Source organism: Pinus tabuliformis, chromosome 2_1 (assembly GCF_031772625.1).
Source record: "Pinus tabuliformis cultivar Carrire ecotype Pingquan chromosome 2_1, CPIR1, whole genome shotgun sequence".
In the NCBI taxonomy this organism is placed as follows: domain Eukaryota; kingdom Viridiplantae; phylum Streptophyta; class Pinopsida; order Pinales; family Pinaceae; genus Pinus; species Pinus tabuliformis.
The window spans coordinates 77,371,434-77,443,522 of NC_142299.1; positions in this window are offsets into that span (position 1 = coordinate 77,371,434).

A 72,089-nucleotide genomic window follows, 5' to 3' on the forward strand; every position below is an offset into this window, starting at 1 on the left:
ACAACTTCATGACCATGAGAGCCATGGTAAAAGAAATGTATTGAGAATTTAAGAAAGGTCGAAGTGAAGATTCTTCAAGCTCCAAACAAGACAAAGGAATAGATGAATCTCTTCTAGATGGCCATTTTGAAGGCAAGGGGAAAGGAAAAGAGGCTCCTCTATTCATATCTCCTAAAAGCCCTGAAAATAAAAAGAAGAATGTTAGGATATTCCGACACATAGGAAATAGTTAAGTACAACTTGGTCTAGTATAGAGTTAGGTAAAGTGTGTTTCTTTACCTTGTACATTTTGTAACTTACAATCCGACGATCACGATATGCAGTGATCCGACGGTTCATTCTCTCCTCAGTATTACTGACACTTGATCCGTGGCTTGACACCCGATTGGTTCGTGATTTATATTTAAAGCGCATGGAGGGTCATTTGTAGGGTAATCCATCTATGAGAGAAGCTTATGTAAATTTTCATTCTTTTATTAATAAATTTCATGAAGTGGCCGCGTTGGCTCAGGCCGTGGACTGTTTCCTTATTTGAGGGTTTTAACCACGTCAAAAATACTGGTGTACTAATCTACGATCTGGTTGTGAAAGGTGTCCTTTGGTGTTCTGTCTGAGGAACTTGCCCTGTAAATTCCTACATGGTATCAGAGCTATTCGAGGGCCGCGTCCGTTGGTGATCCAAATCTGAAGCCGGTAGAACTGCATCAGACTGTTGTTTCCCAGATCTATTGTTTCTGACTACTTTCGAGCTGAGAGGACTGCTCTATTGTGTTGGGAGCATCTGTTCCAGTGAGGAACCCATTTTGTTTCATGCGAAAAGGTTCCTGGTAGCCCTAGCTGCGTCATTTTTAAGATCTGGAGGTATACAGTGTTTATTTGTAGTTTACAGTTATTTTCTCTCTGTTTATTTTGGTTTCGGTTTATTTAGCTTTCTTATTACTGGATCTATACCTTTCATTTCTGCGTATGCTCTTTGCCCTGTGACTCTGTGCGATCTGGGCAAATCAGAAATAGAAAGGAAGGATTTTTCTCATGTGTATGCTATTTTCCGTGCGCCTTAGTGTGATCTCGGAAAATCAGAAACATTGAGGAAAATATTTAGTTTCCGGCTAAAGCTAACTTTGAGCCGCAAGGTTCATTTTTTAAAATATTTAGTTTTTCAGCTAAAGCTAACTTCGAGCCATAAGGTTCGTTTTCTTTGCATGTTCGTGTTGGGTTTTATGTTTTTTGTTTTGTAGGGAAGAAGAGCTTTCTCAAAGCAAGCACGCAACCCAAAGCACCCCCAACCCCTCCCTCTCTCTCAAATTTTTTGTATAGCTCAATTGATTCAAAGCTATTTTAAGAGAGTAGAGGTCTTGGGTTCAAATCTCTTTTTTGTGAGGGCGGATTTTTCATTTCCGCACATTCCCGCACTTCGTCAGCATCTTCAACAACTTTTTTTCCAAAAGCCATAACTTCTTCATCAGGAAGCCGTTTTCAGAGCCGTTTTTTTTAAAATAACCTAATTTTTCGAGATCTATCCATTGGAACACTTAGTTTCAGCATCTTTAGCTTTAGTTTCCATTGAAATGGAAAGTCAATACCAAGTTACCCTTGACAGCACCAACTACTTCCAATGGTTGTCCTACATTGAGGATTTACTTAGAAGTAAAGGTCTCTACAGAATAGCCTCAGGCCAAGAAAAGAAACCGAAGGATGAAGATAAGGCTGCTAAATGGGAAAATAGGCAAGATCAAGCACGTGGATTGATAGGGATGTCTATTTCTCCAGATCTTAGATTCCATATTGTAGAACTTGATACTCCTGATGAAGCAATTAAACAAATCAATAAAGTTTTTGGGATTAAAAATGAACTTAGAGCCCATCAACTTGAAAATGAGTTGCTTACATTGGACCCTAATAATTTTTCTTGCATTGAATATTTCTTGTCCAAGTTCAAGACCCTTAGATATCTCTTGGAAGGTGTTAAGGTTAAGAAAGAAGATAGTAACCTTATCTATGCCATTCTTACTAAGTTGGGACCAGCCTACTCTGTGTTTGTTTCCACCTTCCATTCTACAAGAGAAGCCTTCGTTTCTCAAGGAATAGACTACAAGTCGCCTTCCTTTGACTCTTTTTGTGATTCTTTAATAAGAGAACAAGAAAAACTCTTACACCTTGGTCTTCTTAATCTTGGAAACTCTTCCAAGAAAGCGTTAGCCGCCTAGAAGCAACAAAATTCAAAGAATCCTAAGAAGTCATATCCTAAAAAGAATGGTCCTAAACCAAACAAGGGTCCTAAGCAATCTCAGCCTCAAAATTAAAAATCATTTCAACAAAATGATAAGACAAATAAAAACAAATGGAAGAAGACTGATAGACATTGCAACTTTTGTAATCGAGATGGCCACTTAGAATCCAAATGCTTTAAGAAGATGGAAGCCTTGGAAGCAGCGATGAAGAAACATAACATCCATTTGGAGCAATCTTCAACTTCAACTTCATGTTCAGGAATGGCACTTTCTGCATGTGGTTGTCAAGAATCTCGGTCTGGCTATGCACTAAATGTATCTTCTTCTTCTCATTCTCATGAGTGGCTCATTGATTCTGGAGCTTCTTATCACATGGCCAAAAATAAAGCCATGTTTTCTTCTTTAAATGATTGTAACACCAAAAATATATGTTGGTGATGATAGATCTCTTAGTGTTGTAGGGACTGGAACTGTTCATCTAGACAATGGTCAGTTTAATGATGTATTATGTGTTCCAACCTTATCCTGCAACCTTCTATCTTTATATCAGATAACTCATTCAGGTGAAGGTAAAATCGTTGAATTTTCACCTCATGATGTTGTAATCAAGGACCTAAGAGATCCTAAACAGATTTTAGCTACTGGCATTGCTGATGATTCTACAAGGTTGTATAAGTTTCACAACTTTGGGTCATCAAATCTTCCCTCAGTATTTGTTTCTCATAACGATGAAGTGAGCAAACTTTGGCATGAGCAATTTGGTCACTTAAACTATCGCTCCCTTTAGCATATATGTAAAGAAAATATGGTGACATGTCTTCCTATGGTATCTTGCAGAGATGGTGTTTGTTCCGGATGTGTACTCAGAAAACATCATCGGGACAGTTTTGAAAAATGTGCCTCTTGGCACGCCTCAGCCCCTTTACAACTTGTGCATAGTGATTTATGTGGTCCACTTCCAGTTGTTTCATTCTCTGGCTGCAAGTATTTCTTAACTTTCATTGATGATTTCTCCAGACGAACTTGGGTATACTTCTTAAAACTCAAGAGTGAAGTATTTAACACATTTTTGGCCTTCAAGGCCTTTGTTGAAAAACAATCTGGACATCAAATTCTTAAGCTAAGATCTGATAATGGCGGAGAATATGTTAAAAACACATTCATCAAATTTTGCACTGAGAATGGAATTCAAATGCAACATACTGTTCCATATACTCCACAACAAAATGGTGTCGCTGAAAGGCAGAATCGCACCTTAAAGGAAATGGCTAATTTTATGCTACAATCTAAAGGACTTGGTCTTAGTTTTTGGGCAGAAGCAATTAACTGTGCAAATTACATAATAAATCACACTCCTACTAAGGCTTTAAAGAATATCACTCCAGAAGAAGCATGGAGCTCAATCAAACCAGATGTAAGTCACTTTCGTGTTTTTGGAAGTGAAGCGTGGGCCCATTATTGGAGAGGTAAATCCCCTCTGCAGACAGAGGCGATCCCACTAGCCCAAAATGGGTCTAGCTACAATCAAACAATGCTATCACGCAAGTTACTAATTTCAAATTAAAGGTGGATTATGAGAACCTACTTGGATTCCAACGCTAGTGTTGTAGAAGAGTTGACACTCCCGTTCCTTTGCTCCAGCCGGTCACGATCCTCATGATCTCCGTGAATGGACACTTGCACATGCAAAGAACGACACGAATACAAGCATAAAATCCAATAGATGCAATTATATATTGGTCAGAAAAGATATAATCCAAACATCATCATAATGAACAATAAGAATGGAACCATAATGATAGTCATCTTTTATTGATAATCAACAAAGGAGTATACAACCGAAGTTCTGACATCAAATCCTCCTTTGGCTCGTGATCAGCTACATATGTCTTGCAAAGCTTGTCAGGATCGGGAACAAGCCTCTCTCTCTCTTTGATTATGAATGCAAAGAAGACTCTTACAACAATCTCTCAGACTTCTGACAGTATCATTCTCCCTATGCTCAAAACTAGCTTGTCAAATGCACCAGAACAAGCTTTTATAGATGGAGGAGGAGGAAGAGATACAATGAATCCAGACATCCATGGGATAAGCATTATCCTCAAAAAGCTATTATGGATAGAGATACGATGAATCTCGACATCCATGAGATTGGCATTATCCTTGAAAAGCCTCATGAGTCGAAAGGAAAAAAATTTCGGGCGTGCATTTGTTAAAAAGCTTTCCCAAAATTGGTTGGCGCGGGTAAGATTTTGAGACAGAGCGCCAATGGGCGCGCCCTCTTTGGAGAATTTCCCCCATTGGCGTGGGTGATACACTGTGGATCCACGCTAATGGAAAAAGGGGACTTTTTAAGGATATTCTGCAGGAGATGTCTTCAAGGCATATGAAGTCCATAATTAGGGGAACATAATGCAAGTGTTTTCAAGCCATTTCACTTCTCACAAGTCCTGGAATGAGTCCTCCAAAGTGCGGGAAAGGGGTAATAGGGACGGTGACCAATGGTGACAAATTACTGTGTAACACCCATATTCCAGATGAAAAGCATAAAGCTTTAGAACCTAAGAGTGAAAAATGTACTTTTGTTGGATATTCTGAAGATGTCAAAGGCTATAGACTTATTCCATTTAAGTCCAAAAATGTTATCATTAGAAGAGATGTAAAATTTGATGAAAATATATCGGCCTGCGAGCCTAGTCTGGCGGATGTGCCACCTCTCCCTATCTCTTCTACTTTTGAAAACATTTCCTCTTCAGATGATGAAAGTGAGGATGACAGTCCTCCCCCACCATTTCAGGATCCTCCTTCAGCTCCTCAGCTTCCAAAATGGGTTCGTGCTACTCGAGATGTAGCAGGTGATCTTGCCGGTGATACTACAGATCAGCGACGCACACGTTCTCAGTTTGACAGAGCCTCTTCTTTACTGGCTCAAGCTCTAGTAAATTATGATCCTGACACGCAGAAGCTTCAGGCCATCCAGATTGGGAAGCAACTATGAATGAAGAATATCACTCATTATTGGAAAATGATACATGGGATCTTGTTCCTCTACCAAAGGGACGAAAACTTGTTAGATGCAAATGGGTTTACAGAACCAAGTATGGACCAGATGGGAAAGTTGATAAACATAAAGCTCGTCTTGTTGCTAAAGGTTTTTCACAGGTTGAAGGCATTGACTACACTGAAACCTTCTCCCCTGTTTCCAAAATGAACTCTATCTGTTATATACCTACAATTGGTATCAGAGCTACAACAATTGGTATCAGAGCACTTTCTTGGGCAAACCGTGGAGATTTTTTTTTTCATTTTGCAGGGTTTTTGGGGCGGCGAGTTGCAGGTCAGATCTGTATGTTTTGGTGAAATATCTGTAGAATCTAATTACAGATCTGTATTCCTTGTGAAAAAACAACTAATTTAAAAAAGAAAATCAGTTGAATCGGAGTCCGGATGAAGGAGATATTGCTGATCTAAAAATCAGTGGGGTTGCAGAGAATTTTTAGGGCCAGCGAATTTGCGGCGCAGATCTAGAAGTCCTAGTGCAAGATCTGCTAGATCTAATTGTAGATCTGGAATCTTTGTGGAAAAAAGACTAATTTAAAAAAAAAATCAGTTGAATCGGAGTCCGGATGAGGGAGATATCGCAGATTTAAAATCAGCGATTTTTTCAGAAATTTTGGGGTGACGGCGGGAGAGTAGCAGCGCAGATCTGAAATTCTAGTGTCTGAATCAGGATTTCTATCACATGGGCAGATGCATAATGGTTGTTCCATTTTCAAAAATAGGTTATAATAGAGATTATGAGCAATATTGACGAAACTGTGACAATTTCAAATTTTCGCAAAGTAAGTGAATTTTTCTCAAACCCTCTTCATGGAGAAGCTATATTTTACAGGGAAAGATAATGGTCCTACTATTGGAGAATTCATACAAAGAATAAAGTCCAAATATGGGATATGTTGGAAAACTATAGTACGGTTTAATTTGAGAGATGAGGCTCTAAAATGGCATTCATCACTTGACTACCAGCAGTTGATCAAACTTTCAGATGCAGAATTTGAAAAAGTCCTTTTAGACAAATGGTCTCGTGCTAGAAAAAAGGAGAATGAGACACATAAGGGGTTAATTGCTATGGGTGTCTCCTTATTGCAGGTTCATGGATTCATTCAAAAGGAGAAGATCATTGTTTCTATCAATCCTAGTTGTAAACATAATTTTATCAGTGTTAATTTGGCAAAAAAATTGCAAGTCCCAGCAAAACAAATTGAACATACACAGGTTGATAATGAGGATGTTCAAGTGTACAAGGATTTGAAGATTTCTATGGATAAATATGTGTTGCATGGTGATTTTTATGATTCAGAGATGGATAATATGGATGTTGTTTTGGGATACCCTTGGATGGAATCCGTGGGTACTATCAATATTAATGTGCAGAAGAAATTCCTGAAGCTATGGTATAAAAAGAAGAAAATTATATTACAAGATATTTCCATCCATAAACAGGTAGAGCACATGGAGGCGGAAGCAGAAGATGTTCAAGGGACTAACATATCAGATGATGAGCCTTTGATGATCGACAATCAAACACAAACAGAGGCTGCAGAAGAAAAGGTTACAGGTGATGATACATCAGAGGAGGGCTCAGTGGTTGAAGTCATATTGAAAAAGAAGACACCACAACAGGCACCACAGCAGGGTGAAGTCAATCAAAAGCCATCGTGGGTTAAAACTTCAACATATCATCACCCACATCACCCCGCAAGACAACCATCAAGATGGAAACCAAGTAGTCACATGATGGATAGAAAGGAGAGGCGATCCACCTACTACACATCAACACAGAAGAGCTGCCACGGTCAACTTCCATCTCAAGCGAGCGAGGCACCAGCGAGATCGAGGGTCCACCTTTCTCTTGGATGGCTAGATGCACGTGCATGGTATCAGTGGACTACTCTTTTGAGTAGATCTTATTATTTGTGTTCTTCCCATGTTTCGGGGACGAAACATGCTTAGGGGGATGGAATGTTATATACCTAGGGGGGATAATATGGGGTACCAAGGGAGGTACCCAAGGTAATAATGTAATAATGGGATGGGCCATAGTAATAAATAAGGTGGTTAACCCATGCCATGTAAGGGACCACAAGTAGTTAATAATAATGTAATGGGCCCATGGTATTAGTTGATGGTATGAGGAAACCATGGTAATGATGCATGGTATTGTATGTATGAGGCCTATATAGAGGCTAGAGACTCCACATGGAGGGATATGAAATGAAGAGAAGTATTATTGTATGAACAGGCATATGGCTTGTGGAGTGTTCTCCTTCCTTAAGGAGTGAATGTATGGTATTTCCCTACCTTAAGGGTTTGATATCAATAAAGAGAATCATTTCTATCTATTTTGATCTTGTTATTCTTGGGTTTATTTCTGTTATCATATATTTTTGGATTGGATCTGCAACAATTGGTATCAGAGCTACAACACTATCCACCTTGTTCTTTCCCTTACTGCCTCATTCAAATGGGAAGTCCATCATATGGATGTTAAATCTGACTTCTTGCATGGGGACTTGCATGAAGAAATATACATGGAACAACCCATTGGCTTCATAAAAACAGACTCCAGCCTTGTATGTCGGCTTAAGAAATCCCTTTATGGTCTCAAGCAAGCTCCTCGAGCTTGGTATGCCAAAATGGATAGCTTTCTTTTAGAATCTGGCTTTTCTAGGTGTCATTCTGACAATATTGTCTACACCAAGAAAGTGGGCAAGTCTCTTATCATTCTTGTTCTTTATGTTGATGATCTTATCCTTACCTGTAGTGATCCCAACCTTATAAACCATGTGAAGTCCAACCTTAAAAATAAATTTGAAATGACAGACTTAGGACACTTACATTATTTTCTCGGTCTTCAAGTCTTGCAATCCAAGGAGGGTATTTCCCTTTCCCAGTCCAAGTATGCCTGTGATATTCTACGCCATTTTCACATGGAATACTGTAAGCTAGCCCCTTCTCCCTTCCAGTCTGGAGTCAAACTTTCAGTCACTTGTACTTCTCCTGTAGTTGATGCTACCTTATACCGTCAACTTGTAGGAAAACGTCTGTATCTAACCCATACTCGTCCTGACATTTCCTTTGCCGTTGGCCTTGTTGCTCGGTTTATGCAACACCCACGTGAAAGTCATTGGAAAGCAGCTAAAATAATACTTTGTTATGTTCGAGGTACAGTTCAGTTTGGGATTCATTACAGTGCCGAAGCATCTCCTCTGTTGGTTGGTTTCACTGATTCCGATTGGGCTGGTGACCCTGATGATCGGAAGTCTACTGCAGGTTATGTGTTCACTCTTGGTTGAGGACCTATTACATGGGCTTGCAAGAAACAAGGTGCCATTTATCTTTCTTCAGCAGAAGCAGAATATCGTGGTGCCGTAGAAGCTAGTAAGGAAGCCTCGTGGCTTCGTCAGATCCTGTCAGAGTTTGGCTTTCAGCAGCAGCATCCGACTACACTTTGGTGTGATAATCAAAGTGCCATTCAGCTATGCAAAGATCCAGTCCAACATCAGTGCAGCAAACACATTGAACTGCACATGCACTTAATCAGAAAGCTCATTCATGACCATGTTCTTGAAGTGCAATATTGTTCAACAGATGATCAAGTTGCAGACATCTTTACAAAGGCTCTCACAGAGGCGAAGTTCACTAAACTTCGATTTATGGTTGGAGTTCAGGAAGTTGTCACTAAGGGGGGATAGGCTCTAGTGCCTCCTTCCTTCTCCTATTGTGTCATATTTGTAAATCCTTCAATCCTATCCCAAGTTGTTCTTAAGGGGGGATGTTAGGATATTCCGACACATAGGAAATAGTTAAGTACAACTTGGTCTAGTATAGAGTTAGGTAAAGTGTGTTTCTTTACCTTGCACATTTTGTAACTTACAATCTGATGGTCACGATATGTAGTGATCCGACGGTTCATTCTCTCCTCGGTATTACCAACACTTGATCCGTGGCTTGACACCCGATTGGTCCATGATTTCTATTTAAAGCGCATGGAGGGTCATTTGTAGGGTAATCCGTCTATGAGAGAAGCGTATGTAAATTTTCATTCTTTTATTAATAAATTGCCTGAAGTGGCCGCGTTGGCTCAGGCCGTGGATTGTTTCCCTATTTGAGGGTTTTAACCACGTCAAAAATACTGGTGTATTGATCTGCGATCTAGTTGTGAGCGGTGTCCTTTGGTGTTCTGCCTGAGGAACTTACCCTGTAAATTCCTACAAAGAAAACATCTTTAATTAAATTAGATGTTAAATTTGATTTGCCAATATATGATGGAGAATTAAATGCAGAGAAGCTAGATAACTGGATTAGACAGATTGATGTGTATTGCAAGGTGTATAGCACTGATTTAGATAGGAGTAAAATTCAGCTGGCCAGCCTACGCCTTGGAGGAACTGCCTTGGTATGGTGGGAAGGCAGGACACAAGTTGACTTGAAGAAGCATGGTAAAATTCTTTCTGTTTGGAGTGAATTTGTTTCTGCAATTAAAAAACAATTCTATCCACTAGCTTATATGCAGCAAGTTATGATGAGTTGGCAAACTCTTCGCCAATTAAAGGGGCAAAGTGTACAAAGCTACACCCAAGAATTTAGAAAAAGAGCTTTGATTCTAGGCATTTCTTTAGACTCACCTGAAACTTTGCTGAAGTATATAGGTGGTCTACACAACTATTTGAGGCACACCATTCTCATGTTTAACCCTACTAGCATAGATGAGGTGTCTGTCCAGGCTACCCATCTAGAGGCTAGAGGCAAGAATGTGAACCCAGAGATTGGGGGATCATCAAAAACCACTGCAAGAAAGAACAAGGAAAAGAGGAAGAAGAAATGGAAAGAGAGGAAGGCAAATGCTGTACAAAAAGCCAAACCTTCATGCACTCACTGCAAGAAGGATGGACATGATGATGAACATTGCTGGTCTTTGCATTCGGAGCTGAAACCTAAGAAGTTCAATGGAAAGAAGAAGAAGACTGTTGTTGCTATACAGAAATATTTGGGGTCAGACTTAGGTGATGAAACAACAATCGCAGCCATAGGTATCAAAGGTACAAATTCTGAAGCATATACTAGTAATTCTGCACAAACTATTGATAGTGAAGAAAATGAGACGAAAAGACATGAGCTTTTTCATATTAGATTTATTTCCAAGCATCAAAAGATTGATACTTTGTTTGATAGTGGCTCACAAGTAAACTTAATTTCTGAAGCAATTGTAAAGAAGCTGGGACTACTAACCACACCTCACAAGAAGCAATATCCATTAGGTTGGGTATGTGATAAAGCAAAGCTACAAGTGACTAGACAATGTAAACTTAGGTTTTCTTTTGTGTCAACATTTGTAGATGAGGCTGAGTTAGATATCGTTCCCTTGGACATATGTGGAATTGTTTTAGGAAGTCCTTACTTGTATGATAGAAAATCCATTTTCTATAGAGATGACAATAAGTATCAACTCATTAATGATGGAATCGAATATATTGTAAGAGCTCATAAACTCAAGAATAATTATACTCTCATAAACTCAGGGCAGATGAAAAGAATTGTAAATTCATGCAAGCAATTTTTATTGATGGTTGTAAAGGAAAAGAAACTTGATAAAACCAATGTATTTGAAGGTTGTGATGCTAAACAACAAGCTGATTTAGAAAAAGTTGTTTCAGAATATGATATCCTATTTCAAGAACCTAAAGGTCTGCCACCCAAAAGGGAAATTGTACATGATATTAATTTGTAGCAAGATGCTCCATTGCATAACATCAGAATGTACAGGTTATCCGCTTTAGAGAATGCAGAAATCAAGAAGTAGGTACAGGAGTTGCTTGAGAAAGGGTTAATAAGAGTAAGCACATCACCATACGGATCTCCAATCTTGTTGGTGAGGAAGAAAGATGGTTCGTGGAGGATGTGCATTGACTATAGAGCACTGAATAAAATAATGATCAAGAATCGTTATCCCCTTCCTCACATTGATGATCTATTGGATCAGCTGAAAGAAGTTGTTTACTTTTCCAAGTTGGACTTGCGTAGTGGTTACCATCAGGTCAGAGTAGCAGAGCAAGATGCATGGAAGACTACTTTCAAAACAAAGCAAGGGCTGTATGAATGGCTAGTTATGCCTTTTGGCTTAATTAATGCTCCTGCCACTTTCATGAGAGTTATGAATGATGTACTTAGGCCTTTTATTGATGATTTTGTAATTGTATATTTGGATGACATTCTTGTTTTTATTAAAACATGGGAAGAACATTTGAAGAATGTAAAGCAGACTCTAGATGTTTTGAAAAAAGAAAATCTCTATGTTAAATTATCAAAATGTGAATTTGGTAAAACATCTTTGAATTATTTGGGTCATATTGTAGGGGGTGGTGAATTGAAGATAGATCCCTCTAAGGTTGCAGTCATTGTAAACTGACCTAAACCCAAGTTTGCTATAGAAGTTAGAAGCTTCCTAGGAGCAACACAATATTGAAGAAGGTTTATTGCTAAATTTTACTTAATTGCAACTCCCTTACATGATTTAACATGATTGAACAAGGTGTTTCAGTGGGGAGGCAAATAGCGGAAAGCCTTCGACACCTTGAAAGAAAAAATTAGTATAGCACCAGAACTAGCATTGCCAAATCTTCAACAACCATTTGAAATCGAAATAGATGCCAGTGACTATGCCATGGGGGTAGTGTTGATGCAACATGGTAAACCCATATGCTACCATTATGAGACTTTTAATTATGCAGTAGTTAATTATCCTACGTATGATAAATAATTGTATGCATTAGTCGAAAGTGTAAAGAAGTGGAAACATTACTTAATGGGCAAAGAAACAGTTATACATACTGATCATCAACCACTTCAGTACTTGCACTCACAAACTAAATTGCAGCAATCAAGAAACTACAGGTGGATGGGTTTCCTACAAAAGTTTCATTTAGTCATAAAATATAAAAAGGGCATACACAATAAAGTTTCAGATATGTTGTCCAGACCAATCATAAATGCATCTACTATACTTAAGCATAACTCAGTAATGCATGAAAACTACATTGAACAATATGCTCAAGATATAGACTTTAAAGATGTATATGCAGCTTTAAGTAATGGAAAAAAGGTAGAAGAAATGGATTACTATGTTAAGGACCAACTCTTGTATCATTTGGGAAATCTATGCATTCCACAAACTAAAAGAGTTAACATAATTAGGGAGGCACATACTTCTATTATATTAGGTAATTTTGGTGTAAGTAAAACAGTTGCACAGCTGCAAAGATATTGCTACTGGCCAAGAATGCATGAAACAATTTCTAGATATGTAAGAGGGTGTACCATGTGTGCTAAAAGTAAGCCCAACAATAGAAAACTAGGCTTGTACACTCCACTATCAGTCCCTTCCCGTCCTTGGGAAAGTGTTTCCATGGACTTTGTTGGGGGATTGCCAAAATCTAGAAAGGGACATTACTGTTTATATGTTATTGTGGACAGGTTCTGCAAAATGTGTATTTTAATACCCTGTAATAAGCAGATTACAGCTGAACAAACAACGAAGTTTTTCTTTCAGCATGTCTGGGTGCATTTTGGGTTACCCACTTCCATAGTATTTGATTGAGACTCCCGATTTATTGGGAAGTTTTGGTCAAGTATGTGGGAGTTAATGGACACCAGACTAAAGAAGAGCATAGCCTTTCACCCACAAATAGATGGCCAAACAGAGGTAGTCAACAAGTTAGTGATCCAGTTGCTCAAGGGTTAGTGTAGCAAGCATCCCAAGCTTTGGGATGAACATTTATGTTATGTGCATCATGCTTACAACCGTGCTAAACATTCTTCTACATAGAGATCTCCTTTTGAGACATGTTTTGGTTTTATACCAAGGTCTCCCTTGGATTTTGTCTTTAAGAAAGACATAACAGTTGCTGGACACAGTGATGTGGACAAAGTGTTACACTAAAAAATGTCACCATGACCATTTACAGTTAGGATGACTCTATCAACAGTCATGCTACCCTCTTAGGCAAGTCTTATGCCTCTGCTTTCCATGTCAAACTCCAAAAAAGAGAGAAAGTCTTTCTAAATGTATTTATCTCTGGGGACGCAGGTTCTCTCAACCTTACCTGCGAGGACGCACCCAATGTTCACAAAAACTGCGTCTTTGGATGCTCTGTATGTAAAGGTGCAGGTGCGTCCCCCTGAAAAGGTTAAAATGCGCAAGTTTCATCTTTAAAAAGTCACTTAAGGTCATTTCTAGAGCATTCTAGAAGGTTGTTCGACGTGTATTGAGCGCCTCCAGATGGTTCATGCACTCCTACCAAAGAGGAACTTATCCCATCAATAGGGGAGCTATCCCATCCAAAGAGGGGATTATCCCATTGATGGTGGACCTGATTAACTTCCTCTTGAGCACTATAAGTACAGGCATTGGGCCAGAAGGAGAAGAGGTTGAAAGCTATACATTTCTAAGGGTAAATGCTGCAGGAATTAGGACTCCCATTTAGAAGCTTGTAAGGAGAGATTGCCATCTTTGCTTGTTCTATTTGGAAGTGGGTGAGCTTTGTCAAAGTAAAGGAAGACTCTTGTGGACCCTGGAAGGAGCTTGCACAACACCAAGGCTCAAGTTGTAATGGTTCCTTTTGATTACCTTTAATGCAAATTGGTCCATTCTTCTCAATAACTTGTTGTTTATGAGTTATTTCATGTACTCCTTGGTCTATATGTTGAATATGCTTTGTTTTATGTTATAATCAGGTGCTATTTAATTGTTTGACTGTTGGTGATTGCAAGTTTTGGAGAAAAGGAGGAGCTCATCCAGATCAACAAAGCTTGGACTTCTACAACAACGTTTGGACAAAGGTAAGAACAAAACACTTGATTTCTCATATTATAATGCATGTTTAGGGAAGGATAGTTCTAGTTTGTCTTGTTTGTCACTAGAGAGTCTTAGGCTCCTAGGGAGGTTGGTTGTGTCCGCACAATCAACTCTTTCCGCCTGACAAATTGGCGACCATACTGGGGATTCCATTAATGTGAAAAGTCTTTTCCTTTGTGTGAACTTTGCTCTGAGAAAATTGGTTTATTTTTCTGGTTTTGGCTCTGTGACTTTGTCTGTGGGTGGGTTAGCTTAGGATTAGATTCATTTTCGTTTTTCTTGAGTTTTTCAGTAGGACGCACTCTCTGAGTGTTGTACAGTGCATCCCTGGATGCACTATCGCTGTGTGCACAGAGCGGGCCCGCACCTGTGCTAACGGGTCGCCTGCGTCCCCTGCTAAAATTTGAGAAAATTCCATTTTTTGCATTTTTGCTCTTAGATTTAGTTTTTTCTTAGTTTTTACTGCCCAGATTCATTAGTCCTTTGTCAGAGACCTTCACCTGAACTTGTTTCGATAGCATTGAGTGTTTTAGTGGATTTCATGGAAGTTTAAGCCCTAGGGTTTGATTTTTGAGTAGGTCTTGTAGTGACTTTGACGGTAGAAGTTGTCAAGCCTTAGATCTCTCTGGTTTTGTCAGCATTCTAAGAAGTCAGATCTATCGTAAAGTCTACCTGTGTGAGCAACTTACTATTGAGTTGTCTCTTTGGGCAAATTTCAAAGTGCTTGTTGTTAAAGTCTTGAATTCCATTTTACAAAAAGAACAAAAAGATTTGAGTTTTTTTTTACTAGTCTTTTGATTCTGCATTAGCTGGTCCTTGATTTGATTTTGGTCAAGTAAAACAACCTAGAATCATCTTTGTGAGCTTTTGCCTTGTTAGGTTTGCTTAGAGTAATTTCCTTTTTGATTTGCTTGTGAGTCAAGTTTTCATAGTTTTTATAGCTTTTAAGATTGATTTTCATTACAATAGATTTATATGCTTTATTAAAAAGAGAAAATACAAAAACATCTCCTTTGAAAAGTTTTGTTTCAAGTAGCTTTGAAAAGTTTTGAAAGAAAAAGAGTTTTTTCGTGCACGTAAGGAGTGGTCATGTTTGTATGCTTGAAAAGAAAAAGAGAATTGTTTCTTTGATTGTCTTTTCTAAGGAAGTTGTTTTCTTTAAAATTTGCATTCTCTCAACTCTCTTAGTTAAGAAATTCATTGAAAAAGGAAAAGTAGCGTAAATCATCTTAGGTGCATCTTTGTAGTGGTTTGAGTCGAGTCTATACACCATTGGTTTCACTTCCACTACCTTTTGTCTTTAAGAAAAACCATAAAATTAACGCTTAAAGTAAAATCGACGTAGTAATTTTTATTTACTAGGGCTCTGAAACACCAATTTAGATCAGGCTAGTGTCTTGGAGTAGGTGAGTAATTAACTCTCCAAGACAACAAAACCAAACAAGTAGCTTATCTTGAGATAGAATAAATCCAATTGTCTCACTTGTACTTTGGGAAAGCTCCTCTTAAAGGAGAAGCACGAGCTCGTGTCCGAACCAGTGAGGGGATCATTCCCCCCTCGTTGGGAACGACGCCAGACACGCACGTATTACAAACAGTAAACCTCGGATTAACCATTGTCGAGGAGCCAGGGGTCACTTGTCGGTAAACCTTGGATTATTGTCAAGGAGCTGGCAAGGGGATTGAGCTTGCTACTCTGCCCTTGCGTGCTGTCGGAGTTTAGACTGTTCCCCCAGGTGCATTTGTTGCGATTGGTAACCTTAGTGACCATTATCTTTAGGATTCTACCGAGGTGACGGTGGAGGGAAGGTCCCACTGTACCTGGAGCAGACGTCGGCTATACTCACTTGGATTTTCTGGGGGGTTCACTTCACTCGAGATGGTTAAAGTGGAGGAACTTGGTCCAGTCTATTCATTAAGCAGGTTGTCGGGGTAACTGTTCTACCCGCCACTTCTGTACTGAATCCAACGATGTTAGGCTTCATCACCAACTAGCGCTTTCGGTCTGGAAGGCTACTGTTTGTGCTTGGTTTGACGCCCTAGATTCTTTAGGCATGTGATTCAAATTTGTTTGGTTCTTTAGAGACTTTAGGTGGTTTGATTTACGTCCACGTATATTTCTGATCACATTCATGAGTGGAGACGTCGAAGAAGGCTAGTGAAAGTTTTTATCCCAGACCAAATCTTAGCTGAATGGTTTGTTAAATCATTATTACCGAGGATTACTGAAGATGTAGCTAAGGCTGGAGTAGTTACTGAGGAGCAAGTCATTGCTCAGGCACAATACCTTGACTTAGTTTATACTCAGTCGGGTACGTTACACGAGAAGATTCCGGATCTTCCAAAGTCGAATCAAATCGCTGCTGCTCCTTCGGGATCTCATGCCGCTGATGGTATGATTGGTATCGTGAATACAAAGAGCAAGAAGAATTCTTCCAAGGCTTCAACTACTCCTATTATCACTTTGCCCGATTCCCCGACAGGAGAGTCTTCTCCTGAACTTACCGCCGATATTCATGCCGTAGAGTCATCTACGGCCAAATCAAAAAACGGCGGAAAGAAGAAAGGAAAGAAGAAGGCTAAAGCAGACAAGACTCCGAAGGAGAAAACGGAAAAGTCGGAAACCAATGAAGAAAAGCGCAAACCTCGATATCCTTGTCTTATTTGCGAAGAGGATCATTTTACGAGAGATTTCCCTCATCGGGCCGAGGTTGTGAAAATAGTTAAAGGTTCTCCCACTCCTGCTGTGTTAAAAAATCCATTTCCAGAGCAGGAGAATAAGATGATAGGTTCTTCCTCAAATGCCAGTGAAGAACCCATTTTGATGATGTCTCATGTGCGGATTGCGACTCGATCGCAAGATTATGGTAGTAAGGCTCCTGTTGATGGTAAGGAAGCAGAATCTTCTCATTCTAACCCATCAACCTCAGCTCCTGGTTCCGATCCACTACAGATCGAAAAACCTAACCCGGACTTAGTAATTAAACCGCCCGCCAAGGGTGTACTTCAAAGGTCTGCTTTCAATTCACATGCGAGAGCAGCCCAGAATTACAACATTGTTGAGGACTTAGCTGTTTCACCCTCAGCAATGTCGGCGTTAGAAGTGCTGCAATCATGCCCAGCACAACGAAAATTACTTTTGTCGGCTATCGGAGCTGTTGATGTTCAAGACCCGAACCTGATAATCTTCGATCTATAAAATAGTACACCACGTCTCCCCCATAAAATGGCTTTCCAAATTCCAGTGATAGTAAAAAACAGGCCTATTCATCGGACTGTGATTGATGAGGGAGCCTCTACGTGTATTATGTCGATTCAATGTTGGAGATCTCTTGGTTCTCCTTCGTTGAACCAATCCCCCACCATCCTTAAGGCCTTTGATGGCCGTGGGTTCCGTCCGTTTGGTATTCTACAGGAATTGCCTATAGGGGTAGAAGGTAAAACCGTTAGTCTGGATGTGGAGGTGGTTGATGCCCCTCTAGACTACAACCTTCTTTTGGGTCGAAGTTGGTCATATGCTATGACAGCGTTCGTTTCATCGGTCTTCAGAGTAATTAAGTTTCCACATAATGGTAAGATCGTGACTATTGATCAGCTGACATACTTTTCATCCGACCCAGCCTCTTCAGAGAATATCCAGCATGTCGGTAAGACGACAATCCCTTATAGGGACGTTGGTGTAGGTTTAGTTAAAGATTCCGGTTTATTGGGAACGTTTCCTCTCCCTCCACTCAGCGTAGATCCTTCATTTGCAACAATTCATATGATTACATCAGAAAACATTATTTATGATGATCCTTGGATTGTCCCATCTGAATCTGAGATAGACTCATTCGGTGATGCTATGCCTTTGAGTCCATATGAAATTGCTTATGAAGCTGTCATGTCTTTTACCGACTCGCGTTCAACCGAAATCGACCAAATGAATGTGGTCAGTGAAGAATCACTTTTCACCTCAACCTTAGAACGGATAGCGTTTCCCGAAGTCGTGTCATCTGACGAACAACTTCGCGAAATCCTAAGTGTAGACGATCTACCATGGGAAGATCTCCATCACAGATCTTCGTTTTTACCTAAGGATGATGCTTATGAAAATGATTTTTCATCTATCTTTACCGCTGAATATGTCAAAGACGCTCAGGATCCAACGAAACATTCTGATTCAAAGTTGAATTTAGGGAATATTTCTCGTACTATTCCCATTGATATTTCAGTGAAGCCCGGAATTGAGGAAAACATTCATATAGGCGCCGCATGTACAGAAGATGAAATCCAAACTTACAAGGCCATATTCCAAGAATTCCGCGATGTGTTTGCCTGGTCTTACGAGGAAATGCCGGGAATTGATCCTGCCATTATTGTTCATGAAATAAAGACCTACCCGGATGCTAAACCCGTCCGGCAACGGTTGCGTCAGATTCACCCTCGAAAAGCGGCTGCGATTAAAGCAGAAGTCGAAAAGCTGTTGAAAGCAGGTTTCATATATCCGATCCCGTTAACGGATTGGGTATCGAATATTGTTCCAGTCAACAAGAAACAAGGAACAATAAGAATCTGTATCGACTATAGGGATATAAATCGAGCTTGTCCAAAAGACAACTATCCTACGCCTTATATCGATCAAATTATTGATGATTGTGCCAGAAGTGAAATGTTTTCCTTTATGGATGGTTTTTCGGGCTATAATCAAATCAATATTCTACCTGCCGACCAACCAAAAACGGCATTCATTTGTCCATGGGGGACATTTGCTTATTGCAAATTACCTTTTGGGCTTAAGAATGTCGGCGCCACTTTTCAACGGGCGATGTCTTACGCATTTCATGACATCAAGCACATTGTGCAACCGTACCTCGATGATTTGCCTGCTCATTCTATAAATCGAGCTGATCACCTTGTCCACCTACGAGCAATCTTTATGAGGTGTAGGCATTATCGAATTAATAGGTTGAATCCCCACAAGTGTGTTTTTTGTATAGAAACAGGTCGATTGCTGGGATTTGTTGTTTCAAAAGCCGACATTTGCGTCGATCCCTCGAAAGTCGAAGCTATCATCAAATTGCCTCCTCCTTCGAGTTTGCGCCAACTCCAAAGTTTGCAAGGGAAAGCGAACTTTTTACGCCGATTCATCCCAAACTACGCCGAGGTCACTAAAGGTTTTACCCGGTTGTTGAAACAGAACGCTCAATTCTTTTGGGACGAGATTGCCCAACAATCTTTTGATGCACTTAAACATGCGTTGACCCATGCACCATTGTTGCATCCTCCCAACTACAACCAAGACTACTTCTTATACCTCGCAGCTTCGCATTCCACCATTGGAATGGTGTTAGTTCAAGAAGATGAATTCGGAGCGGAACATGTGATATATTATCTTAGTAGGACCTTAAATCCCACTGAGTTAAAATATTCGCATGTGGAGAAATTGGCCCTGGCAGCTGTTCAAGCTGTCCAGCGTTTTCGTCACTACATTCTTCTCCATAAAACTACAGTTATTTCGGATTGCAACCCTATGATTTATATTTTGACAAAACAACTGCTAGGGGGCAAGTACTCTAAATGGATTGTTATCCTGCAAGAGTTCGACTTGGAGTTCGAGAAGTCCAAGTCTAAGAAATCCTTAGTTTTTGCGGAATTGATGTGTGATTTCCCGCATGCTGACACAGAGACTGTGGCAGAGGAGTCCATTGCGGATGAATCTTTGTTTCTTATCAGTACTTTAGATCCGTGGTACGGAGATATAATCATCTATCTCCAAACCCAAACCTTTCGGCCTGAAGCTTCCAAAGCGGACCGTCGAAAAATTCGGTTTCAATCCCAGCAATATAAAATTATTGGAGATACACTTTATCGCCGGGGGGCAGACTTAGTTTTTCGACGTTGTTTAACTCATGAAGAGGCTGAGAAGGTTTTAAATGATTGTCACTCTGGAGCATGTGGCGGTCATATGTCTGGGTATGCCACAGCTCAGAAGGTGTTGCGCGCTGGTTACTTCTGGCCATCTATGTTTAAAGATTGTATCATTGCAATCCGGAAGTGCCACAACTGCCAAGTGTTTGATCGAAAGATGCGCACACCACCTGCTCCTCTCCACCCTATAATTGTCGTTGGTCCATTCGCCAAATGGGGTATCGACTTTATTACTTGTAACCCTCACTCGGCCGGGGGGCATGCGTATATCATCCTCGCGGTTGATTATTTCACTAAATGGGCCGAGGCGATGCCTACATTCGACGCAAGCGGAAAAACAGCTGCAGTTTTCATATTCAATCATATTATAACTAGGTTTGGTGTCCCACAAGCAATCATTACTGACCATGGGAGCCATTTTCGAAACATCATGATGACTGAGCTTACAAGCCAGCTTGGTTTGCGCCACGATAGCTCTACTCCTTATTATCCGCAAGCCAACGGTTTGGTTGAGTCTATCAACAAAGTTCTGGTTATCATGATCCGACAAACCATTGGTATTCATCGGTCGAATTGGCACAACATGTTATTTTCGGCGCTATGGGCATACCGAACCTCAGTGAACACTTTAACAGGGTTCACTCCTTTCCAGCTAGTTTATGGCTTGGAAGCTGTGTTACCCATTGAATGCGAAATCCCATCACTTCAAATGGCTGTCAAATTACTCCCAGCTACTTCCGAAGAGGAGAAACGTTTATTATACTTAGCTAAATTAGATGAGACTCGACGTGACGCTACATTGGCAATCGAGACTCACGCGAAGCGAATGAAAGCTCAGTATGATAGAAATGTGACCCCTCGAAGTTTTTCGGAGGGAGACCTAGTGCTATTATATGATCAAGCTAACGATAAGCTAGGTGCTGGAAAATTCGTTCCTATGTGGCATGGACCCTACATTGTAAAGCGAAAGCTAGCAAAAGGGGCTTATGAGCTGGTTGATTTTGATGGGGACTCTTTGGGTAAACCCAGAAATGGACTTTACCTAAAGAGGTATTATGCTTAAATGGTGGGTATGGAGAATTTTTTAGTTAGGTTAGGTTTTCTTTCTAGCTAGTATGCTTGTTAGTTAGTCAGTGTGTTTAGCTTAGAGAGTGTATTTTTCGTCGTTATTCTGGCTTATCTTGGTTTTACTCTTGATATTGCAGATGTCGACGCCTCTCCAAACATACATTGGATTTGCTGATGGTGCTTGTCGTAGTACACGGAATATCTCTTCCGCAGCTTGGGTTATCTATTCACCCTCTGACGAGTTAGTTGCTATGCATGGGGTAAGCCTCGGTCAAACAACGAACAACATTGCAGAATACAGTGCAGTAGTTGAATTATTATCCGAATCTATTTCATTTGGAATTCGACGTTTGATAGTGAGGTTAGATTCTGAACTTGTTGTATTACAGCTTAATAGGTTTTATGCCATTAGAAATCCTGTGTTATTAAGGTTGTTTTTGAGAGTGCGTCTCTTGGAACGTGAATTTGATTACATTGAATATCAGCATATTCCAAGGTCTTTAAATACATTAGCAGATGCAATTGCTTCTCGAATGTTAGACAGACATTTACGATAATCATGCAAGTAAATTTAAAAACATTTCATCACATATGTTAAACAAGATAAGCCGGTAATAGTGATATATATATAGATAGGAGTGTGTCAAAAAATATACATCGTCTTCGATCATAGGTTGAAAAACACCTTATGATCGGCAAAAATGATAGAGTACAAAAAGTCAAAAATGTCACATGTGTCTACAAAGTGACTAGCCAATCACTGGTGGTGCTCCCTGTACGACACCACTGCACGGGCTACCTTGCGCAAAAATCTCCTAAACGGTCCAGGGACCGCGACTACGTAGTGCTGAAGCCTGATAGGAATATCATCCATAGTAGTCTCAGGCATATCCGCCGTCAGACGCTCTAGATCATGCTCCAACTCAGCCAGTACCTCTGTAGCCGCCGCGTCCTGTGGGGCCGGTACCGGTGCAACTGGATGTCTCCTCTCAAAAGGCCGGAGATTGGCTGGGCGCTGTGGACCAACATCTGCATTTTGAAAATTTTTACTGTCAGTTTTAAGACGATATATATAAAAACAAAAAAAATACATAATTTGAAAACTTGTGAAAAATAAAGTACCTCTGTCATCCCATTGTTCTCCCTGTGGAAGAACCATGTCCGGATCATGTCGAAAATCTACTCCGGCATACGGAAAGTCCTGGATCGAGAAAACCTGGTCCTCCAACCAGTGAAAATAACTATCAGAAAATCGAACAACTGCCGCGCCCTCGTCAGGATGCCGGGCCATCACCGTAACCCATCATACCAGCTTTGGCTCCCGAGGACCCAAGATATCAATAGTGAGTTGCTGAGGGATCAACATCAGAACTCTCTCTAAGGCAAAGCTCACGACTAAAGGCCCATATCCAAAAGTTTTCAGTCATCCGTTCTTTGCCTTAGTCAGTTGGCTCTTCACATTAGCCGACACAGCATCACACCAGTTGAAAATGGTGCCTTGGTAACAGTCAATTTCCATCTGCATTTGGGACCCAGAAGCAATGTGTAAAGCGGCTGCGCCGCAAATTCTGGTAACCGCGAACGCTATAACTTTGAGCTCACGCAAAGAGATGTGTTTGATCTCCACGCCTTTCGAATGGTGTGCACCAGGTGTGCACCAATCTTCCTGGAGACTAACAAGGGATTGGCCACCCGGCCTAGTCCCGGCTAGATTGAGTTGCTCGCCTCTATTTGGTAAGCTAGTGAGAAAGTATATATCAGAGGGCTCTATCTCGAGCTAGTGCCCTCCGATGTAAAAGCATTGTTCTTGAACGTTCCATCTCTTAACCAGCCATTCTAAGAATCTTACCTGAGCCCTCATGCCCGGTATGGCCCAGTATTTATATAACCCGCACGCTTTTAGGGCATCCAGGGAAGGTTGATGTTCGATTGCAGCTTCATCAACCTCCTCGTGCTCTCTTTCTCTCCAATCTAGCATGGTAAGTGCCCTACACATGAATAAATAGGCATTAGAATTAATTTTGGGAAATTTGAATGGTTGATTTTGGAGTTTGGGGTTTCAAAATCCGCGTTTTGTGGAGGACGCACCCCGCGTTTAGAACACAGGGCGTCGGGACGCAGCTGGCCTGAAGGTGGGCTGCATCCCCCGACCTTTTTTCTGTATAGAAAAAAGTCGGGGGACGCAGGTCACCCGAAGGGCACCTGCGTCCACCGCGGAGCGCATTTTGAAACCTAAAACCCCCCAAAAATCAAAACTAAAACCTAAAATACAATTTTAATTGGATGAAATTGAAGAGTAGGATGTTGTAAAATACCTGGAAGAGACGGCGTTCGATTCTGACGGTCGGATTTTCCGCAGCAACCACGGGAAGTTTCTTGCCAAAAGCCCTTTTTTCAACCTCAACAGTAAAATGGTAAAAATGATATTGTAAAAAGTCTTTTTATAGGTTTTTTGGATGAATTTGTTCATTTTTCACCATGGAAAGATGTTTTTCGATGTATTTTTGCCTATCTTAAACATGTATGAGTAATGTGTTGCTTTTGTGCAGGACAAAGGGACTTAGAGGGAAAATTGTCATTTTTCACGAACCAAAATATCAGAATCATCTTTTAAGCCCTTTTCTGACTCCTAAAAAATGAAAAGATTGCCGAGCGTTTCTTTTACACTCGTTAAAACGGAATTAAAAGACGGTCCCCTTATAGCTCTTTTTTGACCGTAAAATCAGGAAAAGATTGCCGGGTTTTTGTCGTTTCAAACTCGATACGGAAATAAAACGACGTGTCCTTGATCGCTTTTTACTTTTCAGGTCAGTGACACTAATTATGAAAGTACTCCTTGGTCGCAAGATCAAGCGGTTCCCCCAGGTATTATTTTATACTTTTTCGGGCTTGAGGGACACAAATCTACGAAAAAGTTCAACTTGGAGTCTTCTTAAGTTTTTCAGACTCTCTAAAATTGAAAAACGCCGAGTTTCTCCTATACTGGGCTCGTTAAGAATTTCACAGTAAAGGACCTGTTCAATTACAAACAGGAACGAACCACTCCTTCTTAGGGTTCGAATCAAAACTAGGTTGGACTCATCCGAAGGATGAGCTTATAATCAAGCATATGTTATCCTCCTCAAGCTTGTTAAAAATAAAGAGGTACTTGCCAGAAATGGTGGGGGAAAAGAGAGAAGAATGAGCCTATTTGTTACCTTTTGTCTCAGAAGAAACTTTATTACCACTCTTGAACACGACACTTTTCATTCACCTGGGTTGGGAAATCCTTTACCTCACAGTTGATCAAACCACTTTGAAAGCCTTTAACCGGGTTCTGGGGATTAACTTTGCAATATTCATCACCAAGCCATCTGTCATGTCGTTATGTGTTCAAGAGGTCTGCGAGTAAAACTTTAATCTGCAAAATACTTGTCATCCGTTTGACCATCCCTGAGTCAGTCCTTACAGCAACATTTCTTCAACTTGAACAATGATTTCGTGTTGCAGGCTTGCCTGCAATGAGTCGCTTTCTATCGACATCAGCACATTATCTAGAGAGATGACTTAGAGATCGTCAGTACCTTGAAGTCTGCATGCATCAATGGCAGGTTTCTCGCCTTTGACGTCGGTTTACATCATTGACTTTCGATCAAAGGATTCCGTGAAATGTTCGACATCAACTCATTCATTCACATCTCATGGATTGTATTGGGTACTTTGAGAACCATTGACATTACTGGTGGTCTCTCTCACGCTTGTTAACAGTTTACATCATCGACTGGTAATCAAGTGGTTTCTACCATGTTCGACATCGACTCATTTATTCGCATGGCTAGAATCGTACCAAATCGAGAAGTAGAAATGAAGACCCTGGATCTAGTTTCTACCATCCAGGCTGCGAGGAGTTTTGTATTCATTATCTAAGTAGACTAATCACAAACAGATGGCTGCGCCCATACTGTGTCTACAAAAGTCTATGATTATGATGTACTGCAGGATCATTCCTGTATCAGAGTAGTTAGTCTGTTAGTTAAAGTTTTAATCTGAGTATGGGAATTCCTACCTCAGTGATGATATAATCTTATACATGTATTTTGTGTTGAAAATTGCAGGTTCTGACCAGGCTCTCCACGAGATAAGCCTTGAAATGATAAAGCGCTTCACCCTTCCTAGATAATACAAAACCCTAATCTATTTCAGGCTTCGCACTTTAGGGGGCAATCTGTTACACTAAAAAATGTCACCATGACCATTTACAGTTAGGATGACTCTATCAACAGTCATGCTACCCTCTTAGGCAAGTCTTATGCCTCTGCTTTCCATGTCAAACTCCAAAAAAGAGAGAAAGTCTTTCTAAATGTATTTATCTCTGGGGACGCAGGTTCTCTCAACCTTACCTGCGGGGACGCACCCAATGTTCACAAAAACTGCGTCTTTGGACGCTCTGTATGTAAAGGTGCAGGTGCGTCCCCCTGAAAAGGTTAAAATGTGCAAGTTTCATCTTTAAAAAGTCACTTGTGGTCATTTCTAGAGCATTCTAGAAGGTTGTTCGACGTGTATTGAGCGCCTCCAGATGGTTCATGCACTCCTACCAAAGAGGAACTTATCCCATCAATAGGGGAGCTATCCCATCCAAAGAGGGGATTATCCCATTGATGGTGGACCTAATTAACTTCCTCTTGAGCACTATAAGTACAGGCATTGGGCCAGAAGGAGAAGAGGTTGAAAGCTATACATTTCTAAGGGTAAATGCTGCAGGAATTAGGACTCCCATTTAGAAGCTTGTAAGGAGAGATTGCCATCTTTGCTTGTTCTATTTGGAAGTGGGTGAGCTTTGTCAAAGTAAAGGAAGACTCTTGTGGACCCTGGAAGGAGCTTGCACAACACCAAGGCTCAGGTTGTAATGGTTCCTTTTGATTACCTTTAATGCAAATTGGTCCATTCTTCTCAATAACTTGTTGTTTATGAGTTATTTCATGTACTCCTTGGTCTATATGTTGAATATGCTTTGTTTTATGTTATAATCAGGTGCTATTTAATTGTTTGACTATTGGTGATTGCAGGTTTTGGAGAAAAGGAGGAGCTCATCCAGATCAACAAAGCTTGGACTTCTACAACATCGTTTGGACAAAGGTAAGAACAAAACACTTGATTTCTCATATTATAATGCATGTTTAGGGAAGGATAGTTCTAGTTTGTCTTGTTTGTCACTAGAGAGTCTTAGGCTCCTAGGGAGGTTGGTTGTGTCCGCACAATCAACTCTTTCCGCCTGACACAAAGCAACTAGGTTAATTGAACAGATCCAAGAAATTCACCAGGCAGTGCAGGAACAGCTGGAAAAGAGCCAAGCCAAGTACAAGGCAAGGCATGATAAGCATCAGATCGAGCATAGCTTCCAAGTTGGTGATCAAGTCTGGCTATATATCAACAAAGACAGCATGCAAGGTGAAGGAAAGAAGCTGAAGCCAATAAGGTATGGGCCTTTCAAGATACTTGAGAAAATTGGTGAGAATGCTTTCCGCCTTGATTTTCCAGCTTACATGCACATCTATTCAGTGGTAAATGCAGAAAATTTAATATTGTTTGAACCTTCATTATTTGAGGATCCCGAAGAGCAAAGTCAATTGCATTCCATTGATGATTTATTGCCTGAATATCTCAATGAGATGCAGGAAGATACAATTCTAGACAGGAAGGTGAGGACTACATGTAGGGGGGATGTTGAGTACCTAAGAATTGGACTCAAAGGTTCAAAACCCAGCAGTGAAAAATGGATGGAGATTTGGAAAGTGAGGGAGTTGTATCCTCACTTGATTGATGCTTAAAAACCAACTTTTGGTGGTCCAAAATCCTTTTTCAGTGGGAAGGCGTGATCCAAAATGGATCCAAGAACTCTCTAAGTCTTCAAAAATCGTTTGAAAGATCAAAACTATTGCATGAGGAAAACCTATGGAAAAGCCGGATTACACTATCAGGAGGTAAAAACACAAAGAAATAAGTGAAAACAGAGCTAGTGGAGCTTGAACAGTAAATGAACAGGAGCTGTCGGATCTGGCTGATCAACGGCCCAGATCTGATTGGTGAATCGCAATCGGTGGTGGAAATCAGTGGATATTGGCACAAACCCTATGGAACTTGCAATGGCGATCGACAAAGTCAATGAGGATCATCGATCAAGAGTGCCAATCGATGACCCACGTTGCATCGCCAAATCGCAATCGGCAAACACAATGGTGCAGGGCTTATACATATATATACATATATGCGATGTGATTACTGGACCCGATAATAATTATAAATGATGTTTGATATGATTTGAGATCCGGGAAACAAAGTTTTCCTTTGTAAATCGCATTTTCGTTGAATAAACAAAAAACCAAGGAAAAGTGCCTATGCGATGTCACAGAGCCGAAAGGGTTTATTAACGCTGTTGAACATTATTTCAAGTCCGATAAAGCAGGTTTTTCAATGTTTTAACGCATTTTTTATATAAAAGAGAAATAATAAACCAGACAGGATTTTAGGAGGACCCAAGGGCGGTAAGTGGTTTGGGTTGCGCTTCGCCCGATCCCATACAACCACTGCCACGTGTCCAAGCTAAGGAGAGAGAAAACCACCCTCATCAGACGGTTAACCATCATATGAAAGAGATGCCCGAAATGAACCACGACCATTGGATCTGGATCATCGGATCGTTAGCCCTCGTATGAAAGAGATGCCCGAAATGAACCACGACCATTGGATCTGGATCTCCTAGATCAATGGTGGAGATAATATATCGACTTACAGGCAGACTTGATAGGAGAATAGAGCGAATTTGAGGACTTTTGAAATCCGATAAACAATGGTTTTGGTGGAATTTCACAGTGTTTGACTGCATTTCTCTATGTAAACAGAAAACGATCGTTTTTGGCATTTCGAAGGATTTTAAAGGCCCGATGACCTATCCCGTTATAGTACAAGTGGCCACCATCCCTGGGAGCATTTAGCAATGACTACTAATGCTTAGAAAGGGATATGAGCGGACAGAGGTTGGGGAGACAGAAAGTCGAGAAGCTGAAATGAGCAGGTAGAGTAGAATGGCTTTAAAGCCACAAACAAAAAACAAACAAAGCTGGCAGTATTGTAGGTAGTGTCGAGATAGAGCCAGGATAGAGACAGAGAGCGTTAAGGGAGTCTGTGTACTTAGAGAGTCTTGAGAGGTTCAAGCAAAGCTCTCGTTGTTGCATTTGTTGTGAGTGAGGCTCAAATTTAGCTCACTTTTGTAAAACTCTGTTTTGAAGACATAATAAAGAGACCACCATTGAAGGCTGGACCAGGAGATGTAGCCCAGGAGTATTGGGTGAACTCCTCATTAAATTTGCTGTGTTATGTGTTGTCTATTATGTTTTGTTTACTACTTCATTATCTGTGTATTTCGCAATCTTATCGATCCATTGCATAAAATAAAATAGACAAATCCATGCACATAAGTCTGTAATACCTTATTAATTGTCTTAGATCTCAGTATCATATCAATAACAATAAGGGATACAATGACAATAGTAATGGGGGAATCACTAGTATTATAGGGACCTAACATGCCCCTCTCCTTCAAAAAGGTGTTGTCCTCAACGCTTGAGTAGTTCTGGATGCTTCTGTATAAAATTCTCATCCTCCCATGTGGAAGCTTCAGCGGCTAAGCTCTTCCACTTGATGAGATACTCCAAAATTGATCGATTTCGTAGCTGTCAAGTTCTTATTTCTATGACTGTTTCAGGTTCCAATATGATTTTTCCTTCCTCGTCAAGTTCTGGCAATATTGTTTGAATTGGGAGCTTGTCACCTATAACCTTCTTTAAGCAGGAAACATGGAAAACTGGGTGCACTTGGGAAGCTCCAATTTGTATGCCATAGTACCGATCTTTTGCAACAACTTGTACATACCATAATACTTTGGTGATATTTTATTATCTTTCTTAGCTTGCTTAAGGAAAATTTGTTTATATGGTTTTAGGCGTAGAAATACCCATTCACCTACATCAAAACTTCTTTCACTGTAATGTCGATATGCCTGTTGTTTCACTCTATTCTGTGCAAAAGTGAAGTTATCCTTTAAGACTTGGAGAAATTGTTGTTGATGCTCAATGTGATATTCCACTGCTTGAACCTTAGAATTTTCTCTTAATTATGATGTGATAGATGGTGGATGATATCCATAAAGTGCCATAAATGGGATCATTTTTGCTGTCGTATGGAAGGAAGTGTTATACTAGCATTCATCTAGAGGCAACCATTTGACCCATTGTTTCTGTTTATCAGATACAAAGCAATGAAGATATCCTTCCAAAAATTTGTTTACTATCTCTATTTTCCCATCAGATTGATGATGATAAGATGAGCTATGAGCCAACTGAGTACCAAGACAAGAAAATAATTTTGTCCAAAAATTTCCAGTGAAAATGGGATCTCTATCGCTTACGATAATCTTTGGGTTTCCATGTAGCTTTTGAATTGTTTCCATAAATGCAGTAGAAAATGTACTGGATTTAAATGGATGAGATAATGCACAAAAGTGTGCATACTTGGTAAGTCTTTCAACTACCACCATGATGAAACTCTTTTCTTTGGACTTGGGTAAACCTGTGATAAAATCCATTGAAACCTCCTCCCAACATTGGATTGGAATGGATAAGGGTTGTAATAGACCTGGGGTTGTTGGCATGAAAAATTCATCAAGGGAAAATACCCTGGGTTCAGGTGTAGAGAGCCAAAAATGGTCCATTGTAGTCTAGGACAACACCGAAATTTTCACCTTACCCAAGGGGTAAGGAGTCTCACCCAGGGCGTGCCGTGACTGGAAGTAAGAAGGGCTCGTCATGGAGTCAAGGGAGCACTAACCAAAGCATCAACAAATAATGGATATATAACATTACACACATAGTAGAGATAACAACATACTATCTAATACACAGAAACTACTAAAAACATGCATTTGACAGGACGTTTCAAAATTTTAAATGGTTCATCACATCATGTACATTCCTACATATTATACTCCGCAACTAGTTTGGACTTTCCTTTCTATTAATTCAACTGTAAAACAGTACAATACATCTCGACATTCGCTGCATGTAAATACAAGGAATACCCATGTATAGACTCATAGGATTGGTCTCAGTCTTAAGGGTCCTACTCAACTAAACTCTTGCCTTCTGGTATCAGATTGTTGTAACCAACTATCCTCTCGCAACGGCAACTTCAACAACCTCCCTAACCAACCTCTCTTCCTCACTGGCCCTCTCCTTTTAAATTTCTTTCTACCGCCTAGACTCCCAGTTCCTGCTCAACTGTTCTTTCCCTCGGCTACTCCTCCTCCTTCATATCTGCTTGGTTACCTTTGTCTTCCACTGCCACCTTGCTACACCCTTCTGCAACTGCTTGTTCCTGCCTTGCTGTCCAGCTGACTCCCACGCAAGCTGACTGTTGCTGCCACCCATTTCCTCCTCGTTTTTTGGTAAGCCAAAATTGATCAAAACCTTTAAAAAATTAAACGAAGGCCCCAAAAGGCCTCAACCAAAATTCTTTGACTCGTCCTTGATTCAATTCATTTAGACCTCGGTCGGCCCTGCTAGTATTTCCATGGGCTCTTCGGTTGGTGGTTTCACTCTCAACTACATTGGTTCTACTAACTGCTAGGCTGGTGCTTCTTTTACTTTGGCCACTGCTCGCAAAGTGGCATCTGTCCCCACTACACTTTCCTCCTTCTGAGGTTCGATCGTTTCAAACAAAGGCTCCAACTCTAGAAGAACTGTCGTGGTTTTTTGGTTGAATTCTCTGTACCTTTGAATGTCGTGTCCCATCCGACGAGGATTTCGTCAGTGCATTGAGTGAACTCTTCAGCTAAATTTGACGTCAACTCCATTGGCCACTGGCTTTGCAGGTTGATCCATTGTTTTTCACTCGAGTCACAAACCTATTTCAGAGTTAGAACCTATGTCCGGACCGGTGGTCGCAGGTCTCTAATCACCTTCTTTGTTTTTGCAGACTCTTCCTCAATTTGATCAACTTGGGCCTGGATTGCATCAATCTGGTCGTTGATCTGCTGCAGGTGGGCAGGGTCTGTACAATCCTTTGTGCTGGCAAATAATGTCTGTATTCACTCTCTCATTGGGTAGACCAAGTGATTTTTCAGTGCCAGGCTTCCTGGCCAATCATGGACTTTGTTCATTAGAGCGTAGCCGTCCGTGAGGGCATCGACTAGTGCTTGCTTCTTTGCTTCCACTTCAATGATTTTTCCCTCGACAATCCTCGTGTATATCTCTACTGGGTCTGGTAGTGTTGATCTTACCGTCTCCAGCTTCCTTTTCATGTCGGCATTAGTAGCTACTAGGTTCGAGCATGCTGCCTGGATGTGGTTGCAACAATTTACTAGCGTGCAGCTCATGATATCTGCTGGCACCTCTGTGTTTGCATCGATGATTGTTAGCCATAGTGACCTGAATCTCTATGTGACTTGATAAACTTGGGCTTGAAAATATATATTATCTTGCCTCAAGTGATTGCGCTCTTCTATTACCTCCTGCAATTGATTTGTCCGCTGCTCATGCTCCTTGAACAGATCCTCATGGATCTTGTCGGTCCTGTGTGTTGCTTGATGTATGTGTAGGAATTTACAGGGTAAGTTCCACAGAAAGAATACCAAAAGGACACCGCTCACAACCAGATCTCAAATCAATACACCAGTATTTTTGACATGGTTAAAACCCTCAGAGTGCAAGGAGGGAAACAGTCCACGGCCTATCCCAACGTGGGTACTACAGGCAATTTATTAATCAAAGAATGAAAATTTACATAAGCTTCTCTCATGCACGGATTACCCGAACAATGACCCTCCATGCGCTTTAAATAGAACTCATGGACCAATCGGGTGTCAAGCCACGGATCAAGTGTCGGTAATACCGAGGTGAGAGTGAACCGTCGGATCACTACATATCATGACCGTCGGATTGTAAGTTACAAAATGTACAACGGTAAAGAAACACACTTTACCTAACTCTAACCTAACTCTATGCTAGACCAAGTTGGACTTAACTATATCCTATGTGTCGGAATATCCTAACATCCCCCCTTAAGAACAACTTGGGATAGGATTGAAGGATTTACAAATATGACACAATAGGAGAAGGAAGGAGGCACTAGAGCCTATCCCCCCTTAGTGACAACTTCCTGAACTCCAAGCATATATCGAAGTTTAGTGAACTTCGCCTCTGTGAGAGCCTTTGTGAAGATGTCTGCAACCTGATCATCTGTTGGACAATATTGCACTTCAAGAACATGGTCATGAATGAGCTTTCTGATGAAGTGCATGTGTAGTTCAATGTGTTTGCTGCGCTGATGTTGGACTGGATCTTTGCATAGCTGAATGGCACTTTGATTATCACACCAAAGTGTGGTTGGATGCTGCTGCTCAAAGCCAAACTCTGATAGGATCTGACGAAGCCACAAGGCTTCCTTACTAGCTTCCACGGCACCACGATACTCTGCTTCTGCTGACGAAAGAGAAATGGCAGCCTGTTTCTTACAAGCCCATGTAATAGGTCCTGAACCAAGAGTGAAGACATAACCGGCAGTAGACTTCCGATCATCAAGGTCACCAGCCCAATCAGAATCAGTGAAACCAACTAACAGAGGAGCTGCTTTGGCACTGTAATGAATCCCAAACTGTACTGTACCTCGAACATAACGAAGTATTCTTTTAGCTGCTTTCCAATGACTTTCACGGGGGTTTTGCATAAAACGAGCAACAAGGCCAACAACAAAGGAAAGATCAGGACGAGTATGGGTTAAATACAAGAGTTTTCCGACAAGTTGACGGTATAAGGTAGCATCAACTTCAGGAGAAGTACAAGAGACTGAAAGTTTGACTCCAGACTGAAAGGGAGAAGGGGCTGGCTTACAGTCTTCCATGTGAAAATGACGAAGAATATCACAAGCATACTTGGACTGGGAAAGGAAAATACCCTCTTGGGATTGCAAGACTTGAAGACCGAGAAAATAGTGTAAGTGTCCTAAGTCTGTCATTTCAAATTTCTTTTTAGGCTGGACTTCACATGGTTTATAAGGTTGGGATCACTACCAGTAAGAATAAGATCATCAACATAAAGAACAAGGATGATAAGAGAGTTGCCCACTTTCTTTGTGTAGACAGTATTGTCAGAATGACACCTAGAAAAGCCAGATTCTAAAAGAAAGCTATCCATTTTGGCATACCAAGCCCGAGGAGCTTGCTTGAGGCCATAAAGGGATTTCTTAAGTCGACAAACGAGGCTGGAGTCTGTTTGTATGAAGCCAATGGGTTGTTCCATATAGATTTCTTCCTGCAAGTCCCCATGCAAGAAGGCAGATTTAACATCCATTTGATGGACTTCCCATTTTAAAGAGGCAGCAAGGGAAAGAACAAGGCGGATAGAGTTCATTTTGGCAACTGGAGAGAAGGTTTCAGTGTAGTCAATGCCTTCAACCTGTGAAAAGCCCTTAGCAACTAGACGAGCTTTATGTTTATCAACTTTCCCATCTGGTCCATACTTGGTTCTGTAAACCCATTTGCATCTAACAAGTTTGCGTCCCTTTGGTAGAGGAACAAGATCCCATGTATCATTTGTCATCAATGAATGATATTCTTCATTCATAGCTGCTTCCCAATGTGGATGGCCTGAAGCTTCTGCAAAAGTGTCAGGATCATGATTTACTGGAGCTTGAGCCAGTAAAGAAGAGGCTCTTTCAAACTGAGAACGTGTACGTCGCTGATCTGTAGGATCACCGGCAAGATCACCTGCTGCATCCCGAGTAGCACGGACCCATCTTGGAAGTTGAGGATCCTGAGAAGGTGGGGGAGGATTATCATCCTCGCTTTCATCATCAGAAGAAGAAATGTTTTCAAAGATAGAAGAGATAGGAAGAGGTGGCACATCCGCCGGACTAGGCTCGCAGGCCGATTTATTTTCATCAAATTTTACATCTCTTCTAATGATAACATTTTTGGACTTAAATGGAATAAGTCTATAACCTTTTACATCTTCAGAATATCCAACAAAAGTACATTTCTCACTCTTAGGTTCTAAAGCTTTATGCTTTTCATCTGGAATATGGGCCCATGCTTCACTTCCAAACACACGAAAGTGACTTACATCTGGTTTAATGGAACTCCAAGCTTCTTCTGGAGTGATATTCTCTAGAACCTTAGTAGGAGTGCGATTGATTATATAATTTGCACAATTAATTGCTTCGGCCCAAAAACTAAGACTGAGTCCTTTAGATTGCAGCATACAATTAGCCATTTCCTTTAAGGTGCGATTTTTCCTTTCAGCTACACCATTTTGTTGTGGAGTGTATGGAACAGTATGTTGCATTTGAATTCCATTTTCGGTGCAAAAGTTGATGAATGCGTTTTTAACATATTCTCCACCATTATCAGTTCTTAGCTTAAGAATTTGATGTCCAGATTGTTTTTCAACAAATGCTTTGAAGGCCAAAAAAGTGCTAAATACTTCGCTCTTGAGTTTTAAGAAGTATACCCAAGTGCGTCTAGAGAAATCATCAATGAAAGTTAAGAAGTACTTGCAGCCAGAGAATGAAGCAACAGGAAGAGGACCACATAAATCACTGTGCACAAGCTGTAAAGGGGCTGAGGCGTGCCAAGAGGCACGTTTGTCAAAACTGTCCCGATGATGTTTTCCGAGTACACATCCGGAACAAACACCATCTTTGCAAGATACCATAGGAAGACCTGTCACCATATTTTCTTTACATAGATGCTGAAGGGAGCGATAGTTTAAGTGACCAAACCGCTCATGCCAAAGTTTGCTCACTTCATCATTATGAGCAACAAATACTGAGGGAAGATGGGATGACCCAAAGTTGTGAAACTTATACAACCTTTTGGAATCATCAGCAAGACCAGTAGCTAGAATCTGTTTAGGATCTTTTAGATCCTTGATTACAACATCATGAGGTGAAAATTCAACAATTTTACCTTCACCTGAATGAGTTATCTGATAGACAGATAGAAGGTTGCAGGATAAGTTTGGAACACATAATACATCATTGAACTGACCATTGTCTAGATGAACAGTTCCAGTCCCTACAACATTAAGAGATCTATCATCACCAACATATATATTTTTGGTGTTACAATCATTTAAAGAAGAAAACATGGCTTGGTTTTTGGCCATGTGACAAGAGGCTCCAGAATCAATGAGCCACTCATGAGAATGAGAAGAAGAAGAAGATACATTTAATGCATAACCAGACTGAGATGATTGACGATGACATGCAGAAAGTGCCGTTCCGGAAGTTGAAGTTGAAGTAGGCTCCAGATGGATGTTATGTTTCTTCATTGCGGCTTCCAAGGCTTCCATCTTCTTAAAGCATTTAGATTCTAAGTGGCCATCTCGATTACAAAAGTTACAATGTCTATCAGTCTTCTTCCATTTGTTTTTATTGGTCTTATCATTTTGCTGAAATGATCTTTCATTTTGAGGCTGAGATGGTTTAGGACCATTCTTTTGAGGATATGACTTCTTAGGATTCTTTGAATTTGGTTGCTGCTGGGCGGCTAACGCTTTTGTGGAAGAGTTTCCAAGATTAAGAAGACCAAGGTGTAAGAGTTTTTCTTGTTCTCTTATTAAGGAATCACAAAAGGAGTCAAAGGAAGGGGCCTTGTATTCTTGTCCTTGACAAATGAAAGCTTCCCTTGTAGAATGGAAAGTGGAAACAAATACAGAGTAGGCTGGTCCTAACTTAGTAAGGATGGAATAAATAAGGTTACCATCATCTTTCTTAACTTTAACACCTTCCAAGAGATATCTAAGGGTCTTGAATTTTGACAAGAAATCTTCAATGCAAGAAAAATTATTAGGATCCAAAGTAAGCAGCTCATTTTCAAGTTGATGGGATCTAATTTCATTTTTAATCCCAAAAACTTTAGCAAGTTTTTCTAATGCTTCATGAGGAGTCTCAAGTCCTGCAATGTGGAATCTAAGATCAGGAGAAATAGACATCCCTATCAAACCACGTGCTTGATCTTGTCTATTTTCCCATTTTGCCGCCTTGTCTTCATCTTTGGGTTTCTTCTCTTGGTTTGTGGCTATTCTGAAGAGACCTTTACTTCTAAGTAAATCTTCCATGTATTCTACCCATTGGAAGTAGTTAGTGCTGTCAAGAATGACTTGGCATGGACTTTCCATTTTAAAAAAAAAAACTGAAGCTGAAGATGATGAAAGTAAGTGTACCAATGGATAGATCTCGAAAAAATAGGCGGTTTTAAAAAAAACGGCTCTGAAAAAGGCTTCCGGATGAAGAAGTTATGGCTTTTTGAAAAAAATTTGTTGACGTTGCCGGCAAAGTGCGCGAATGTGCGGGAATGAAAAAATCCGCCCCCACAAAATGGAGACTTGAACCCAAGACCTCTACTCTCTAAAAATAGCTTTGAACCAATTGATCTATACAAAAAATTTGAGAGAGAGAGAGAGAGAGAGAGAGGGGGGGGGGGGGGGGGGGCCTCGGTTTGCGTGCTTGCCTTGAGAAAGCTCTTTTTCCCTACAAAACACAAAACACAAAACCCAACACGAATATGCAAAGAAAAACGAACCTTGCGGCTCGAAGTTAGCTTTAGCCAAAAAACTAGAAATTTTTCTCAATGTTTCTGATTTTCCGAGATCACACTAAGGTGCAGGGAAAAGAGCATACGCATGAGAAAAATCCTTCCTTTCTGTTTCTGATTTGCCCAGATCGCACAGAGTCGCAGGGCAAAGAGCATACGCAGAAATGAAAGGTATAGATCCGGTTAAAAAAAAAGGCTAAATAAACTGAGACCGAAATAAGCAGAGAGAAATTAACAGTAAACTGCAAAAAAAAACACTATATACCTCCCGATCTAAAAAATGACGCAGCCAGGGCTACCGGAAACCTTTTCGCATGAAACGAAAGGGGTTCCTCACTGGAACAGATGCTCCGAACGCAACAGAGCAGTCCTCTCGGCCCGAAAGCAGTCAGAAACAATAGATCTAGGAAACGACAGCCACATGCAGTTCTACCGCCTTCAGATTTGGATCACCAATGGACGCGGCCCTCAAATAGCTCTGATACCATGTAGGAATTTACAGGGTAAGTTCCACAGAAAGAATACCAAAAGGACACCGCTCACAACCAGATCTCAAATCAATACACCAGTATTTTTGACGTGGTTAAAACCCTCAGAGTGCAAGGAGGGAAACAGTCCACGGCCTGTCCCAACGTGGGTACTACAGGCAATTTATTAATCAAAGAATGAAAATTTACATAAGCTTCTCTCATGCACGGATTACCCGAACAATGACCCTCCATGTGCTTTAAATAGAACTCATGGACCAATCGGGTGTCAAGCCACGGATCAAGTGTCGGTAATACCGAGGTGAGAGTGAACCGTCGGATCACTACATATCGTGACCGTCGGATTGTAAGTTACAAAATGTACAACGGTAAAGAAACACACTTTACCTAACTCTAACCTAACTCTATGCTAGACCAAGTTGGACTTAACTATATCCTATGTGTCGGAATATCCTAACAGTATGAATGTGAATAGTTGTGTCGATGACGAGTGTTGTTAGCATGTCAACTTGCATTGTGCTAGGCTCCAGGAAATGCTGTTGTATGGGTAGGTTGTTGGCGATGGATTTTTTGGAGTGGGAGGTGGGCGAATGAGCTTGCTAGGATTGTAGAGTGAAATGTGGAGTGGGGGGAATAATGCTAGGGTTCGAGACCACTATGATATTTATATGGAAAAGTGGCCGATACGGTTCAATCCTTTCTCCCTGCGGAACAATGTCTAGGCTTCCTCCTTATGGTGGGTCCGACCAAGCATTGGTGATGTAAGTGATGTTGGCTGTGTACTGATGGTAGAAGTAGTGCCCTTTACCTTCCTAACTGACTCAACTTCTATTTCCATAGTTGTTCTTCGTTGTCTGGACAAGAGGGTTTCTGACAGGGTCGTGGAGGTGGAGGCTGTGTGTGGGGAGGATTCTAACGATTGATGTAAGGTGATGGAATTTGTGGTAGGAATCTCTTCGATTATGGGGGCTGCAAAAACTGAGTGCTTGACCTCTTCAATAAGGTCGACAACTAGGGATGGTGGAGCAGTTTTTAGCTTTTTAATGGCCAGACTACAAATAACTCTTTTCTTCTTTGGCTTGGGTACCGTTAGCTAAGAGGGGATGTGGGCAACTCTCATGGGGAGTTTTATGGCCAACGGGGTTGTGATAATGGGTGAGAACATAGTAGAACCTTGAAATTGGGCAGGATAATTGATCTCACCTAATTTTCCTTCAAAACTTGCAATTGTTCGCCTCAACTTGAACATTTTCTCCTCCATCTGAAGCACCATTGGTTGGAGGACATATTCAGCTGGCCTTTTCCTACTGCTTTCTGCCGCATCTCCCCTTTGCGCCGACTGCTTCAGGGCCTTGAACATATAGTTGTATTTATCGTCTGTGATTTTGCAGGCCACTCCTGACCATGATCCCACCTCCTTGTGTAGTGCCGTTACTGTTAGAGTGAACCTCTGTGGCCTCATCTTAAATGTATCCGGGTGGACACACCATGGTCTAAGATAGGTGTGTGCGTGTGAGGCTCCGAACCAAACCTCTTCTAAAAATTCATCCAATAGAGTCTTTGGTATCCTCTCCATTGACCTTATGGTGGTTAGCATCAGTTCATACCAATCCTTGAAAGCTATCTCATTTATCTCTTTCGTGATGGGGTCTCCTGATGCCCTCCATGGTTCATAACAGAGTGCTATCGGTTGTCCTTCGACAATGGTCACCATTTCCCTTTCTTTTAGCGGCCTCCACTTCCACATTGCCAAAGACATCAAAATGTACCCAAACAGGAAATTGGTACTCCACCTATACACATCTTCACATGCTTCAAAAAGCTCGTTAAGAACAAACGCGGACCAGTTAAGTACCTCTCCTTGGTAGCAATGTTCCGCAACCAAAATTGCATCTAGTGTGCATTCATTCTTCATAAAATGTCTCATGGTTTTGCCTGCTATGATGTAGCAGGTGAATCTGATGTCGACCTTGTTGATCATATCCAGCTTTGCTCCTCTTCCACCCTGCTCAGTCCCGTATCTTGCATAGATGTTATCTTCGGTCTGCTTCTTGGCTCTTTTAGCCCTTGCCTGAAATGTTGTGCTAACTGCCTTCCCTCTTGCTGACAACCCTATTAGATGATGAATATCATCTACATGAATGGGGTACTCCTTGTCAAGCCACAATGATCCTCTGTGCATCCTTCTCGCCAAAAGTCTAGTACACTGCATTGCGGCGAATTGAGTGCCGAAAACAGGTAAGCTTCTCAAATGGAGTAAGGTCGACCTCTATATTCCTTTGAAATCCTCCTTGACTCTAGAGGTCTTGGTGCCATCCTCCCTATGGATGTCCTCTGTATAAACTTCCCTTTTTAGAGCAGGGAACTGGAAGCAATCCATAAGATCATTGTCGACTAGAATTGCCTTATTGTATTTCCCATACAAATTGTCGACCACCTCAATTCGTTCGTCTAACGGGTCCTGTGGGACTGATACAATTCCCTTCACCATCTCCCTTCGTCTTTGGTAAACAATATTCACCTGAGTTTTCTCGCTTCTATATCTCTGCAACTGTTCTTCAGAGCGGAGCTGGAATTCTTCTGCTATCTGCAATTGAAACTCTAGAATTTCCTGCATTATCTTGCGAGTTAAGTAGTTGGAATTGAAACGATGTTTCCTGACTGGACCTTAACAACTAATTACTCCAACAACTTCCCCATGTGTTCAAGCTATTCTTTGCCGCCATCGGTCGACCTGGACCTGACAACCCTGATGTGGACTGGGAAAGGATAGAATGGGCTGCATGGCGTATTTATTTTTTTGTGATGGGATTATTTATTAACTAAATTCGTGATTAAAGGGAAAATATTTTGCGGCTTTTACTTTGAAAGTTACATTATTGGTTACTTATTATGGAAATGACTACCGGTATGGTGAAAAGGACGGGTACAACGTGTGATTATAAAGACTGGAAAAAACACATGCCTACATGTACCTTGCTAACTCTAACTACAAGCGTGATTACTACGGGACATGAACCCGGGTCTCTGGGGTGAGAGCTGAGTATCTTAACCAACTAGACTACAACGGAACCATTTGTTGGCACAAAAGAGTCATCAAGGGGAAAATACCTTGGGTTCAGGCGCAAAGAGCCAACAATGGTACATTGTAATATAGGACAACATCGACATTTTCACCTTACCCAAGGGGTAAGGAGTCTCACCCAAGGCGTGCCGCGACCGGAAGTAATAAGGTCTCGTCATGGAGTCAAGGGAGCACCAACCGAAGCATCAACCAATAACAAATATATAACATCACACACATAGTAGAGATACCAACATACTATCTAATACAAAAAAACTACTAAATGCATGCATCTGACAAGACGTTTCAAAATTTTAAATGGGTCATCACATCATGTACACTTATACATATTATACTCTGCAACTAGTCTGGACTTTCCTTTCTATTAATTCAATAGTAAAATAGTACAATACATCTCGGCATTCACCACAAGTAAATACAAGGAATACCCGTCTACAGACTCATGGGCTTGGTCTCAGTCTCAAGGGTCCTGCTCAACTAAACTCCTACCTTTTGCTATCCTCTCCACAATGCCAACTTCAATAGCCTCCCTAACCAAACTCTCTTCCTTACTAGCCCTCTCCTTTGATATTTTTCTCTACTGCCTAGACTTCCAGTTCCTGCTCGACTATTCTTTCCCTCAGTTGCTCCTCCTCCTTCCTGTCCACTCGGCTATCTTTTTCTTCCACTGCCACCTTGCCACACCCTTCCGCAACTTCTTGTTCCCACCTTGTTTTCCAGCTGACTCCCTCACAAGCTAACCATTGCTGCCACCCATTTCCCCCTCGTTCTTTGGTCAACCAAAATTGATCAAAACCTTTACAAAATTAAACGAAGGCCCCAACAGGGGTCTTAATCGTTTCAACTTTATTTTGTTGGCAAACCAAACATTCCTTCCACAAACTTTTGAATATCAGATTTAAGGCCATCCCAAAACAATTCCTTCTTAACCCTGTGGTAAGTTTTAAAAAATCCTAAGTGCCCTCCTAAGGGAGAGGTGTACAATTCCATAAGAATCTTTTGTTTGAGTTGGGAATTCTTACATAAGTATAAGTGATCTTTGTACCATAATGAATCATTTTTCCAGCTAAATGTATCAGATGTACTAGGATCTTGTTGTAATGTTTGAATGAGTGCTCACACTTCTTCATCATTCTTCCATTCATCCCTTGCTTCGTTTATCCAATCTGGTTGGATAATAGAAATGGCGCAAAGCAATGCTTCCACATCCTCATCCTTTCTTGAGAGTGCATCTGCCGCAAAATTTTGCTTCCCTTTTTTGTAGATGATTTCAAAGTCATAACCCAACATCTTTGTGACCCATTTTTGTTGCTCTTATGAAGATAATATTTGTTCTAAAAAGTATTTAAGACTATCATGATCTGTTTTTACCTTGAAGTGTCTTCCCATTAGGTAGTGTCGCCATTCCTTAAGTTCATGTAGTATTGCCAACATTTCCTTCTCATAAATAGATTTGTGTAAATACTTTCCTTTGATTGGACGACTTTCGAAAGCAATGGGTCTTTCTTCTTGCATTAAAACAACACCAATTCCATTTCTTGAGGCATCACATTCCACAATAAAGGTTTTTCTGAAGTTCGGCGTAGCTAAGACCGATGCTTGGCACATTGCCTCTTTAAGATGTTCAAAGGCCTTCGTTGTTCCTTGAGTCCATGAAAATGCATCTTTATTCAATAATGTTGTTATAGGTGCTGCTATTCTCCCATAATTCTTAACAAACTTGCGATAATACCCTGTCAACCCAATAAATCCTCGCAAATGCTTTATGGATGTGGGGGTTTTCCATTCCTTAATGGATTTAATTTTGATAGGGTCTACCTTAACACCTTCATGAGATACAATACCTAGATATTCCACCTCTTGTACTCCAAAGAAACATTTTGAGATTTTTGCATATAATTGTTTCTCCTCCAATAGTTTGAGCACCTTGTCAACATGTTGAAGATGATCCTTCCAAGACTTGCTGTAGATTAGTATGTCATCAAAAAATACTAACACAAATTTTCTAAGGGTGGGTTTGAAAATGGAATTCATCAAACCTTGAAATGTAGAAGGTGCATTGGTAAGGAAAAAAGGCATGACCAAAAATTCATAATGACCGTCATGAGTTCTAAATGCTATTTCCGGAATGTCTTCAGTCTTAATTCTAATTTGATAATATCCTGAATGAAGATCCAACTTGGTGAAGTAAATTGATCCATGCAATTCATCCAATAATTCATCAATGACAAGAATGGGAAATTTATCTTTAATAGTGAGCTTTTTGAGCTCCCTATAATCCAGACACATGTGCCATGATCCATCCTTCTTGTGCACCAATACTACTGGAGCAGAGAAAGAACTTTGACTAGGTTGAATTATACCATCCTCTAACATTTCTGCAACCATACATTCAATTTCACTCTTTTGGGCATAGGGATATATGTAAGGAATGATGTTTGGAGGAACACTTCATGGAATCAAATTAATAGCATGATCATGATCATGAATAGGTGGGAGGCCTTTGGGAGTCTCAAATACCTTGGAATGATTTCCGAATACTTTTTGGAGATCGGGAGAAATAAATGATTTCGATGTGGGAACCTCTAATGAACATAATTGTGCAATCACGCCTCGTTGTTATTTATTTAGAATCTTTGTCATTATGTTAGAGTTGATTATCTTTCCCGGTTTCACTGCGATATCCCTTAATTCAACTTCCTTTCCTTCTGAAAAAAATTTCATGAAAAGTTCTTGAAAATTAGAATCTATTGCACCCAAAGATTGTAGCCATTGGACTCCTAGTACAACATCAACACCACCCATTAGAATGGAAAGAATTGGGATATTCAATAGATATTCTCCAATGGATAGCTTGATATTATGGCACTTTATAGAGCAATTTATGGTACCTCCACTTGCAACCATCACTTGACACCTTGGTGCTGGATATAGGAGGCAATTCAATTCCTTGGCTATCTTACAATGAATAAAATTATGGGTACTTCGCGAATCAATCAACACTATTACCTTTTTCTTTTTAATATGTCCTTCTATATTGATAGTTTTAGGAGTGCTAATTCTGACCAATGCATTACAAGATATGGCCGGATTCATTTGTTCTTTCTCTAGGGTTTGTTCCTAGTGTATGTCCTCTTCTTTTGATGTTTCTTGTTCCTTTTATTCCTTCTCTTCAAAATCTATGTAAAATAATTTTTCCTCAGCACACTTATGACCTTTAGTGTATTTTCTATCACAACTGTAACAAATCCCTTTTGCTCTTTTTTCTTCCAATTGTTGTGGTGTCAAACTTGTAGGTTGTGGAAGGCTAGGGGCAACAATGCTTCCATCTTTATAGTTGTGAGTCTTAGGCTTCCTTGTTGCCATAATTTTCCTTTCAATTTTTCTTGCCAACTTGAATACCTTTTCCAATGAATCAGGTTCCCAAAGGCGAACCTCATGTTGGATGTTATCCTTTAAAGTCCCTATGAACACATCAATCCTATGCTCCTTTGGAATATTATTTACCCTTATATTCAATTTTTGGAAGTGCTCAATGTGCTCCACCATTGAACCCTTTTGTTTGAGATTTATCAATTGGCTAAAGAAGGTGTTTCTTTTCGTATCCTCATAATGTGCTATCATTTTGTCTGTAAAAATTGACCAAGTGATAATTTTTTTACGAGAGAAAAGCCATCGATACCATACAAACTGATTGGGTTCCAAATATAAAGTTGCAATGCGTATCTTTTGTGTGTTTTGCACATTATGGAGATCAAAATATTGTTCCATCTGTAGTATCCATGTTATGGGATCCTTGCCATCAAACTTCTTCATATCAATCTTTGGAATGTGGTGGGTCTTTATTCCAACGTTAGAGTCTATGAAATCACGATTAACATTTCTTTTGTTCTCACCATGAGTTTCCTCTACTACCTTTTCGCTATTAGGAAGCCTTTCTTGTAGCAACTTTGTCAAACCTTCCAAGTATTTCTTCAAATCTTCAATGTTGTCATTCTTGGAACCATGATTAACATTTCTTTTGTTCTCATTATGAGTTTCCTTTACTACCCTTTAGCCATTAATAAGCATTTCTTGTAGCAAATTTTTCAAATCTATCTTCAAATCTTCCATGTTGCCTTATAGTAATGGGGGAATCACTAGTATTATAGGGACCTAGTAATCAACCTATCGATGCTCTCCAACATCAAAGACAAACTACACCTAGTAGGTGAACTAGTAGAAAGTTTACCCAGCTCTCATGTGATCCATGTATGCTAGTCCCTAACATCCTCTAGTGTGATATTCACTGTAGCATCGTCCCATGAAGAGATCGATGCTGCACTGTGATCCCTAGCTTTGCCCTGCTAAGGGTCTAGAAATCATAAACATAATTTAGCATATATATATCAAACTAGAAGCATAATAAAATATACAATAAATTAAAACACATCAATTGCAGACAATTTAAAAATTAAAGACAATTTCAAGACATAAGCACATAAAGTTTAAAGAGGATTTAAAAATGCATGAGGTGTACCTAAAACTAGTGAGGAAGGTCCACTATCTATAACATGATCATCCACAAAGACAGAAACACTACCTTTGACACTCCGACTAGTGTCAAATCTAGGATCTATGAGTGGATGGAGCAGGCACTCTGGTTGGGCTATGTGATATATCACAGGCTCGACCATGTATAGTAGACCCCCCCACACTTTGACAACCTGTGGTTGTGGGGCATATAGGAAATGCCTCTACATATTACACATAACATATAAACTAATCCAAGAAAAAAATGTTGACTAAACTGTTACATATAATACAAAACTATTTTATATAATGCATATAAAATAATCTAAGATTTTTTTTTTGAATTAGAAAGAATGTTGACAAGAAAACCATTTCTAAACTCAAGTAGAATAATCTAGCATGCAGTCCTAAACTTTAGAGTCCCATTTTTTATAATTTATCAACCAAAGTATTGAGTTCCATGTAAACACAATCGAAAGAGGTGATCAAATCTAACTTCACACTTTTTCCCATTTCTAAATAATGCATTTTATTCATAAAACATAAATAGATAAATATATATAAAATATTTAAAATAAACCTATTTACAAAACTAGTAAAATTTCATGTCAATCAAATACTACATAAGACAAATTCTTATAATATTTGACTTTGACACATGACATCTACTCACTGCAAGAACATGAAGAAAAAGTTTCTGGTACAACACACTACATAATGAAACAATATGATACAAATTAGAAAAGAGTCAAAATGCTTTTATTCACTTTAAATACACTTTTCATCATGAATTTAATGTATGTATCAAAGATGCATTGTTGAAAAACACACATACACACACATATATAGTTATGTCATGTTATAGTTTTGCTATATATTATGTGATATGGTTATAGTTATATTATATTATAATTATGCTATGTTATGTTATAGTTATAAATTTATGTTATATATATATATATATATATATATATATATATATATATATATATATATAGTTAGTTAACATAACTAGATATAGCTATAAATATAACATAACTATATATAATAGTAGTTAACATAACATAACTATGTATAACATAACATAATTATATCTAGTATATTATATAATATAATGTAACTATATGTAACTAGATATATATAATTATATATAATATAACATAACTGTACATATATAAGTTAGTTATAATGTTAACTTTAGTTAACATAACTAGATATAGCTTTAGATTACAATTTTTGCTTTGGAATTGTTACTCCAAGTGTCTTATTAGTGTCCACCATAATTACTTATAGTTCATGATTAGTTATTCTACCCTACGCCATGATTATTTTGATGTAGGGTCGAATTAAATAAAATCTATTGTTAATATAGGAATTGTAAGTTACAAAATCATTACTCAACTAATAAATTTAATAAGGGTGGGAACTAAGAGATATAGTTGTCATATCATTAAATTAAAATAATTCTACAAATATGAGTAGTGGAAATTTTAAAGAAAATTACAGTTTATAGATAAATTAGAGTTCTAAAAAGTTGTTGTGCATCACCCATCTTATATTATTATGAAGAACACATTATGTTAACTAGTTCTAGAACTATGTTAAATGTTATATAGATGTGTGTGATGTTATAATTATAGTTAAATATATATAGTTATATAATTATGTTATGAACTATATAATTATAGATATGTTACATGCTATGCTATGTTTTATATATATATATATATATATATATATATATATATATATATATATATATATATATATATATATCATATTTTCTATCCCCCTAGAAAAATGTTATATAGATGTGTGTGATGTTATAATTATAGTTAAATATATATAGTTATATAATTATGTTATGAACTATATAATTATAGATATGTTACATGCTATGCTATGTTATATATATATATATATATATAGATATCATATTTTCTATCCCCCTAGAAAATTGGGACAACTATCTTAAGAAGTTGTATGACTTCGAACACCATGAACAACATCTTAAACACTCCTATTAAGGAAGACATATTTTCCTTGGAAGATGTTGATTCTGGGATTAATAAGCTTGCTAATGGAAAAGCTAAAGATATTGAAGGATACGAAGCTGAGATATTTAAAATGGGAAGATCTATCCTCATTCCTCATCTCCACAAGCTTATCAATTTGGATGTACAACATGGCTTCCCTAAGATTTGGACGCAAAACCTTATTGTGCCTATCTTTAAAAATGGGGACAAAAGCATTCCCTATAACTATAGGACCATTATGATTAGCCACATCCTAGCCAATTTATATGGGGATGATTTTTGAAAAGAAGCTTAGCCTTTGGCTTGAGAACCATGGTAAAAGAGTAAAAGGGCAAGTTGGTTTTAGGAGACATCACTTGATTATCGACCATCTTGTCACTCTCAAGATCATTGCAGAGGAATGTCACAATAGTAAAGCCAATCTCTTCTGTTGTTTTGTGGACTTTAGAAAAGCTTTCGACATTGTTCCTCGAGATAAGATCTGGGAGAGACTTGAAGAGATCATGGTTCCTCATGAACTGAGGATTGTTGTGATCCGCCTCTATGAGACTGTCATTGCCAAGCTTAGGACCAATGAAGGTTGCTCTAAATATATTAAATAAAATATCAGGGTTAAGCAAGGGTGTCCCCTATCCCCTACCTTTTTTGGAATTTACATCGATAAGCTTGAGGAGTGTCTGGAAACTGTAGGTTGCAAGGGCACCAAGCTTGATGGTATAATCATTACTCTTCTCCTTTATGCTGATGATATCATTCTTCTTGCAAAAAGCCATGATGACCTAGACAAGCAACTTAAGACTCTTCATGTTTATTGCTCAAAGATGGGTATGATAGTTAATTCTAACAAGGCTAAAGTCATGATCATTAAATAAAAAAAAATCACCCATGGTAGTTTCGTTTATGATAACCATTGTTTAGAGCAGGTTTCTTCTTACAAATATTTGGGTATTGACTTTCCTCATCAGCTCAACTAGAATTATAGCATTGAGAAAAGGATTATTGGAGGTTGGAAAGCTTATTATGAGCTTGAAAACAATTGTAAGTCAGTCGATCTTTGCATTTGGAGTAAAAAAGGTTCCTCTTTGAGACTCTCGTCACCCCTGTTGTCTTATACAAATGTGAAGTTTGGGGTTGCAGTATATCCAGAGAGTCGTGGAGAAAGATTGAGATGATTCAAAAGAAATTCATAACCTACAACCTAAAGATAAAGGGAAATACTCCCTATCCTATCCTTTTGATCGAAGCTAGCCTGCCCCACATTGAAAGTATGACTATGTTTATATATCTAGTATATACAAAGAATATTTACAACATGGAATCCAATAGGTTCCCAAAAATTGCTTCTAACTTTAATCAAAACCCCCACCTTTGCCTCAAGTGTGGGTGGCATAAGGATGCCTAGTCTTGGCTCAACCATTGTGGGATTAAGGAGGGGATTATCATGGGAAGCAAGGATAATGTCAAAGATACTATTAGCTCCAATTTTAAGAACAAGTTGTGGCATGATAAGGAGTTGGAGGGTAAAATGAATCTTAGATACTATAAGGAGGTGATCAAACACACCCTTGATAACCATAATTATCTCTCTGTGTTGACCAACATTAAGAAAAAAATGAACATCTCTAGGATAAGAACTAATTCTCATGAACTTTGAAGTGAAACCAGGCGGTGGTCTATTCCCAAGACTTCCTGGGATGATAGAATTTGTTAGATTTCGATACTAAGAAGGTGCAAGATGAAAACCACTTCCTTTTAGACTGCCCAACTCTTACTCAGATCTGCTCTCAATTCACTAACATCTGCCACACTTCAAATATTCTTGACTTATCAAGCCAACCCAACTATAGTGATCTTGGAACACTTCTTTCTCTTCTTTTTGATCACAGAAACAAGATTTTAAAGAATCACAATTAGATTCTTTTTCTTTTCTTGAGGTCCAATAAACAACATTGGTCTTAGTGAACGTTAATCATCATCATCATCGTCATATTATATCATATATATGGTTAAACATGTTAAAAGTTTAAATGTTATGTTATAGTTATATACTAGTTATATCATATATATATTACAGTTAAATATTGTTAATAAAATTTAATTAAATAACAAAAATTTCTAGTTTTGGACTTTTAATTTAGTTAATATTTTATTTAAGTACAATTTTTTTTAAAACAAATTACTATATTTATTATTAAAAAAATTAAAATATAAATTAATTTAAATTTAAAATAAAAAATGAAATAAAATTTCTTATTTGATAAATAAAGGTTCACCATGAACAACCATATTCATCATGTCAATCTCAAGCTCCTAATTTATTTATTTATTAGTTATAGTTTAGTTGTTTTCTATTTTGGAGTTTTTTTGGGCATATTTTTTGTCAAATTTGTTCGAAATTTAAAATGCATTTAAAATAATAAAAAAATATATATTTTTGAAAATTTATTTCACTAAATTCCTAAGAAAAAACTTTAAAACCTAAAATAATTAGAAAATAAAGTTTTTACCATTAAAAATTAGAAAAAAATCATAATAAACATGCTACCATTGCAATTATTGAAAAACTTATAGAATGAAATGAAAATTCTTAAAACTTAAAGTATAGTTTTTTTGTGGTTTTCAAGGGTTTTCTTGGTGGTTTTGTAGGTTGTTTTTGGTGGTTTTCATGGTGGTTTTTTATTTCAAATTAATTTATTTTATTTTGCAAGAAAAATTAAATAAAAGAGACAAAAAAGATAGAAAACCTACCTTGGCTTGAGCCTCTGGGTTGTTGGTGGGGTCACTGGGCAACTGGATCGAGATCCTCCATCTCGGTCGAGATTTGAATCCCTTCGTTGAGTGTTGAATCCCTCGATTGAGCTCTTGAATCTTCACGATTTGAGCAAAAAATGGCTTGCATAGTCCATGCCCAAGTTTTTAATAGGAATTAATGGCTCGATCGAGCCCTAGAGCTTGATCGAGCTCCTGTAACTCGAGTTAAATAAGATCTTAATTGAGGGTTTTTGTAAACGCTCGGTCGAGCTATCTCTTAGCCCTAAAGAATCTCGATCGAGCTCCCTTTTTTCACCTTAACGCGCCCTCCCTTTGGCAAAAAGTGTAACCCAGCTCCATGCATAGACCCACATTCATATTTGGGTTGACTGACCAAGCCTAAATAATATAGTATAATTGAATATTTCATCCCCACTTTTTAGCAACTCATTATCTACATTAAAGGCATGCGAGATACCTTTTTTTTGGAATGCCTTATTAGTGGTTTAGTGGAAGAGATTCATGTCCAAGTCTCAATGAATCACACTACTACTTGGTTAGAAGCTTGTAGAAGAGCTAAGAAAGCCCAAAATTTGGTGAATGCTGAAATTAAAAGGACATGATTTATTCCCCATCCCAATCCCATTATTTCTTCCCCTATTAATCCCTATCCATCCTCTCAATCCCTCAATATCCATAAGTTGATCTGCACTATAATGGTGGCGGGCCAACTTAAGGGTATTTGTTGCAATTATGATGAGAAATTTTTGCCTAGGCATAAATGTAAGGAGGAAAAATTCTTTACGGCTATTTCATAGTACATTTGAAATGATGACATTGAAGCTATACATTAGGAGACTATGGCTCTTTCCATTGAAGGCATTCCTCCATTTGCTTCACAGGATGTAGAACCACATACCCCCCCTGTCCCAATGCCTTGTTTGGTATTTTAGCGCCATATACCCTCAAATTGATTAGATACATCAAGCATCATAAATTAATTATCATATTTGACAATAGTAACACCCATAACTTCTTTCATCGATGTGTAGCCCAAGAAAAACATTATTATTCATATAATCAATAAATTCCAATCATGATTGCTGATGGTGGTTCTATGAAATGTTGTGGTCTTTGTGAAAGCTTAAAATCGGTGATTATTCCTTGAAAAACCACATGTTTTATATAGAAATGAGTGCTTGTGACATTATCTTGGGTGTTGGATGGTTACAAACACTAGGTCCTATCACCATGAATTTATATGAGTTATACACGAGTTTCCACCGTGAAGGGTATCATTACATTTTCAAAGAGATCAACATTGGTTCTATATATATTATTAGCTTCTGTTATATGCAAAAGATTCTTAAAAAAGGAAATTCAAGCATTATGTCCCAATTCCATTTCTTTCAAGCCTTTGAGACACCTTTTGAACCCATCCATTCTGACATGTGATTAGTCTTGGTAAACACCAATTTGTCATTGAAACTCTCTAAGGCCTCCTACCCTCTTGAGGTGAACATGATAATTCTATTCCTCGTACACTATGTAGCTTTGCACCCAATGTATGACCTTATGACCATCCACCTGCCCAAAAAAATGAAATTTAAAATAGAGTTCAGGATTTGCTAGCCACTAGTATAATCTAGCCTAGTATCAATCCTTATTTGTCACTAGTTGATGTGGTCTTCATGAAAGAAGGAACTTGGCAAATGTGTCTTGACTCTTAAGCTCTCAACAAAATAATAATCAAGGATAAGTTTCCTATTGATATGGATTGGATCATTATATTATTTTTCATGTGTTTGGAGAGGAATTAACTTGCAAGATCATTTTTATTGGTAAGTCCCAATTTGAGAATTGGGGCCTAAAATATTCTAAAGACAATTTGAGGCATGTTGATGCCTCGAAAATTGCTGCATCAACATCGGGGAAAACCACCCGTTCTAGACCTTAAAAGCAGCTCCTTTTCTGTTTGGTGTGGTGGCTCCGACTGGATATAATGGGACCAGTTTCCCAATGATTTATAAATGGCATGGATAAGTGATTGATTTTCTAATATCTAATGGTGATGATGGATGATTTATTCTAAAATGCAATAACATAAATAACTAATCTATCCCGAGAAGTCTTTTTCTTAGTACAACTTTTGATGGTTCTTATTGACAAGTAAGCATATAGATGACTCTACTTATAAACAAGAATATTTATTCATATGATAATTACTTTGTTCAAGTAGTTGAACAAAGTAATAATTAAAACATTATTACACTATTCTTTATATATCATTGACATACATATGTAAAATAACAACTCTTAAACATTCAATAGTGATAAGTAAAAGAATTGTTGTAAGAGCATATACATACATCAATAATAGCAAAAATGAATAAATGTTGATTCACATAAAAGTATGAAACAAGAACATAGATAATAGTACCATATGTGTTTGAATCTCCTTTGATATGAATTGCATTCAAATTCTGCCTTTCAACTTGGAAACACTTTCATAAGAAGCAATAGTGCATATCACATAAAAGTATTCTTCATCAAAATCAGAATTCAGGTCCAGTTTTTATAAAAATAAATATATCAGAAGTACAATAGTGCAACTTCCAATCCAAGTCTTAATACAAAAATTTGAGGACCCTTTCTAAAAACATGAAAGGGTCTATAAATACTATCTAAACTAACAAACTATGAAATAAAAATGCTATGTGCTGGTATTAACCAAATCACAGAAATTGTGATAATCTTCTCAAAATAGGCATGCTGTAGTCGGTCAGAGTGATTCACTGTTTTGGCTGATTATCTTGTGTCCTGAGCTGGCAAATGGCAAGCATCGGTTGCAATTCTGGTGGATGACTCATTTGCGAATGTAACTAGGCAGTGTATGTGGCATCAGTAATTTCAGGAATCATACAACCGATTGCATCGGTAAGGCATTTCATCGCTACCCTCTGACTATGTGGTTTAACAAGGAAGAACCAAAAGGTATCCCATGTTAATGTTTGAATTCCTATGATTAATCTTTCCCTCTGCTCTAGCTCCTATTTCCATGTCTGTTCCAATGCCTTTACTGATGGAAGTTTCCCTGGAGAACATTCTGAAATTAAATTTGACAAATAAAGAGTATCATTAATCAATTCAACTAGATTACTAGTTGCCGATCTGCATCTTGACGTTGCCCTTTTTTCCTTCATCTGTTGAGGTTGCCATTCAAGGAATAAGATTTCCTTATACGATTCAAGAATTTGGGGTAGATTTGCAGCTTGTCCTTCCTTGGTTTCTTGCCAAGAAAGAAACCCTGTTAGTCTTTCATCTGCCTGCTCCAATTTCTGTCTTGCATCTACTAATTTATCAATCATAGATGAGGAAATTTAATATAAGGGAAGAACGAGAGAGATATTGTGACATAATAGGCTCAATTGATTAGACAATGTTTTGGTAATATGGAGAGCCTCCGATTTGAATTCTCCGACTTGGGGATATTCTCTGAATCTTTCTATTTGTAGTGACAGTTGAGCGATTTGTTCTTCTTTTGATTTGCTCAACTGTTTATTTAATGATTTTAGCTTGCTCAATGTTTGAGATAGCTCTTGTTGCTTCTGAATTACATGTTAATCAATCTTTTGTTTTTCTTTAAGCAGTTTCTCGTTCAATTGATCATTTGACTGTCTCTGGGCTGCTAACTGCTGTTCTAACTACTCTATCCTTTGCTGCTTCTCTTGTACCTATGTATCTAGCAAAATAATTTCTTGAACCTTTTCTTTAAGCAAATTGATTACTTCCAATGCTTTGTCCATAGTAGCTGATGTGTATGCTCTAGCATACTGAAAGAGTTTAGTGAGATCTTCGGAAGGGTTGACTTCTTCTCTCCATACCACATTTGTTATCTCCATTTGTGAAGGTAAAAGAGAAGATTGATCAAGTTTTCTCTTTTTCCTTTGCCTCTTAATTATAGCCATATGCTTAAGGCTGTAGAAGACATCCAAGGGTGGTATTTCTTCTACATGTAGAACAATTTTGTTGGATGGATTCTCGGGGATTATCTATACATCCTTTTGAGTCATGGGTGGGCCGCTAGTTCCTTCAGTCGGAACTGTATTAGTTGCTGTTTTCTGACCAGTTGTTGCCTCAGGGGTGCTAAATCCTTGTTGACTTTCAGTATTGCTAATGATAGAATCAAATTGTTGCCATTCTTTGAGCAGTTTAGGATCAACATAAAGGCTTGAATCAATGAGTTCACCACTTTTTTCTTGTCCCTATTCCTGCTCTGGCAATTTTTCTTTTTCAGGGATCTTCTCCTCTACAGGAGTCTTGTCGGCTGCTTTCTGTTTAGTTTGACTTGGTGGCTGATCTGTAGGGGTTGTAGCTAATAGGTCCAAAGGTAGAGTTTGCAACCTCTGGGCTCTGAGTCTATTAAATGTTTTTAACCCTTCATCTTCATATTTGATCCTAGCCAATGCTTTAACTTGAAAGAATGTTTCGGCTGAAGCAAATAAATCATCAAAAACATCTGCTTCATGATCGAACTTGGCAAGTTTAGCTTGATCAAGAACATTATAGGCAACCTTATTTGGATCATATTTCCTATTGGGAATGGTGGCAAGATTCAACATCTGCATCTTTTCTGTCTCTTTTTCTGCATGCTTATAGTCATGTAAAGTGAAAATGCCACATCGTAAGGGGAATATAGGCCACATTTGTTTCTTAGAATCTCTAAGGGTTCTAGATGTCCCTTCAACAGTTATCTGATATGCCAATTCCCGTGCTAACAATTTATCAGGCACATACAGAGGGAGAACATGGGGTTTAGTGAGACTGCCAAAAAGCCTTACATAGGTAAATTTCTCTTCTCCGAACCAGCTGCCTACTGCTGTTAGATCAGTTGCTGCATCTTAGGATATCCTAGGAGCAGGCTTATTGAAAATAGAATGATATACAGGTGAAACAAAACCATTGCAAATTCTGTACAGGTGACTTTTATAGTGTGCCTTCCACAAGTGATTGTGATAAATATGAATCAGGTTGGGATATTTGGAAGTCCATTTCTATCCAAGTATTGGAAATTCATAATTAAAACAAATAATGTCCATAATATATGCACTGTAATAGAAAGGGGGAATAGTCCGGGAAGTTTTATATGCATTTGTTTTGTACTCTAAAATTGTTGTGGCTAGTCTATTGGACAAAATATTTGCCTAATCCATAACATAACCATTAATTGCTGCTTCCATCAATGAGACCATCTCTATTAGAAAATTTAGCAGAATCATGTTGTCCCCACAATCTACAAATCATAGCTCCCGCATTGTAGTAAGGAGAAGCTAATGAGTCGACAGAGTACTTACTCGATGACTCATGCTTGTGTTTCTCTGGGAAATGCCTCCATTGCTTTATAGGGTCTGACTCTAAGTTATTTTCCTTTGCAAATGCTTCTAGGAACATCTTGTTGTATTGCTTCTCGGGCGGAGGCAAATGGTACATTTGCCTGAGATCTTCAGGCTTGAATGAGCCGAATATCTTTCCATCTGTTGTGGAAAATGTTCTATCTGACACTGGAATTTTTTCTACCACCCATCTCACCACATCAGTATATGGCAGGATTTTAGCTCGCGCTGCTATCCTATGAAGATAAGAACAAGCCAATTCTTTTAGAGTTCCCTCTGACTTATTGGTTGAATCGGCAGTGGCTTCCTCTAATAATTCCTCAGGCTCCTCTGCTTCTATCAGATTATAGATGCTTTCCCAGCTAGTATTTCCCAGACCAAGGCATGTCATATCTGAGATTAATCCTTTCTTGCTCTGTTCTGGTTGTTTGGCCGCAGGAGTTGTTGTGGACTTCTTTGATTTCTTCCCCATTTTCTTTGGATTTTTGGATTCGGAGAGACTCTGCACAAACAATTGCAAACTGTAACACAAAAATACTACTGCTACAAGCCAATATGATAATGAATAGAATTGTGGTGATTGACATACGATAAATGAAATACAGTTAAGAATTACCACGGATGAAATCTTTTAAAGGATCTATCCTTAACTGTAATATTAAATAGCTATTCAAACCGCCAATCGTGGTGAATTAATATCATAAATACCCATCTCGTCAATCATATACCGAATGATTATTTCAAGCATGCTTTAGATTTCATTGATTGGCGATCGGCGATAAATCGCAAATCACAATCGGGAGTGTTAAAGGGAAGGGCTTTAGCATTTGCAATGAATATTTCCGATTGCCAAAAGATAATATTAATATAATGGAGTGGGATATTTATGCATGCAAACCATTTTTCAACGTATATTTACCTTTTGAGATGCGCGCCCAATTAATTGATCGTAGTCGAGGTTTGGCTTAAGCTTTTATTAATTTGTCATATGACTCTGCCAATTGCCGATTTGCAATTTACTTTATCGCATCAAGATATTTGATGAGGCTTTTAATTGTGTCCCTTTATTAATGAATATCTCCGATTATTGATTGCGATATCGGATCAGAAGATATGATGAGCCCTTGTATGTGTACCTTTGGCATTTGATTTCTCCGATTGCCGATTGCGATTTCCTTTTCGGATCGGAGAATTGGATGGGGGTTGTTTTGTGTTTGTCCCTTTTGTCATTGCAATATGCGATCTCTGATCGCCTTATCACAATGTATAATTGTTTTATAATTTTTAAAGGAACACTTTGTTTTTTACTAAGAGGCTTTATAAAATAATTTATTTATATCCGGCCGTTTAATAAAGATTTTCTTTATTATGTGGTTAATACTAGTTTTTAGTTGTGGACACACAAATCTAACTAAGTTGATTTAAAAAGGGACCCATTTCTTTATTAAAATTTTTATGTAAAGATTTTTTAGAAATGGGGGGTTGTTGTATAGCACAACAATTGGCGATTCACTGGGTGATCCAGGTGGATATTGGTGGCCACCTGCCAGGTCCACCTGGACCCCCACCATTGTCTTTCTCAGCATTTTCAGTTTCCTTAATTGTAGCACAATTTACTATTTTTAGCAGTTTTTCGGGTCCTGAACTTCCGGAGCCGTTTTGAGGCCCTAAACGACGTTTTTTTGGAATTCTGGGGCGACCGAGCCCTATGTTGCCTCCCAAAGTGGTAGTACTCGGATAGATCTTTCTAACGAGCTATCGTACGCGTCAAACGGAGATCGTATGCCAAAGTTACGACCCCGGGAAATTGATGTACCAATTTACCCAAACGGGGCCCACAATTTGGCGTTTCATCTTCTAGGGTTAGGTTTCGGTATGTGAAGGGTTTTCCATTGTTTCTCAACAATAAATAGGCCTTCGAGCCTCATTGTAATACAGTTCAGAACAGTTCAGAGGCATGTAGCCATCACATCTCTTCTCAGAGATAAGCTACCATCGCCCTAGCTAGTTTATTGCCATTTCTGTTTGTAAGCATATGTCAGTATTTTCCATTAATGAAATGAAGTATTATTTCCGCTGCATCTTTGTGTATATGGTTATCTCTGTAATTTGTTGCGTTCTTGTTTAAATCTGGATCAGTGGTATCAGAGCGGTCTGCTTTTTCTCTGTTTTTCTTTGCATGTCCCCAACAAGGTCGGGATATAAGGAGTTAGGGCTTGAACTGGTTGAACCTTTGCAAGACCAGCCTCGCAAATCCCGACGGCTCCCATGGCGGACGAGAAGAAAGACGAGGGGGCAGGAGATCCCATCAAAATCTTGCTCGAAGAAGCGCTCGAGCGACAACGGAACGCGATGATGGACAGCTTTGCGCAGATCCTTCAGCGGCTACCCAGAAGCGGCGCATCGGCTTCCAGCAGCTCCTCTGGAAACGCCACACCCTTTAAGGTACAAGTTAATTTTGAAATCCCCATATTCGAGGGTCAGATAGACGCTGATGCCGTAGATAAATGGTTAAATCTGCTAGAGGGTTATTTTTCTGTTCATGAATTTTCGAGTCGGGAAAAGATTGTTTTTGCTCTTCTCAAAGCAGCCCCCCACGTCAAGGACTGGTGGGAAACCTACTGCGAGCAGAAGGATGAAAGTACTGGCTCACTATTTTCAGCCGCACCCACCTGGGATTCGTTCCGGGATGCCATCAAGGAGCAGTACTACCCTGTCGGAAGCTATGAGGATGAATACATAAAGTGGACCACGCTGCGGCAGGGAAGGGACCAAGATGTGCCGGAGTTCACCAATCTTTTCCATACCCTTCGCACAAAGTTGGGTATCAAGGATTCGGAGCAACATTTGATACTCAAATACCGTGGCTGCCTGCACAAGTACATCCAGGAAGAAATACAGTTCCTAAACATCCCCTCGCTCGGCGCAGCATACCGGTATGCCGTCAAAGTCGAGCAGAAGTTTAAACAAAAGAAGCGAGACTTTGGATCTGCGAATCCAAAGCAGGGGAAAGGTGCCCCTAAACCACAGAACAAAGGACAAAGCCAAGGCGGGACAGCCCAAGACAACCAGCTGAAGCTGCAAGCAAAGAGCAACGCCGCGAAGCCGAGAAAGGACACTGGAAAATGGTGCGAGTTCCATAAGAGCTCCACTCACAACACAAGTGAGTGTCGGGCCAAACAGTCACTGGTGGCTGAGCTAAAGGTTTCAGAATCAGATGCATGTTCCGACTCTGAGTCAGAACCCGATAAGGGGTATGAAAAAGGGAAGCAGATCATTGATGCGGATCCCAGCGCCACTGTTGCTACCGCAAAGATCCAGAAAAATGAACCCGAAGATCCAGAGGAGGAGGAGCGTCTCTTCCACTCCCAGATGTGGGTCAAGGGCTCCCCGATACAGTTCATTGTTGATAGCGGGAGTCAAAAGAACCTCATTTCGGCAGAGGTCGTGAAGCGGTTGGGCTTACCGACCACAGCACATCCACAACCATACACCATTGGGTGGCTTTACCAAGGGCGAGATCTTCGCGTGAGCCAGCAGTGTCGCCTTCCATACAACATCAAGCCCTTCACGGATGAGGTATTGTGTGACATTGCTCCCCTTGAAGTTTGTGATGTATTACTAGGACAACCATACTTGTGGAAGCGACATGCTGTGTATGAATCAAGGCCCCGTGCTGTTATTATTACATTGGGAAATAAGTTGTTCAGGATACCAGAGGTACCACCACCTGCCGCCATCTCTTTGATTACTGCAAAACAATGCAGTAAGATCATTTCCAAAACCAGGAAATTTGTTTTCCTGATGATACGCCCTCAAGGGAAGAAGAAGACAGTGGCCGCGGCCTCCAAACGAGGTCCCTCTGCACGGCAGCTACAAATGGACAAGATTGTGGAGGAGTACAAAGACATCTTCACCTCCCCGGCAGGGGTTCCTCTGCACTGTCAAGTCAAGCACTCCATTGATCTGACCCCAGGTGCGCCGCTACCCAATGGACCAATTTATCGGCGCTCCGTTCTGGAGAACAATGAAATCAAGAGGCAGATTCAGGAGCTCCTACAGAAAGGTCACATCCGTCCGAGTTCTTCGCCCTGTGGGAGCCCGATAGTGTTGGTACAGAAGAAGGATGGGACGTGGAGACTCTGTATTGACTATCGGGCGCTGAACAAGATCACTGTCCGTAATAGGTACCCGATCCCGCGGATTGATGACCTCCTAGACCAACTAAAGGGGGCGAAATATTTCAGCAAGATCGATCTGAAGTCAGGATATCACCAGGTACCAATTGAACCCTCAGATGTGTGGAAGACTGCCTTCAAATCCAAGGAGGGCCTCTTCGAATGGTTGGTCATGCCTTTCGGATTGACGAATGCTCCTGCAACCTTTATGAGGCTAATGGATGACATCTTGCGGCCATTCACCAACTCCTTTGTAGTAGTATACTTGGATGACATTCTGATCTTCAGCCAGAGTTGGGAAGAGCACCTCCACCACATCCGACAGGTTCTCCAAACACTGCGGCAACACAAGCTATGTGCCAATTTGGAGAAATGCACTTTTGGCATGACCGAGGTCCAGTATCTGGGATACATCATTGATGAACAGGGGGTGCATGTCGATCCAGCCAAGGTCCAAGTCATTCGGGATTGGCCCTCTCCAACCACTCTAACAGAGCTCCGCAGCTTTCTAGGTCTTGCCAACTTCTACCGCAGGTTTGTGTTGGGATTTTCTCATATTTCTTGGCCCTTGAGTCAAGTCACCAAGGGCGGGGCGAAAGCAAAATTCTTTTGGTCTGAATCTCAACAGAAGGCATTCAGGGAGTTGAAGGATCGCCTCTGCACGGCACCAGTGCTCGCGTTACCAGATTTACAACAACCATTTGAGGTCGAGACAGATGCCTCTGACTATGCTATTGGGGCAGTCCTTACTCAACATGGACATCCAGTGGCATATCACAGTGAAACACTTTCAGACACAGTCCGGAAGTACCCCACTTATGATAAAGAGATGTATTCCATTGTACAGGCCTGCCGACAATGGAAGCATTACATTTTGGGGAAGGAAACGGTCATCCACACAGACCACCGACCTCTGCAATTCATACAGACCCAAGGGAAATTGCAGAATGATCGCCATCAGAAGTGGTCTACATACCTGCAACAGTTTCACTTGAATATCAAGTATAAAAAGGGCAGCACCAATAATGTTGCAGATTGCCTCAGTCGACCACCGATCATGGCGCTAACCACCGTGCTCAACTCTTGCGGGCACGAGACTTCTGATTGGCCACTTCTCTACAAAAGCGACCCAGAATTCGGCCACACATACCAGACACTCTTGGAGGGTCGGCAGGTTGCAGATTTTCACCTCCAGGATGCCCTATTATGCCACCTCGGTCACCTTTGTGTTCCTTCAAGCGAGCGTGCCAAGATGATTTGGGAAGCACACTACAGTCGGGCTGCTGGGCATTTCGGGGTCGAGAAAACAGTGGCAGTACTGCAAAACTATTTCTATTGGCCGAATCTTCGACAGGATGTTGGGAAGTACATCCGATCATGTACTGCCTGTGCCATTGCCAAACCGACCATTAAGAAGCAAGGCCTCTATACCCCGTTGCCTACCCCTAGTCGACCTTGGGAATCCATCTCCATGGATTACATGTCAGGCCTTCCTTCCACTAAGCATGGAAATGACTGTGTTTTTGTGGTCGTCGACAGGTTCTCAAAGATGGCCATTATGATGGCCTGCAAGAAGAATATCACAGCAGAAGCCACTGCTAAACTCTTCTTTGAACGAGTGTGGGTGCACTTTGGGATCCCACAGTCTATCATCTCAGATCGGGACAGTCGGTTTCTCAGCACATTTTGGTCCAGTCTCTGGTCAATGCTGGACACCAAACTCACGAAGTCCACAGCCTTCCATCCTCAAACTGATGGCCAGACAGAGGTTGTCAATAGGATGATTGTGCACATTCTGCGCATGTATAACTCAAAGCATCCACGCACATGGGACGAGAGCCTCCCCTATGTTCAGCACAGCTACAACCGAGCTCTTCACAGCTCCACTGGCCATAGCCCTTTTCAGGTGGGTTTAGGATTCCAGCCACTATGCCCCATTGATGTGGCCATGCCACTTGCAGCTACTCACATGAATTCAGCTCATGTCCAGTCCGAAACAGATAAGGCCACCAGCTTCATTGAGCGCATCCAACATATTCGCCAGCAGGTCCATGACATTCTTGAGAAATCAAATGCCAAGTACAAGCAGCGACATGATCAACACCGGGTGCCACACAAGTTTCAGGTGGGCGACAAAGTCTGGTTGCATTTGCAAAAGGAACGCCTTACTGGAGCCTATCGGAAATTGAGACCACTTCGATATGGTCCTTACACCATTACTAAGGCTATGGGAGACAATGCATTTGAGCTCAGCATTCCCCCATTCCTTGGCCTGCACCCAGTGTTCAATGTGGACCGCCTTCGGCCATACTTTCCACCATTGCTAGACACATCCGACATTGCAGAACAGCTCAAACCCACAGAATTAAATCCAGATTGCATGGAACAAGCTGCAACTGATCGGATCATGGACACACAGATCAAGAACACTCGCCAACAGCATATCCAACTGTATCGAGTTGTCAAAGCAGGCCAACTCCTTCAGCAGGGCAAGTGGCTCACCAGGGAACAAGTTCAGCAGAGGTTTCCTCATCTCATGGAGGAGCTCAACGCAATGGGGACCATTGCTTCCTAAGGGGGGAGGAATGATCCAGGTGGATATTGGTGGCCACCTGCCAAGTCCACCTGGACCCCCACCATTGTCTTTCTCAGCATTTTCAGTTTCCTTAATTGTAGCACAGTTTACTATTTTTAGCAGTTTTTCGGGTCCTGAACTTCCGGAGCCGTTTTGAGGCCCTAAACGACGTTTTTTTGGAATTCTGGGGCGACCGAGCCCTATGTTGCCTCCCAAAGTGGTAGTACTCGGATAGATCTTTCTAACGAGCTATCGTACGCGTCAAACGGAGATCGTATGCCAAAGTTACGACCCCGGGAAATTGATGTACCAATTTACCCAAACGGGGCCCACAATTTGGCGTTTCATCTTCTAGGGTTAGGTTTCGGTATGTGAAGGGTTTTCCATTGTTTCTCAACAATAAATAGGCCTTCGAGCCTCATTGTAATACAGTTCAGAACAGTTCAGAGGCATGTAGCCATCACATCTCTTCTCAGAGATAAGCTACCATCGCCCTAGCTAGTTTATTGCCATTTCTGTTTGTAAGCATATGTCAGTATTTTCCATTAATGAAATGAAGTATTATTTCCGCTGCATCTTTGTGTATATGGTTATCTCTGTAATTTGTTGTGTTCCTGTTTAAATCTGGATCACTGGGAGAAACCGTTATCTCTGAGAAAGTAATATAATACTTTAAATTTCTTAATCTGAAAACCTTAGTGGATAGAGAAAATCTAATATAACTAGATAATCATAAATTCTGAATATAATGATAACTATTTTTGCTATTTCTTTCTCATCTCAAAATTAAATACATTCTAAGTTTTAAGTAAACCTTAATTGGTTGATAATGATAAAACAAGAGACTTCTCCAACTTAGCTTATATAATGACTCCTTTGTCATAGGTAGAGCCGCTACTGCCAGTAAACATCTATAGTCTCAGCAGGGTTACCTTTTAACCATTTGATCATTCATTGTCCCATCCATTTCAAAGTATAATTAAAAAGAATGAATCCAAAAGATATGTTTCCACATTTTTTGTATTGCATTTTCTTTTTTCCTTATTTATTTATTTTGTAAGATAAAAATCCATTGTCCTAGTTTGGTGGCCAGCTGTTGACAATGCCATTCACTGGTTGTAATTTAACTGAACAAGTTGGCTCGTGATGGGACCCCTTGTCTTATAATTATAAGCCATTACCCTGTTTTGGTATGAAGTATTGGTAATGTCAGTTCAAATACTCCCCTATGATCATGGTAAGCAGGCTTGTGACGAGACCTCTTATCTTTTATATCAAATATATTTTAGAATTACACTCTGAGAAATTATAAACTTTGATGGATGGGATGAATAATTTTCTTCTTAAGAGAACATGGATGACAGTTTTGAGAGCTGAATATGCTAAGATTGGATCAGTTTTTGCTTTCTATTGATAACCTTTTTAGGCTTCTAAAACTTTCAAATGATTTACAGTATTTTCAAGTTTTGAGAAGATTTCACAAAAATAAAAAGGGGTTTTCAGAGTTTACTTATATCTAATTTCCTAGAATTTTCCTTTTCCTTCAAGGCTTCCATTTATTGAAAGTAAATATTAAAACTATTTTATTTTGAGTAACTTTTTCAATATAGTAAAGACCAATGGAAGGCTATTCACAACTTTATTTCCTAGGATATTAAATAAACTAATTTATTCACACAAATATAGCTGAAAATTGAATATTTACAAAGGGAGAAGGGGTTACCTCCTCAATTGAAGAATTTTTTCAGAATAAGCCCATTGACAGGAAGAGAATCTCTCTTTCCTGATAGATCTTGCAATATGAATGTAGATGGGCCTATCCTCTCACTGATTTGAAACGGTCCGAGCCACATTTTCTGAAATTTAGTGTGTTTTCCTTTATCCTCGTGGGCTTTGTCCCATTTCAAAACAAGATCACCAACTTGTAAATGTTTTGAGCCGCTTGAAGTTGTATCAAAAGATGACTTAATAATTTTTTGATGCTTCTCATGTGTAATTCGAGCTTTCTCCCTTTCTTCCTCTAGTTTTAGGATCTGATTATGTCTCAATTGAATAGAAGATGCGGGATTTTCTTCAATAAATTGCACTAAGGCTAGTGATGGAAGTACTAAGTTTGCTGGTATGACAACCTCCTTTCCATACACTAGATTAAATGGAGAAGTGCCTATTGAGGCCTTCTGTGTTATACGGTCTGCCCATAGTGCAAATATCAAAGACTTGTGCCAATTCTTATGATTCTGATCAATAGTTCTCTTAATGATTTTGATAAGATTTTTATTGGTAGATTCTGCTAAACCATTACCCTAAGGGTAGTAGTTTGCAGAATATTTCAATTTGAATCCTCTTTTGATAGCAAATTCAAGTATAGAATTACCAGAGAAATAAGATGCATTATAAAAAATAAGAGCGTTTGGGACACCAAACCTGGTAATGATGAACTGGTCTATGAATTCAATGATCGCTTCAGAGTTTGTTGTCTTCAAAGGAATTGCTTCTACCCACTTAGTAAAGTAATCAGTAGTTGTAAGGATATACCTATGTTGTTTGGATGAATGTGGAATAATTTCTCCAATGATATCCAATCCCCATTGTTCAAAAGGTTGTTCAATGTTGACTGGTTGCAAAGGAAAAGCTGGCTTCCTTTGCCTTCCACTGGAAGTTTGACATGTTCTGCATTTCCTTACATATTCATGAGTATCTCTAAATAAGGTAGGCCAATAATACCCAGCATGAATGATTTTGTGGGCTGTTGTATCAGCTCCAAAATGTCCTCCTGCCAGACCATCATGTAATTCCTGCAAGACCTTTTGCACTTCAGGTTTTTCTAAGCATCTTAACAAAATTGAATCATAATTCTGTCTAAACAACACATCATCAACAATCACGAAGTTTCTTGCTTTTAGTCTTATGGCACGTTTGTTTTTATAGGAAAGATTAGAAGGAGCATATCCATTTTTCAAATAGAATATCAAATCTGCATATTGGGATTCAGGATTAATGATACTTATCTCATTGATTTCTTCAATATTGTTTGTACCTTCATATTCCTGAATGTTAGAAGCTCCTGCTAACAACCTGCAAAAACCTTGGCCTTTGACAATCTTTGCTGGTCTAATGTCCAAATCATATTCTTGTAATGTTGTGACCCAGTTTGCCCTTTTTTCTCCCAATTCCCTTTGAACTAGTAACTGTCTTACTGCTGAAAAAGGGACTATAACTTTGGTATGAGCCTTTAAGAGAAAGGGCCTAAAGTGTTTAATGGCTTTATATACAGCAAAGGCTTGCTTTTCAACTTCAGAGTAATTAAGTTTAGCACCTTGAAGATTTGAACTATAAAATGAAATTGGTGCTTCCAAGTTTTGATCATTGATTTGTGTCAGCACTGCTGCGTAAGATGAATCAGATGCAAGAGTATATAAAATGAAATGATTTGAAAAATTAGGAGTGCTTAAAGCAGGAGAATTTATGATTGACTGTTTGATTGAATCAAATGCCTCTCTTTCTATAGGCCCCCATTTAAACACTGAATTTTTCTTGATCATGGTTTGTAATGGTAAAACAATATGTGAAAAATCTAGAACAAATATTTTTACAAAGTTAATTTGACCTAAAAATTATTGCATTGATTTTTATTATGTGGAAATGGAATATCAGAAATATCTTTGAAACAATGAAGCCTAAGAGTTTACCTTGGTCAAGAGAAAAAAGGATTTCTTAGGATTGAGTGAAATGCCATACCTTTTGCAGTGATCAAAGATTTGTTTCAAATCATGCAAATGATTTGATCTTTTCTTAGAGAAAACAATAATGTCATCTAAATAGACAACTACTGATTTATTGATTAGACCTTTGAATGTTATGTTCATCGCTCTTTGGAACATAGCTCCAACATTGATTAATTCGAAAGGCATTTTTTGATAGGCATAAGTTCCCCACTTGGTTCTAAAAATAGTCTTAAGTTTGTTATCGGGGTGAACCAAAATTTTGTTATACCCTGAAAAACCATCTAAGAAGGACATTAGTTTAGAACTAGCTACTGAATGGAGAGTTTGCTCCATTGTTGGTAGAGGGAAATTATCCTTTTGACTTGCTTTGTTAAGATTTCTGAAATCAATACAAATTCTAATGTCACCATTTTTCTTCCTTACTGGCACCATGTTGGACACCCAATTTGAATGTCTAACAGGAAAAATTATTTTAGCCTTCAAAAGTTTGTTTAACTCAACTTTGATTTGAATTTCGAGGTTGGGATGAATTTTTCTTAATTTTTGTTGTACTGGTTTTTCTTCAGATAGCATTGGAATTGTATGTTGTATGATAGATGTATCATATGTTTTCAAATCATCATATTTCCAAGCGAAGACATTTTTATATTTATGCAATAATCTGATAAATGCAATTCTTTCTTCTGAAGTAAGTCCTAATCCCAAATTGATGTTTTGTGGTTTGTCCTCTGTACCAAGGTTTATTAATTCGAATCTCAAAGTAGAACTTTGGAGTTTTGAATTAGTAACCTGCTTAAACCTATCTTTGATGTCATAAAGATCTTCAAGTTTGACCACTGGTTTCGGTATTGAATTTTCTTCAAACTTTTCCTTCATTTGAAGATCATGCTCACTTTCATCAATAATTTGATCATCATAGGACTTATCAGAAGTTAAAAAATTTAAAATATCATCGTCGTGATTGAAGACTCGCCAGTTAGTGACATTATCAGGAATTGATGGTCTAAAAATTAACTCTACTGAAAATCTATCGGGACTATAATCTTCAGATGGAAGGAGCTTAGAAGCAACATTTGCTAGCAAATCTGCTGCTGCATTCTGGGATCTAGGGATGGGAGAGATATTAAATGCTAGAAAATGAGATACAAGGTCTTGTACCAATGATTGATAATGTTTAAGGTGACTAGAAAGACAATGTATAGTATTTCTGACTTGTTTTATAACAATTTCAGAATCACCAAACACTTTCAAATATTGTACCTTAAGACCAATTGCTTTATAAAGTCCTTGAATCAAGGCTTCATATTCAGTGGTATTGTTTGTGCACTCAAATTCTAATCTGCATGATAACATGGTCTTTTCCCCCTCAGGACTAACTAAAATACATCCTGCCCCTGCACCTTCATTAGATTTAGACCCATCAAAATATAAGGACCAAAATAAAGGTTTATCTACAGTTTTATTTACAATTTCCTCAGCAATTTTAACACACCTTGATGTATCTGTTTGGGAAAAATTTTCAATTTGAGATGTGAAACTATTAACTGAGAAAGGTGATGATTGAGCAATAAAATTACCAAAGAATGATTCAAATGAGTAGTTACCAAGAATATTATTGCTGAATGCTATAGGCTGGTTTTCTTGTTCAAACTCTGTCACAGTATGGGTCATATGTTTCTCCCGATCAATCTTTATCTGATTTGGATTTCCTTTATAGGGCAGCCACATGTGAGACCAATCGATAGAAATATAACCATGAAGTTTCTCAGATCAGTCTCTACTTAAAATCAAACCATAGAACTCAGGAATATCAACAATTAATATGTCAATTCTCTGAACCACTCTTGGATTAGCTGATAACCTGATGGTAACTGAGTTGATTTCTCCTAATACTTGGACCTTAGTTCTATCCAACTAGACAATATGCACAACAGACTTTTGGGGTTCAATATTCAATTTAGAACAAACCGAGGCCGACATTATATTCGATGAAGCCCCTGAGTCTATCAAGAAATTGTGCAGATTTCTATTATAAATCTCATAGGTCAAGAGAAAAGGAGGAGTATGGGAATTTGATCTATCTCCGATTAGAACAGTATCAGTAGCTTCCACTCTACCAGGTGGTGGTTTACCTGTCTCATTAGCAGCTTTGGATATTACAACATTTGGAAGAGGAGAAGAGGGTACTGCATCTAATTCTTTGAGCAGCGATTTTTGTGGATGTTTGTGTTTAATAAGCTCGAACATAGTGATATTTGCTTTTGTTTTCTTCATGTCTTCAATGATGTTGTAATCCATAGAGTCTGCAACTACTAATGTTTTAGATGTTGAAGGTGGACTAGAAGTTGATGACTGATTTTGAGTAGGAGGCGTTGTAGATTTCTTTGTGGGAGTATTTTCCTTGGTAGTAGTACCCATGTTCTTTTTCTTCTGAGTTGTTTGAACAGGTTTTGGAGTGCCTTTACTCCTGGTACTTACTGGGAAAGCTTCTTGTTCTTTTTCCATATCGGAATCGGGCAAAATGAAGTCCCACATCCCATGACATTCTACAGCTACCTCTTCTTCAGTTTCTTCAGATGATAAGAATGTATCTTCTTCTTCATCGTCCTCGAAGTCTGACTCTACGTTGGATATAACATTAGGGGTTTTTTATTCTGGTTTCTTAAAGTTTCTAAATGGCTTTTTTGTTGAAGTCTTAGCTACTTGTTTCTTGATTTCTATCATTTCATTTGACATAGTTTTTAAAACCTTTTGGAGACCCTCCATATCATATGGATCTTTAGCCATTTTCTTCTTTGAATCATCTTTGAAGGAGACTTTTTAAAAAATTTTGTCTTCAAGAGAGGCTTTCTTTTCTAAGGCGATGATATGTTTTTCCACAACAATTGCCTCTTTCATATTTTCTGCTAGAGTAGGTTTTCCAGCTCTATCTACAAAGATAGCTATGTTTGAAGGTAAAGCTGTTATATACCATTCACTTCTAACTTGTTCAGTAGGCTTAGAGGCAGTAGGAATCTTATTTAAGAGTTTATTAAATCATGAATTGAACTCTTTTATAGGTTCTTTAGATTCTTCTCTAATATTTGAAAGATCATTAATTAACGTTGTTACAGATCTGTCATCACCATATTTAGTTAAGAATTGTTCTTGAAAAATATTCCAACTAGTTATGGATCCTAATGGTAGGGAAAAGTACCAAGACCCAGCTGATCCTTGTAGGGTATAAGGGAAAAGTCTAACAACTACATCTTCCTCAGTGACACCTTTTAAGTTGACTGACAACATAAAGTTGTTTATGTGTTCGTCTGCTTGTATGCCCGCATCTGGATTGAATTTTGGCAACCATTTTTCAGGATGAGCTGGCAATGCATGCAAAGGTGCGGGCATGGTGACTACACCAGGGCTGCTCCATGGGTTTTGTGCCATTGTCAAGCTACTAATGGATGATAACGCATATGAAGTTCCAGATGGCTAAGAAATAGATGTTGAAGTTGCAGTTCCCTGTTGAATGACAATCTGGAGTGGAGGAGTGGATGGTTGACTTTGCAATGGAGAAGATGAAATGGATGATGATGATGAGAAGGTTTCACTATCAGATCCTTCAGTATTCTTCCTTGCTCTTTTCCTTTTAGGCAAAGGTAACTCAGTAGGTTCAATACCAAGCTTTTCACTCTGAATTCTGGTGAGGGGGTTAGAAGGAACGAATTGCGAAGTCACACGACCTTGAGATAGCTCAGATTTCTGTGGTGATATTGAAAATCCTTGAAGTTTGTGGATTAGAGACTTCACTTCAGGAGACTCTGGAGTTAATTTATCTGAGACATTTTGGGGTTGAGCAGTGGAAGTTTTCTCCTTTTCTTCTCGATTGAAAACTAGAGTTCCAACATGCAAGGGAGAAGTCAGAGGTGAGGAGGAGGGGGATTTACTCTCAGAATGGATTATAGATTTGGGTTTGGGTGCCATTCACAGTTCATGCCCTCATTCTAGTGCCAAAAATGTTTATGCCTCGAAAATCGCTGCATCAACATCGGGGAAAACCACCCGGTTTGGACCTTAAAAGTAGCTCCTTTTCCATTTTGTGTGGTGGCTCCGACTGGATATAATGGGACTAGTTTCCCAATGATTTATAAATGGGATGGATAAGTGATTGATTTTCTAATATCTAATGTTGATGATGGATGATTTATTCTAAAATGCAATAACATAAATAACTAATCTATCTTGGGAAGTCCTTTTCTTAGTGCAACTTTTGATGGTTCTTATTGACAAGTAGGCATATAGATGACTTTACTTATAAACAAGAATATTTATTGATATGATAATTACTTTGTTCAAGTAGTTGAACAAAGTAATAATTAAAACATTATTAAACTATTCTTTATATATCATTGACATACATATGTAAAATAACAACTCTTAAACATTCAATAGTGATAAGTAAAAGAACTGTTGTAAGAGCATATACATACATCAATAATAGCAAAAATGAATAAATGTTGATTCACATAAAAGCATGAAGCAAGAACATAGATAATAGTACCATATGTGTTTGAATCTCCTCCGATATGAATTGCATTCAAATCCCACCTTTCAACTTGGAAACACTTTCATAAGAAGCAATAGTGCATATCACATAAAAGTGTTCTTCATCAAAATCAGAATTCAGGTTCAGTTTTTATAAAAATAAATATATCGAAAGTACAATAGTGAAACTTCCAATCCAATTCTTAATACAAAAATTTGAGGACCCTTTCTAAAAACATGAAAGGGTCTATAAATACTATCTAAACTAACAAACTATGAAATAAAAATGCTATGTTCTAGTATTAACCAAATCACAAAAATTGTGATAATCTTCTCAAAATAGGCATGCTGTAGTCGGTCAGAGTGATTCACTATTTTGGCTGATTATCTTGTGTCCTGTGCTGGAAAATGGCAAGCATTGGTTGCAATTTCGGCAGATGAATCATTCGCGAATGTAACTGGGTAGTGTATGTGGCACCAGTAATTTCAAGAATCATACAACCGATTGCATCGGTAAGGCATTTCATCGCTGCCCTCTGAATATGTGGTTTAACAAGGAAGAACCAAAAGGTATCCCATGTTAATGCTTGAATTCTTGCGATTAATATTTCCCTCTGCTCCAACTTCTATTTCCATGTCTATTCCAATGCCTTTATTGATGGAAGTTTCCCTGGAGAACATTCTCAAATTAAATTTGACAAATAAAGAGTATCATTAATCAATTCAACTAGATTACTAGTTGCCAATCTGCATCTTGACATTGCCCTTTTTGCCTTCATCAGTTGAGATTTCCATTCAAGGAATAAGATTTCCTTATGCGATTCAAGAATTTGGGGTAGATTTGCAGCTTGTCCTTCCTTGGTTTCTTGCCAAGAGAGAAACTCTGTTAGTCTTTCATCTGCTTGCTCCAATTTCTGTCTTGCATCTACTGATTTATCAATCATAGATGAGGAAATTTCACATAAGGGAAGAACGAGAGAGATATTGTGACATAATAGGCTCAATTGATTAGACAATGTTTTGGTAATTTGGAGAGCCTCCGATTTGAATTCTCCGACTTGGGGATATCCTCTGAATCTTTCTATTTGTAGTGACAGTTGAGCGATTTGTTCTTCTTTTGATTTGCTCAACTATTCATTTAATGATTTTAGCTTGCTCAATGCTTGAGATAGCTCTTGCTGCTTCTGAATTGCATGTTGATCAATCCTTTGTTTTTCTTTAATTATTTGCTCATTCAATTGATCATTTGACTGTCTCTGGGCTTCTAACTGCTGTTCTAACTGCTTTATCCTTTGCTGCTTCTCTTGTACCTGTGTATCTATTGCTTGATCCTTTGCTTTAAGCAAATTGCTTACTTCCGATGTTTTGTCCATAGTAGCTGCTGTGTATGCTCCAACATACTGAGAGAGTTTAGTGAGATCTTCGGAAGGGTTGACTTCTTCTCTCCATACCACATTTGTTATCTCCATTTGTGAAGGTAAAAGAGAAGATTGATCAAGTTTTCTCTTTTTCCTTTGCCTCTTGATTACAACCCTATGCTTAGGGCTGTAGAAGACATCCAAGGGTGGTATTTCTTCTACATGTAAAACAATTTCATTGGATGGATTCTCGGGAATTATCTCTACATCCTTTTGAGTCATGGGTGGGCCGCTAGTTCCTTCAGTCAGAACTGTATTAGTTGCTATTTTCTGACCAGTTGTTGCCTCAGGAGTGCTAAATCCTTGTTGACTTTTAGTATTGCTGATGATAGAATCAAATTGTTGCCATTCTTTGAGCAGTTTAGGATCAACATAAAGGCTTGAATCAATGAGTTCACCACTTTTTTCTTGTCCCTATTCCTGCTCTGGCAATTTTTCTTTTTTAGGGATCTTCTCCTCTATAGGAGTCTTGTCGGCTGCTTTCTGTTCAGTTTGACTTGGTGGCTGATCTGTAGGGGTTGTAGCTAATAGGTCCAAAGGTAGAGTTTGCAACCTCTGGGCTCTAATTCTATTAAATTTTTTTAACCCCTCATCTTCATATTTGATCCTAGCCTATGCTTTAACTTGAAAGAATGTTTCAGCTAAAGAAAATAAAT